This window comes from Nyctereutes procyonoides, unplaced genomic scaffold (genome assembly GCF_905146905.1).
Source record: "Nyctereutes procyonoides isolate TBG_1078 unplaced genomic scaffold, NYPRO_anot_genome, whole genome shotgun sequence".
In the NCBI taxonomy this organism is placed as follows: Eukaryota; Metazoa; Chordata; class Mammalia; order Carnivora; family Canidae; genus Nyctereutes; species Nyctereutes procyonoides.
In genome coordinates, this window is record NW_026575147.1 from 11,450,731 (window position 1) to 11,522,592 (window position 71,862).

Sequence of the window (71,862 nt, forward strand, 5' to 3'; positions counted from 1 at the left end):
TTACACAAGCCTCATTAGTAGCTCACTTTCATCTAGTTCTGGCTCCTGACAGTTCATCCACAGCAGCAGAAGCTGCTCTTCTGCATGACCTAGATACTGTCATTACATCGTATCCTTTATTATTGGTACTTCCTGGACTTGTGCAACACTCAGGCTTTGTACATATTGCTGTTGAAATATGCCTTCTAAGTCCTATGTGTGACTGGTCACTCCACAGCCTGAAACCACTCTCATGATTCCCTGTTGCCTTCGGGATAAAGCCCAAACCCCAACACGCTGTTCCAGTTATTATGGCTGTGTAGCAAACTACTGTAAATGTAGCAGTAACCATCTTGTTAGACTTGTGGCTTCTGTGGGTCATAAATTTGGAGAGGGCGTAGGAGGAATGGTTTATCTCTTCTCCTTGATGTTTTTGGCCTTACCTGGAGCTGTCTCCATAGCTGGTGACTGGGACCATCTGAAGTCCTATCTGGTACCTGGGGTATGTGGAGAAGATTAGGCTTACTGACTAGAGCACCTGCGTGTAGCTTCTCCTTCTGGCTTGGTTTCCTTATAGCTTGGTGGTCTCAATGTCTTACATGACATTTCAGAGTTCCAAGTACCAGTGCTCCAGGAAACAAGTCAGAAGCTACATACCATTTATGACAGCCTTTAGGTTCACACAGTCTACATTCTGTTGGTTACAGGCAAATTTGTCCAGATTCAAGGTGAGGGGACATAGACTTAACCTCTCAATTGAGAGTATCTGGTCACACTGTAGATGAGTATATGAGATGGGATGGTATTGTGGCCATCCATGGAAAATACAGTGTGCCATACAAACTATACCAGAACCTGCTGACAAACCCAGCCTCCCCACTTGCTATCTCTCCTTGATCCCTGTGCTCTGGTCACACAAACTTCTGGCCTTTCCCTTCTGCACCTGTTGCTTCCCCTCTACCTGCACATTCCTGCACCTCCCTTAAGAGTTAGCTCAGGCTCAGTTACTGTAGGCAACTTAGGCAGGCATTAATTAAAAGAAATAATCTCATTTTAGGAATGACGAAAAATAGAGATAAGGATCCCTCAAGCAAAATAGAATCTAGAAATAGACACAAGGATACACTGAAATTTCATATTTGACATGGGGGGTAGGGAGAAGATAGATGCCCATTCTCTCATGTAAGAGTCAGCTTCATCTGGTAGGCATTGGAAAAGTAGACATTTGTCAGACATCCCTCTTTCCTCCTGAGTTATCAACTCTGTGTGTGCTCTACCCAGCTTGCTCTTCTCTACCTGGGGCTCCTGGACACATCCCCCATAGATTCTGCTCCTTGATGTCCACACCACCACCACACAAGGCTGCCCAAGTACATTCTACTCTACTGAAGGATTGGGGAAAATGATAGGAATCACAAGGTAGGGAGTGGAACTTAAGAGCTGAGTGAAAAATGTGTTTTTTTTTTCTCCAGAAAATGCCTATGATGTTTATTTAAGATGTCAACAGTGTTTATTTAACATGTATTTATTGAGTATCCTCTATGTATCAGAGGCAGTTCTGAGTGCTGAGGATAGAATGATGTAGCAGATGGTGTTAAGGCTGCACCCTTATACCTTGGGCCTTAGAATGCACCTCATCTCATTTCTTATCATTAGGATCTGCATCTTTTTGCCTATTGATTTTCTTTAGCAGGCAGAATATGGCATGGCCATGGACAGGTGGATCCATCAGGCCAGGAGTACATAGGAATTAACATACCCTAGAAACAGCCATTATTGGTGACTAACAGGAGTTGGTGTGTGAATATCTCAGCAACTACACTCCCCAGGGTGTATTGGTGGAGGCCCAGGTTCCTCTTCAGGATGAAGCTGTAGTTACACACAGTGATGTCTTGTGGATAATGCATCCTTTATTGATGGCCTTCTCATCTCTGCCTCACTTCTCCATGCTCCTGCTGGTATTCTCTGGGGGTTTGGCTCATAGAAGCAATCACACTCAAACTCTCATTTCAATTCTACTTCTAGGGAAACCCAAACTAAGGTAAATGATTGAAAAATACTTTTTTTAAAAAGACTTTATTTATTCATGAGACAGAGAGAGAGAGAGAGAGGCAGAAATACAGGTGGAGGGAGAAGCAGGCTCCATTCAGGGAGACTGACGTGGGACTCGATCCTGGGTCTCCAGGATCAGGCCCTGGACTGAAGGTGGCACTAAACCACTGAGCCTCCTGGGCTGCCCAAAAAATACTTAAAAAAAAAAAAAAACAAACAAAACTTTTAAAAAGGCAAAGTCCTGGGGTGCTTAGTCTGTTTAGTATCTGCCTTCCCTACAGCCCCACATTGGGCTCCCTGCTCAGTGAGAAACCTGCGTCTCCCTCTCCCACTCCCCCTGCTTGTGCTCTCTCTCTGTCCAATAAATAAACATATAAAATTTTAAAATTCAAAAAAAAGGCAAAGTCTTGACCTCATGAAGAAGATAAACAATAAGTAAGTAAACGAATGAATATATGAGTTTAGGAAGAAGCAGTGTTATGAAGAAAAAGCAAAGGATAGAGATAGTGATTAGTGGATGTAGGAGGAATGGATACTATTTAGATAGAGTGGGTGAGGAAAGAGCCTCTGAGGAAGTAATATTTGGGAGAAGCTTAAATGAAGCCAAGGAGGGAATATGGTAAATGTTTAGTAGAAGAACATTCTGGGCAATGGGCAAAGCAGCAAGAATGAATTCTAGTGTTTGAAATACAACAAGAAGGCTGGAGTGGGGGGCCCACTTTCCTCTTCTCCATCTATACTTATTCGTTTGGTGATGCCATCAAGTCTTGTGGGTTTGAGCACCATCTATAGACTTTCAACTCCCATAGTCATATCTCCAGCTGGAGCTCTTTCCTGGAACCCAGGAAAGTTAGTTAGTCATAAATCTAACTATCTATCTCCACTTGGATGTCTAACAGACATCTCAAATTTAACATGTCAAAGCCAAAATCCTAGTCTTCTTCCTAAACTTTCTCCTCTCACTGAGATGTCTTCCCCCATCTCAGTAAATGGGCAACTTCATCCCTTCATCCCTCCAGTGTCCCATGCCATGACAATAGGGTCACCTTCGACTCCTCTCATTCACCTCTCTCATCTAATCCAGCAGCAGATCCTGTCAGCTCTGCCTCGAAAATATATCCAGAACACAGTTACTTCTCACCACCTCCACTGCTGCCATCTTGGCCCAGGCCTTATCCCTGCCTTATTGGTCTCCCTCTTTTGCCCTTTGCTTCTCCTATAATTTATTCCAGCTCAGAAACAGAAGAAATCCTTTTAAAATGAGATCATCTCAGGATGAAAGCCAAAGTTCTTACAATGGCCTACTAGATGCCACACTGTGTACATTCCCGCTTACCTCAGTGCTTAATACTCTCTCTTGCTTCATTCCAGCCATATGGGCCTTTCTTGCTTTTCCTTAAATATGCCAGACATATTTCCATTTTAGGACCTTTGCAACTTGCTGTTCTCTCTACTCAGAATGCTCTTTCCTCAATTATCTTTCACCCCCTTTATACATTTGCTCAAGTGTCTCCTTCTGAGTGCTATCCTCCCTACCCAGGGCCACTGGCCAGAGGGACAAATGGGGCCTTGAAACCCAGCCTCAGTACATGACACACAGTATGCTCCCAATAAGTATTTTTTGAATAAATGAATGAATGGACAAAAGAAGGAACTATTAAATCAGACACACATGACTCCTGATTCAGTATAAATCCTTAAAGAGGAAAGGCACTTCTTCACTTGTGCAACTAGAGTACTCTCACACTGGTGTCAGGGTCCCGCATTATTATGCAAAGTGCTTTTAGCTCCTCTCCCCTTTCTTGGCTCACAGGTTGTGCGCATTCTGGCTTGCTAGAAAAAGAAGCCCAGTGGCTCTTTATGGTCTTTCCTCAGTTGCACAAAGACTTGGCCAAGGCTGTGGAGATTACTATAGTGCTCTTAGTAACTGGATTACATTCTTAGCCCAGAACCACATCTTCCTTGGTTTCTATAAGAGAGCAGGAAAGGGATTGTATTATCCTTCTTAAGAAACAGATTATTCTAACTCATGCTATTGGGGCAGCTAGTTAGCCATCTATGAAAAAATAATTATTTTGTTTTCTACCTCAATTCCTAAATCAAATAGATAAATTCCAGAGGTTTTTGCACTTAAATGTAAAAATTTGAAACTGGTGCTACAAGAAAATAGTGAATTTTATACTGTAGAATTCTATACAGTGAATAGATAGATGAGAGAGAATTTCTATGCACAAACAAAAGTCACAAATCATCAAGCAGAATAGATAAGTTTGACCTACACAAGAATTTAAAAAGCTTCTACGTGGTCATTTTAGATTAATTATAGAGAGGCCAATTATAAAGAAAAACAAGATGTGATTAGCACAAAATTCTGTATAATGGTAACCTTTGCGGAGAAAGTTACTCAGGATTTTACTCCTTTAAATTATCCTACGGAGTGAATAATACAAATTTCTAAAGATATATTTGCAGGAGTGTTAATACCAGTATTATACATTGTAAGTGAAACAGAAGTTCAAAAAAAAAAAAAAAAAGAAACAGAAGTTCATTAATAGGGATCTGGTTAAATAAAATATAACATACATACAAGCAATGGAATTCTACACGCACATTAAAAATTATGTTAGTCTCAATATATTAATATGAAAAGACACCCACAATATTTTTTCACTTAAAAAAGGAGATTAGAGCTAAGCCTGGGTGGCTTAGCGGTTTAGCACCTGCCTTCGGCCCAGGGTGTGATCCTGGAGACCCGGGATAGGGTCCCACGTCGGGCTCCCTGCATAGAGCCTGCTTCTCCCTCTGCCTGTGTCTCTGCCTCTCTCTCTCTCTCTCTCTCTCTCTCTCTCTCTTTCAGTGTGTTTCTCATGAATAAATAAATAAAATCTTTTTTTAAAGGAGATTAGAAAACACGTGTACAATGGTCCTTTCTGTACATATGTATGCATGTCATTAAATAAAGAGAAGTATGTGGAAGGAACTATTAATAGCAATTATCTCTGGATAATGTTATTTGTGAACACATTTGCCTTCTTCATATTTTTTTGAATCATTGGATGTTTGTTAATACAACATACCATTTGGTCCATAAAATAATTTGTGGTTTTTAAAAATTGAAAAAGTATTATAAGTGTTTTCATTAATTGAAAATAATTAAACATATCCCATCCCTATCGACCCAGGATTTCATATAGCTCTAGAATTTTAGCATTCCCTTCCCTTCTATTGCTCTGCACCTCAAGTCCACGCTGATCCCCAACCCCACACAGAGATTTGTGTCCCTGTGTTGTATCTTATTTCTCTTGGTAGAACTGCATAGTCTCCTGTCCCATTAATAGAGCCATTCTAGAAACCCTGGTTGACTGGACTCCTGGCATACCACCTAACTTTTACATCGGTAAGAATAATTAAATGAAAGAAAGAGATTACCCTAAAACATAAAGAATAACACAGAAGGGAATCTAATCCTCCTAGATATTAAAATGTACAGTAGAGTAACTATAATCAAAATAACATAGTATCCTTCTGTAAATTGGACTATGATGAATGGCACAGAAGTATGCCAGAATTTAATACTAAAAGAGACACCATTAAAATAAATGAGTGAGGATTACTTACTAAATGTTATTATAGTGAATGGTTTATAACCCAAAGTAACCTCTAGATGCATAAAAGAGTGAAATATTAAAAAGTAGTAAAATATATTAAAAAGTAATGAAATAAAACATAATTTTGTATCAGATTTTAGAAGGAAAATCCTTCTAAGCATTAATGCAGTAGGATAACTCTAGTCAGCAAATCAACTTTATGAAAATTTGAATTTTGTACTTAATCCAAAATGGTATCACTAAATTGCTACACTTGAAATATATATGTAGCAAATATGACTAACAAGGAGTTAATATATATCCAACTCTTATAATTAGTATGAAAACCTAATACCATGTATACAATGGAATATTACTCAGCCATTAGAAACGACAAATACCCACCATTGGCTTCAACATGGATAGAACTGGAGGGTATTATGCTGAGTGAAATAAATCAATCAGAAAAGGACAAACATTATATGGTCTCATTCATTTGGGGAATATAAAAGTTGGTGAAAGGGAATAAAGGGAAAGGAGAGAAAATGAGTGAAAATATCAGTGAGGGTGACAAAACATGAGAGACACCTTTTTTTTAAAAAAGATTTATTTATTTATTTATGATAGACATAGAGAGAGAGGCAAAGACACAGGCAGAGGGAGAAGCAGGCTCCATGCAGGGATCCTGATGTGGGACTCGATCCCGGGTCTCCAGGATCATGCTCTGGGCCGAAGGCAGGCACTAAACCACTGAGCCACCCAGGGATCCCAAGACACCTAACTCTGGGAAACAAACAAGGAGGAGTGGAAAGGGGGGTGGGGTGACTGGGAGATGGGCACTGAGGGAGGCACTTGGTGGGATGAGCACTGGGTGTTATGCTAAATGTTGGCAAATTGAACTCCAATAAAAAGAATTTAAAAAAAAGAAAGAAAACCTAATGCCTCTGTAGATAAGTATTTGAAAACTAGACATAGTGAAAAAGATGGAGGACAGGATTTTTATGATGTTAAGATAAGGAAGGCCTTCCCAAGGAGTTGAAACTCAAAACATCTGAAGGGAAACACTAATATATTTGACACTGACATTTTTATAATTTCAAATAGCAAAATGAATAAAGCTAAAAGACAAATGTGAGGAAAATATTTTCAACAAATATCAAAAGATTAATATTCATGACATATAAATGGCTCCTATAAATCAGTATGATATCATAGGGAGAAAATGAGCAAAGATATAAAGACAATTCCTAGAAAAATATTCAAGTAGCTATATATATATGTGTGTATATATGGGTTTGAACTTCATGGATTAATTAATATGTGGATTTTAAAAAATTAGTACAGTACAGTATTATAAATGTATTTTCTCTTATGTTTAAATAATATTTTCTTTTCTCTATCTTTATTGTAAAAATACAGTACATAATACCTATAATATACAAAATAGGTGTCAATCAACTGCTAAGGTTTCCAGTCAACAATAGGCTGCTAGTAGTTAAGTTTTTGGAAAGTTAAAAGTTATATGTGGATCTTTGACTGCATGGTGTGGAGTAGATGTTCCTAATCTCCAGCATTATTCAACTGTATATCTGAATATCTCATATAGGTAGATAGACAGATAGATAGATAGTTATAGTGAGGTTATGAAAGTATATATATTTTTATACATATAAATATATAAACATTATTTATAAATAAAATATTTTATAAAATAAAACATAAAAATTATTTATAAATATATTCATATATATAAATATATATAAAATTTCATAACCTCACTATAACTGAGGATTACAGCCCTGTGACTGTTTTTACCAATAGATTGAAATGGATGAGTTGTTCTGGGACTTCTGAATCCAAACCTCAGAAAACTGGTTACTTTTGCTCTTTTTTCTTGGAATACTTTTAAGAACCCAGTTACTATGGTGGGAGAAGCCCAAGTCACATGGAAAAGTCATGTGAATCAGAATCAAGACACTCCAGTTGACAGCCCCAACTGAGCCTGCATCAACTACCACTGATGTAAGTGAATCTTCCAACCCCAAATGATTTTGATCCCTAATGAACAGAACCCAATTAATATTTTACAATCTACTCAATCAGATCAGAAATTTCTTTTTCCTAGAGAAGAGATGGAGGAGTTAGAAGGGATGGGAAAATTATTAGTAACCCCCAATCCACCAGTAGTTGATGTGGGGAATTTATTTTGCTCATACACTTGGCTTCTGGTTGGCCCCTGAGTGGAGCCCATCAAATTGAAACTCTGATGGGCGCAGTCTATAACTGGGCTTTGAGGCAGGCACTGTACACTACAGCTCCACCTAGACTTGGAGCCTGCAATCTGTTTCATACTTGGCCCTTTGTTCTTTACTCTGAGGTGACTTGGCCATGTATCATGCCTTGACCCACCTATGAAATAAACCACAACTTCCCACAGTTATAACAAGGAATAAAACCTGCTTAGAGCCCACTTACCTCATCGAAGAGTAGGAGAGAACTAGTAAGGAACAGAACAGTTACCTTACTTTCTACTTGTTAGATGCCACCAACATCTGGAAAGGGAAGTTAGGATGCAGTTATATATCAAAGGATAAATAATGGTCTCTCAGTAGGTTCCATGGCTCATACATGCACTTGAATTCTCCCTGCTTCTGGACTAGGTAAGAATGATCAAGGAGCCTGTGGATATCTGTTGTCTGTCCAATTTCCCTTTTTCCACTGAGAACATTCCCTTCTCTCTCTCTTTTTTTTAAAAAGATTTTGTTTATTTATTCAGAGATAGAGATACAGAGAGAGAGAGAGAGAGAGAGAGAGAGAGGAGAAGCAGGCTCCATGCAGGGAGCCCGATGTGGGACTCGATCCCAGGACCCCAGGATCACACCCTGGGCTGAAGGCAGGCGCTAAACTGCTGAGCCACCTGGGAATCCCTCTTCCCTGTCTTTAGTAGTGCTGGTAGCATTATCAATCACAGTGCTGTACCCACATTGTGGAGCATGGGTGAGAAAGTGTCCTAGGCCTAGACAATTGTGATGCTTCCTTCTACTGTCCACAATAGTCAAATAAAGGGCCATGTGACACAATCACAGATAATCAGAGTCACTACATGAGATATGGTGGTTGGAGAGCAAAGCTTTTTCTGGAACTAAAAGTTGTCAGAATCATAAAGTCAAAAGCTGCATGTGTCCTTTTTTTCCTACCACAGAAGAGAGCAGAGCTAAGAGAGGGAATAAGAAATAGGACCTAATAACGTTGTTTGAACACCTAGATCGAGCCATGCTTGAAGCTAATACCAATTCTAGGCAATTAATTGAACTAACAAATTCCTTTCTGCTTAAGGCAATTTGGAGTTGGGTTTCTGTCAGCTGTACATAAAGAGTCTTGACTAGCAAGGTCACTACCCTTGATCCCTCTCTGACATCTGTATCTTAAACTATGTGAAAGGGAGAATGCTAATTATTCACCCTTATCCAGCCAAAATTTATTCATTCTTCAGAGGCCTTGATTGTCAACTCTAGGAAGGGGTAAGGAAGGCAGGGAAATTCTCTTCATTTTTCATACAAAGCACCTGAAAGAAAGATGAAAGGCCTTCTCATAACTAAATAGCTATTCATTTAAAAATGTATATTGCATAGCTATTATATAATTGGCACTATGCTTACCACTATGTGAAAGTGCAAGATAATCATGACCATCAAGTAAGGGATCTCCAGGAGATAAGATTTAGATATATGCAATACCTAAGTAGCTATCACAGGCTCAATGCATTTTATAGGCCAAAATAAAATGTGCAAATACCATGTACCATAAAAATTTGAGAAATTTCAGAGTTTTCTGGTCAGATGATGGAAGACCTCAGAGAAGAACTTGAAAAGTATTAGTATGCTGAAATGATTAGCAAATTTGGCTCATTAGGGCAAAGAGGCAAGTGGAAACTCTGGAGACCCACAGTTTATTCCATTCCTATTTGTATGTCCTCTCTACGGTCCATAGAGTCTGAAATTTGTTGTTGGTCTTGTTTATATTTTGGTTTTTTTTCCACTCCCTGTGTGTCCCTCAAAGACAAGAACAATGTCACATTCATTGATGAATCCCTGGCAAGAAGCTCAGCAGCTGGTGTAGCGTAGGTGGTCAGTGGGTGGGTGTTGGATGGAGGGATGGCAGGATGAGTGAATGAGGCAGCGTCATCTAGATCAAAGCCATTGGAGACCCACAGACCATTCCTGTGCTTCCTTCCTACATTTTCTAACTTTCCTCTCTCCCATGCAGGTGCAATTAACACATATGTCATTTGCCAGCATACAAGATGCAAATAAGTAAGTGTTGGGGAAGTAACAAATTAGTTACTGTCCTACGTATTTTCCGAGGCCCCAAAGTCTGGGCTCAGCCAAAGGCTTCCTGCCCAGAGACAGAAGCTGTTCTCTCTCTTGCCAGCTTGCTGTGCTGACAGCTCTAATTACTAAATGAACAGTCTGTGTTTCTAGTGAGAGAGAGGTTCTCAAAAGAGTGTTTGCTCCTGCGGCCCTGAGACTGGAACACAGTATTGTGCAATCAGAAACTACCACCTCAGCAGAAGAGGTGAACACTGGATTTTTCCATTACAGGAGGCATAAATTTGGAACTGGAGGCATTCTTGGAATTTTGATTCCCATAGTGTAGTGGGACCCTGCTAGTCATTGGGAATGGTCATTTGCTTTCAGAATGCTAGCTACTATATAAAAAAATAATGGTTTGCAAAACAGAAATTGTGTAGTAGTAGTAGTAGTAGAGTTTATGGGTTCTGCAAACATATTCGCACATGCAACTTTAAAATCCAACCATAAATAAATAAAATATGTTCATATGGGGTAGAAAAATCAAGAATTCTAAATTATGACCGTTAAAGAGAATGCAGTTTTATTGAGGAATAAATCAAGCAGTCACAACATAAAAATGCTATGCAAAAAAAAAATGGTAAGAATCACAGATACAAGCACTCAAAAGAAGAAAGAAATCATTACTCCCAATGTCTTTAAGGTAGATCAATTTGCAAACGAGTATTTAGATTATATTGAAATCAGGAAATAACCTAGGAAACTGCTGGAGAGCTTCAGAAACTATTTTATTAGCCAGCTCTGATCTCAGATTTAATCTACAGAGTCTATATTAGAGACCTTTGGCCAAATGGTCCTGGTCAACACTGATAATTGATAACATTTTCATTCACATAGTCTTGATTTCCATTAATATAATCAGCAATTTATTACAAAACTGTATTTTAGTTTCTGATTCATCTGATTTTTAAAAACTAATGCTTTAGTTTTCTTCTTTTTTTTAAGATTTTATTTATTCATGAGAGACATACAGAGAGAGAGAGAGAGAGAGAGAGAGGCAGAGACACATGCAGAGGGAGAAGCAGGCTCCACGCAGGGAGCCTGACGTGGGACTCGATCCCGGGTCTTCAGGATCACGCCCTGGGCTGAAGGCGGCACTAAACCGCTGAGCCACCTGGGCTGCCCTAATTTTCTTCTTTTTAAGTAATGTTAAGAAAAATAAACAAACAGAAAATTAGAAAGAATAGTACACCAGACAGCTGTATACTCATTACTTGAATCCAAAACTAGTTAACATTTTGCCATATTGACTTTTTCTAGGTGTATATATGTGTGCATTGCTAAACTATTTCAAAGTTAATTTCAGGTATCATGACATTTCATCCTTAAATATTTTATCCTGTAGCTCTAAACAAATTAAGAATATTCTCCTTATTAACCACAATACTACCAATATATACTAACAAAATGAACAATACTTCCCTTGCTAATATCTAGTACACATTTTATTTTCCCAACTATTCCAAATATATTTTACAGCTGTTTTAGCCTATTACTTAAGAGCTCACTGAAATCACCATTATCATTAAGTAATTACTGTTAGTATCACTTACATTCTTACCTAATAACCTCTCCTATGCTGTGTTAGGTTGAAACCTAACACAAAGGAACTTTGTGTATCTCAGTCCTTTTCACAAGCCCTGACTAGGCCCTTCCCCCCGCCCTTTTTTTTTTTTTGCCTTTGTTCTTCACCTTTCTTTTACTTGACTCCCAACTTTTTAGTTTTACCTGCTTTTTGCCATTCTTCTAGCCAGACACCATTGGCCTCTCCAGTCTTGGCTTTGGCTCTCTCCTGGATGGTTTTTGGATCCTCCTCCGAATCTGTTCCTCAGCTGTTTCTACCCTGCTTTACCAAACTGGTGCCAACATTGGCCAAGCTATGCCTTGGAGGTCTTCCAGGGTTCCCATCTAGTGGGATGGGACATTTTTGCATTTAGCCCATGGTGAGTGGGGTAGAGAGGGATTCTAAGCACCAAGTAGGTTTATCATGCCCTATCTTAGCTGTGGCTGACCACTCTTCCATGCCCTTAGCTGCTCCTATCTCTCCATCTGGCATTTTCAGAATAATGCTTCATTGAACTAAAGGTTTGGTGTGCTCCAGGACCTCAACTACAAGAAGAGTTTTTCTGCATTCTAGTTGTACTTGCATAGGGTCTTCCTTCTTAGGGTAGGTAGAGAAAAGGGCCAGTTCAGGACACACAGGTGCGCAGGGAAGCTAACGATTTGATGCCCCATTAAATCAATGCTTAAAGAATATTTGCTCTGATGTTTCTTTAGAGGATAAGTTACACACTCTGTAGAGAGGTGTGGACGATAGTAGACTATCACATACCACTTGCATACTTGACTAAGGAAAACAAAGACTGCAATTAACTGAACCTACTCTTCTTTAAATAGTTGGAGAAAAGAAAGGAAGCAACCTTGCTGAGGTTGAATGGAAGGAGGGACAGTGACCCAGAAGACCACTTTGTTCTAGCTGTTCTTAGGAGCAAAATGTTCAGAACTGTCTGCTATTAGTCCCATGCTGCCTACACTATTTGAGTTCCTTGGCCTTACCAGACAGGGGGCCAACAAGCAAAGCATCCCTTGAAGGATTCTTGCCTGCCATCCACCAGTGTTGCTTGGGCCACTAGAGCCAGATGTACACCACCTACAGAGAAGCTGAGGAGCTGCCCTGTTATCACCCTTAGCACGAATGTGCAGATGAACAGGTGCTCACCTGAGTTCTTGCCAAGCAGCTGCATTCCCTCTTCTAGCCTGAAGCTAAAGCTCTTCTCACTAACCACAACACTAGTACCCCAGTGAGCCCCCAGTGACCTTTGTAAAGAACTCCTACCAGGATTACTGAGGCCTCAATAGAGCTCATCACCATACCTGGGGGCATTAAATATTCCGAATGCTCATTTACTCCTTTCATCACACTCTGAAAGCACCACATTTGACTCATTCAGAAGGCAAGGTGATTTGTTAGATCCCTGGAAGTTGCTTTACAATCCAGAGGCAGTAGGCTTTGTTTATCTAACCTGATCTCAGCCTGTCTGGCATTTTATAGCTAAAACGCTTAGCTTACAACAAAGGTATAGAGGCACTATATCCCTGATGAACATTGGGTCTGGTACTTTAACCTGTGCCCATCTCTCACAGAAGATGACCCTAGTGCAGGGCCAATATTATCAAGGGAATGGGAATTCCAGCCTAAAATCAGCTTTTAGGCACTGTTTCCTAAGGGCTCCACACATCTGAGGGCAGGGGATCCACCCTGTCAGCCTGTTGGCAGCTGCCACATGCAGAAAAGTTCTATTCACACCAGGCCAGCTGCCTCTTTTAATGTTCAAGATTTTCAACCTCATACACTCTAGACAGCCAAAACTGCCAGTTAGACACTCTTTCCCTGAAGTTCAGGGAGCTTGTGCTCAGGCTGATGCTCTGTTACCACGCTCCTTGGCTAGCTGTAACTAGCTCTGAATATGATCTACAAAGTGCAATATCAAAGTTGACATCCTGTGCATTACTGCTAATGTGAGACTCACGCTGACGTCAAGGAGTGCCTGGGAATCCTGAGGATTTACTGCATCCTTCCAGTGCTTCCTTGTGTGTTTCTGACCCAAACTCCAATCAGACATTTTCCATATTGGCCCCTCTCTGTACCTCCACAGTCAATGTATTCGTCAGTGAGGACCCACTTATTATGTCATCCCTAGTCAAGGCCCACTCCAGTGCCTCAGTTCCCCCTGTCATTCCTTGTTGTTAGAAGAAACTTTCATTCCTTCACCCATGTTCACTCCTTCCACATTGGCTCTACAACCTGGCTCCTATTCTGCATTGTCCTGAGGACGACCTCGCCGGTGTATAATCTCTACTTTTGCCTCTGATTCTTATTTCTGCTTTCTGGCTCCAGGCCATTTAAACATGGGAAGGAGGTGCTCTGCCCACATACTATGCCTGTTACCCACCAAAGCCTAATCGGACTCATCTGGCTTTAGTCCTTGTCTGGCCCCCTTCTGACATCAGAGTTTCAGATTCCCAGACTGGAGGACAAATACCAAAACTGTGTCCAAGGATGGGTGCCAACACTGAGGAACTTAGCCAGTCTAGTCATCATGCAAGGAGCCAGAGGCAAGTAACAAGATCCTGAGACAAGGTCAGGGAGCTGGGGAACATGAGAGTGGAGATCAGCAGGGAGGACACTGCAAATAGAAACTCCACCAGCTGGGTCCCATATTCACACCTTAGTGTTTTCTAATTAAATGCCTTTATGGTTATTAAAAAGATTTTATTTATTTGAGACAGACAGACAGACAGAAATAGTGACCAAGAGAGCACAAGCGGGAAAGATAGAAGCAGGCTCCCTATGAAGCAGGGAGTCTGGATGTGAGGCTTGATCCTGGGACCCTGGGATCATGACCTAAGCTGAAGGAAGACACTTAGCTGACTGAGCCACCCAGGTGCCCCTAATTCCTAATTAAATGTCTTTAATCAAAGCCATGACTACACATCTTTTGTTTTGTTTTTTTTCCTACATGTGTTTTACAAAATCAATTGGTTTTATCATACCTTTTTTTTTTAAACCAAGCTTTAAAAAAAAAAAATCAGCAGTCCCCTCCTTGGTCCTTGCAGCAACCTTTTTCAACATTTTTACTGATTTTGTGTGTATGTATGTGTACCTCTTTCTTTAATGTATATCCTCACATATTAATAATTTGGTTATATGCTTATTCTTAGAATTTTTCTAGACTAGTCTATCACTTTTCTGCTGTGAAATATGGGTAATTAGTTTGATTATGCTACTCCCTACATACTTTCTTTTTCCTTACCCTCCCAATGTGTTTACATCCCAAATTTTGTTAAATTCATTATTTAGTGTTACTGTGATTATGACTATATAAATATTGTCATAGAAGCAGCAGAGCACAATGCTTGAGAGTAAGAATTCAGAGAGTAAGAATTCAGAGCCACCACTAGCTGTGTGTACTAAGCGGAATAAAGTCTCCTTAAAGATGCCCACACTCTAATCTCTAGAATCTATGGATATGTTACCTTACATAGTAAAGGGGACTTTGTAGAAGTGACTAAGTTAAGGATTTTGAAGTGGAGAAATTGTCTTGGACTACCAGGTAGGCCCAAAGTAATCACCAGAGTTCTCTTAAGAGGAGGGCAGGAAAATCAGTCTGAGAGAGAAGATGGAAGGACAGAAGCAGATGTCAGAGTGAAAGAAGATGCTGGGTTGCTTGCTTTGAAGATGGAGGAGGCCCACAAATCAAAGAATGTGGGTGACCTCTAGAAAGGCAAGGATGTATATTTTCCCTGAGAGCCTCCAAATGGATGCGGTTCTGCAGACAGACACCTTGACTTTAGCTCATTGAAACTTATTTTGGACTTCTGGCCTCCAGGACTGTAAGATCATAAGTTTGTGTTGTTTGGTGCATTTAAGTTTGTGGTATTTGTTGAAGTAACAAGAGGAAACTAATACACTGTGTGACCTCTTTGTGGAAGATTCCTTATCTACAAAATGAATTGCTGTGAGGATTAAATGAGTTAATAAGGGTAAAACATTTAGATCAGCACCTAGCATACAGTTATATTTGCTCTTATTTTTTGTAGCTAATCCACGAAGAGTAGTATGACCATGTACCTCTTCTTTTGTCTTTTCCTGGTGCTTACAATTTCAAGGCTTCTGTGATTTATCCCTAACTCCCAGCTGTAAAATTGCCTGTCAATATGGCCATATATACAGGTAACATAATTATTACTCTGGGGATTCCCTTCATTCTTCTCTTTTGTTAGAACTGCTTTCCTTAATTCTGTGGCTTCCTCTTTCATTTTTTTTTTTTTTTACCCCCAGCCTAACTGGGATAGAATTGTGTCCCTCTCTTTCTTGATTTACTTTCTAATTTTGATGGTGCACATCCTCCAATAGCCCCTCATAAAGGATAACTGAGAGGTAAATTTGTTGAGAAGTTGATTGTGTGAAAATGTTTTTATTCCACCCTCACACTTAATTGATGGTATGGCTGGGTATAGCTTCTAGTGCCATAGACCAAATGTCTGTGTCCCCCCAAAATTCTTGTTGATACTTAATCCCCAATGTGATGGTACTTGAAGGTGGGGCTTTTGGGAGGACATGAGGAACAAGACCTCATGAATGAGATTAGTGCCATTATGAAGGAGGCCCTAGGGAGATACCTCACCCCTTCTACCCTGTGAGGTTATAGTGGAAAGATTGCCAGCTATGAACCAGGAAGATGGCTTTCACCAGACACTGAATCTGCTGGTACCTTGATCTTGGACTTCCCAGCCATCAGAGCTGCAAACAAACATAGATTTCTGTTGTTTTTAAACCATCTGGGCCAGGTTAGAAACAGTTTCTCTCGAATTTTGAAGGTATTGCTCCATTGCTTCTGTCTTCCTGTGTTACCTATGGAAAGTCTGATTTTCTTAATTCCTAATTTTATGTGTGACCTATTGCTCTCTGGAAACTTTCAGGATCATCTCCTTAGCCTTACTGCTTTGAAAATGCTTTGACTTGAATTTGACCTTTTTTAAAAAAAAGATTTTATTTATTTACTCATGAGAGACACACAGAGAAAGGCAGAGACATACGCAGAGAGAGAAGCAGGCTCCTCTCAGGGAGCCCGATGTGGGACTCTATTCCAGGACCCTGGGATCATGTCCTGAGCAGAAGGCAGATGCTCAACTATTGAGCCATCCAGGCGTCCCGAATTTGACTTGTAATAGAGAATCTGTCTCCATTCTTTACATTTGACTGATTAGAATTTGTGATCCCCACCCTTCTTTCTTCTCTTGCCCCCATAGTAGGCAAAGCAATAAGCCCCGTGCTTCCTCCTTTGGGAAGTTCAAGCCATGTGAGCCACCAACCTGTACATGAAAACCCTTACCACAGTACTACTCACTAACTACAATTAAAGTCAAAGTCAGTTGCCCTCCTGACTTTCTCAGGACATAGTCTGCCCTACGTGGGAGCCTGAGGCATAAAAGACCTCATTCTATACACAACAAATCTCTTAATGCCCTCTTGGTACATGTGTGGCATACATTAGTAATGACATCCAAATCCATTATCATCTGAAGAGGGACCACAACGAAGTTGCCCCACAAATGAGCTGAATGATTTGGGTAAGTTACATAATCTTTTTTACTTCAGTATATCTGTTTTTAAATGGGGATAATAACAGTACTCCTGTTGTTTTGAAAATTAAATGGGTTAATACATGTTAAGAACTTAAAACAGTGCGTAGCACATAGTAAAAATTTAACAAGTGTTCCTACTGATGTGAACTTTTTTTAATTTAAAGTTTGGGGCACTTGAGTTCTTTCAATTAAAGGACTCAGGTTAATTCAGTTATGATACATATTTTTGGTATCATTTAATTCATATCCTTGCCTCTCTTCTCTACTTCTGGAACCTATCTCACACTTTGTCTCCTATTTTCCATCAAATTTACTTTTGTTTTGCCTTTTTTTTTTTTTTAAAGATTGTATTCATTTATTCACGAGAGACACGGAGAGGAGAGAGAGAGAGGCAGAGACACAGACAGAGGGAGAAACAGGCTCCATGCAGGGACTCAATCCCAGATCCCCAGGATCAGCCCTAGGCCAAAGGCGGCTCTAAACCTACGAGCCCTCCCAGGCTGCCTTTGTTTTGCTTCATGGGACATTTCCTCAACTTTATCTTCCAGCTTTATCTTCTGTGACCTTTATAATCATTCTCCTTTAAAAATAAATATTTTAAAGTAATCTCTACACCCGACATGGGGCTCAAACTTACAAGCCCAAGATCAAGAGTCATATGCTCTACTGACTGAGCTAGTCAGGTACCCCTCTGTTCTCCTCTTTAATTAATAGTAGATCCCTGGTTTTTTAACTACCCACTTGGTCATCCAGACCTAGCACAGTGAGAAATACTCTCTGAGCATCAAAGGATACTATCAACAGAGGGAAAAAAGGCAACCCACAGAATGGAAGAAAATGTTTACAAATCCTATATCTAATAAGGGATTAATATCCAGAGTATGTACAGAACTTCTAAAACTCAAAAACATAAAAAAAATAAAACTCAAAAACAATACTGTTAAAAATATGCAAAGGACTGGTATAGACATTTCTCCAACAAATCTGAAAAGCACATGAAAAGATGCTCAGCATTACCAATAATTAGGACAGTGCAAACCAAAAATAGAAGATACTACTTTGCACTCTTTAGAATAGGTATTATAAAAAACAAAACAAAACAAAACAAAAAAACAAATCCCAAGCAGAAAATAACAAGTGTTGGTGAGGATGTGGAGAAATTGGAACCCTTATGTACTGTTGGTGGGAATGTAAAATAGTACAGCTGCTGTGGGAAATAGTATGGAAGTTCCTCAAGAACTTAAACCTAGAATTACCTAGATCAAAACCTAGAATTCTGCTTCTGAGTATAAACTCAAAAGAATTGAAATCAGGGACTTGAATAGATACTTGTACACCAGTGTTTATAGCAGCATTATTCACAAAAGTCAAATTTCATTGATGGATGAATGGATAAACAAAAGATGGTATGTATATACAATGGAATACTATTCGGCTTTAAAAGAGAGTGAAAGTTTGATATATGTTACAACATGGATGAACCTTAAAGATATTATGCCTAATGCAATAGGCCAGACACAAAAGCACAAATATTATATGATTCTGCTTAAATGAGGTACCTATAATCATCAAATTCATAGAGACACAAAGTCGAATGGTGATTTCCAGAGGGTAGGGGAAGGGAGGATAGGAAGTTATTGTTTGCTGAGTATAAAATTTCAGTTTAGGATGATGAAAACATTCTGGAGATGGATAGTAGTGCTGATTGCACAACAATGAATATACTTATGAGCTGTGCACTTAAAAATGGTAAAAAAAATAGTAAAACTTATATCATGTGTATTTTACCACAATAAAAATAAGAGATATTCTTTGAGGATGAAGATTTATCATCCATGACAGAAATAGGATGTGCAGGAAGGATTGGTGGACTCCTCTTGTTTTCCTCTCTCCAACTGACACCATCCCCTATAACTTCGTGACTGGTTATTTTTTACTACCTCTTGCTTGGGATGCCTATGTATTCTGCATACCACTATCAGATATCCACCTGGTTACCTCCCTCATTCATTGTCTTTTGGCTTCCATAGTTTCTTTTTTTTTTTTTTTAAAGATTTATTCATTTATTATGATAGAGAGAGAGAGGCAGAGACACCGGAGAAGGGAGAAGCAGGCTCCATGCTGGGAGCCCGACGTGGGACTCAATCCCGGGATTCCAGGATCGCGCCCTGGGCCAAAGGCAGGCGCTAAACCGCTGAGCCACCCAGGGATCCCCTTCCATAGTTTCTGATAGGAAGTCTGCTGTAATTCTTATCTTCCCACCCCCAACACCCCCCCCCCCCGCAAATGTAACATACCTTTTTTCTCCGTCAACTTTTAAGATTTTCTCTTTGTCATTGGTGATATCCAGTCATGAGGTTGCAAGACAGTGTCACTGGTAGGTAGGGAAACAATAGTAGCCCACCAAGACTTCCCCACATCATTGCTATTCTGTAGTATATCTACATCCTATAATAGTATTTCTGATTCTGCAAGAACACAATATGGACTTGAGGACCCTATTTTTCAAAGCTTTGAGATCCTGTAAGCACACTCTCATCAAATAGCTGAAGACAACTTTAGGAAAAGAAGCAATGGAGGGTGGGGAGGTTATTTTATAGTTGGATTTTTTTTTCCCTGAAGAAGGTAAGTATTTCTAGTAGGATCCACTTACATTATTTAACTGAGATCAAATTATTATTTTTTTACTTTTATTTGTTAAAATATTTTATTTATTCATTCATGAGAGACACAGAGAGAGGCAGAGACACAGGCAGAGGGAGAGGCAGGCTCCCTGCAGGGATGGATGTGGGACTCCCTGCAGGGATGGATTTGGGACTCCATCTCAGGACCCTGGGATCACAACCTGAGCCAAAGGCAGATGCTCAATTGCTGAGCCACCCAGGTGCCCCAACTGAGATCAAATTAAAACCAGAGCAAGCAATCCTAAAATTATACCTAATAACACAAATTGGAAATACATGAAACAGTGTGACTAGTGATCCTGGTGTTACACGAAGCAGAGGCCCAGCTTAACAGTCTCTTTCCTGCTCTTCACATTATTCGTATCTCTTTGCAATGCTGTTTCCTCAAAAAGCTCTTAAACTCACCATTCTACCTAAAATAGCCATTCCTTCAACCATTCTTTAATCCTTGCTTTATTTTTCTTTGTAGCTCTCAATCACAACTTGACATTTTATTATTTGTTGGGTACTTGTTCATTGTCACTCTCTTCCACTTTTTCCATTTTCATTGTCTTATTCGTATCATACACCTGGAGCCTAGATCAGAGCCTGCAATGTCATAGCATATGCTCAATAATATTTGTTGAATGAATGAATTTATTTATGTATCAACTTCGTTACATTATTTACATTAACTTTATTATATTATTTATATTTATATTGAATATGTAACATTTAACTATTGTTACCTAATGTGACTTTATTTCACTGCCCTTTTCATTTTTATCCACTCATCATGTAATCACTTATTAAACCTCTACTTTGTGTTATGTGTATAGGCAGCATGAGAGGTGGGGAGAGACAAAGACGTATAAAGACTTCCGTAAAGAAATCCTCGCTTCCTGAGGTATAAAATTTAAAGTCCCTAGCAAGCAAAAATGGGACACCCTAAGTTTAAGGGGGAGATTTAAAAGCACTCAAGAATTTAGGTTTGTTTCTAGAAGTGTGAGACATCTCTCTGCTGCTTTCGACCCCCTCCAGGGAGCCCAGCTCCGCAGCTTCCCGAGGGTGAAGCGCAGCGCCAGCTCCAGCCTATTCTAAGGCTCCTCCCGGGGCTCTGGAAAAGGCAGGGAAATCCCACTGGGGCCCGCCCCTGTGCCCCTCCCGGCTAGGTTGACTGGCGCAACCCGCTGGGAGGGGCCGCGGGCTCAGCCAATAGAAGGAAGCGCCAGCCCGAGCCTGTGTAAACAAACCCGGAGGTGCGGCGCCTTGGGTTCCTCCCCCACGTGGGGGCTGGACGCTTCCTCGGCTCTACGCCCATTCAGACCAGCGTAATGTCCTTTCAACCAATCAGAGCTGGTGTCTCCCGAAAGGAGGCGCTCCACCCTGAGAGAAAGAACGAAGGCGGCGAAAAGACAGATGTTAACACCAATCGGAAGCTGGAACTTCTGAAGGAGTGGGCGGGAACTGCCTCCCGCTTGGACCAATAAGCATCACACATGCCCTTCTAGGCGACTGAGCGGCATCATCTTCGGCCCAATAGGCGAGTGGGGCGGTGCCCTGCAACCAATGGCTTGGGTTCGGGGGCGGAGTAAGGAGCCAGTGTGCTGTAAGAGGTAACCTGGCGAGTGGCGAGCGGCGCTTCTCCCGTGCTGTGGCTCACGCTTTGGTACTGGAGGCCGAGACTCTTCTGGCGACGGCGACCTCTGCGGCGACGGCTGAGGCTCTCGGAGGAGTGGCAGAGTACGATCTGGAGGAAGGGCTTCTGATCAGCCCAGGTGGGCTTGGGCAGCCGGGCTGCCAGGGAGGGGGACCCACGGGAAGCGTCTGTCTCCTGGCTCTGGGGGCGCCCTGCGCCTCCCTTTCCTCCGCAGCCGTCGGGGCTGTGAGGGGCGACGCGCGCCCGTCCGGGCTCCTGTGGGGAGGGTCCCAGGTCGTGGCCGTCGGAGAGAAGGGACGTCCGCTGGGGTTAGTTACCCTCTGCCTCTCGCGGGCGTGAGGGGGTCTTAGCCCCGTTCTCCCCGCACAGGCGCGCGCTCTTCCTCCCTCGCCCCTCAGTTTCCCGGAGCCCCCTCAGCCTCCTCCGGACTGAGCCCTCCGGCTTGCGAGTCCCCTCACTACCCCGGTGCAACGCCGCGAGGCCGACTGCCCTGCCCGGAGCCGCCTCCCGCGGTCCCCTTCCCGGCGGCGAGGCGGAGGAGGTGCGCGTTTTCACCCCTCCCCCATTCGCGGGCCCCGGTGCGTTATTTGCTTTGCGTCTACTCCCTCCACCTCCCCACTTTGCTCCAGCTTTGGTTCTTGAAACCTAACTTGAGTTAGGAACCCTGGCCACTTCTCTGCCGCCTTCTGTTCTGCGAGTGAGTCCCTCGCCCCTCCCACCCCCTAAATTTCATCCACTTCGCTCATGAAAACTAACATTTTCCACTTGCTCGGTCCAAGCAGCTGGAAGGTGAACGCCAGAGACGCAGAATACTCAGTACAGGGAGCTTTGCAAGATTGGGACCTTTAATCGGTTTCCTTAATGGTAAACTATTCTTGCCTTCCTTAAAAATGGTATTTGGTCGTAATATCCTCTGCGAAATCTTTGTCCCGGTAGTTGTTTTGGTGATAGTTTCTGAAAATGGACGTGAGAAGGGTTTACTGGCCACAAGAAATTTAAAATGTATTATTATTTTAAGTAGGCAGTTTTCATTATTCCTCCTTTCTTTCTTTTTTCATTGTACCTTAAAAAGCTTAACTGGAGTAGCAGAGAGTTTACAATGTAAGGGCCTGTCCACCCTGCTTTATCATAAAATATATGACATATTTTAGCTGTGTAGCACCATGTGATTTGATCACACCCAGACTATGGATAATACGGCATTAAAACTACTTAAAAACGATATTCTCTTTTCCCCATTCACAGAGGATTTGTATTCACATTTATAGTATATCAGTTTGTGTTTTAATGATGTTGGTTCTAGCCACATAATGATGTCAGTTCTAGATAATAGTGCAAACTGTGTTGTGCCTAAATAAAATTATGCCAAGAAATTTATGGGGAAAAGTAGCTTATCACTTTAGAGTTTTGAAAATGTTAATTTAGATATTGGACAGTAAGGGTTTTATTTTGAGGAAATAGAAGTATTGGATTAAGTGTGATGGGCCCCTTAGGCTATGTGTGTATGAGAGTGTGCAGGAGAAAATACACGTGTACAAAACTTTGTAGGTTCTAAAAGTACTTAGTTTCACGAATTCATATAAATTGTAATTATTTTTCTCAGTACACAGAGGTGAAATGTAAGCAATGAGTTTGATATGTAAAGTGTGTTTTGGCCAGAATTTAGCAAGTTTTTGTAAAAAAAAAGTCTTACTGTTTTATCTTATTTGTAATACATGTGTATTTTTCCTTGTATTTTGCTATGGTAAGACTGTACTTTGTATATAGAGAAATAAGTCTAGTAGAGTGAATTAAGAGGAATCTTTACTCTGAGGAGGCAACATTGCATTAATACACCATATGTTTGAGCCCTGTTAATAAATCACATGAAAAAGAGGAAGCTCTTAAAGCTATTCTAACAAATGCCCAGGTATTGAGAACAATAAAAAGTATTAATTACAGAATTATTAGCAGTCATCAAAGAAAAGTTCTGGAAAAACTGCAAATCTATGAGTTAGTTGCTATTATGAGTTGGCATAAGGCTGTGGTTGAAAACCAAAGGTATTTTTTTTACAGTCTTTTCAGGTGTATTGGTGCTTAGTAATAACTCATTTGCAGATTTAAAAGATTGTAGCTATGATTTCTTCCTAGAGATCTTCTCTTTAAGGAACTAACAGTTTAATGAGAGAGAGACCTGTAAACCAAAAATTAAATTCAGAGGGAGAGGTTCTGCAGTGCAGGGTGTATGTAGGGCACCGACAGGCAGTGTGACCCCATGTTCCTGCCATTTCCTAAACCTGTCTGTTTGTTTTACACACTTGGGTCTCTCTCTGTACTGTTTCTTTCTTCTTGAAAGCCTTTTCCACACCTTATATGCTTAGTGAGATTCTATTTCAAAATCTCCTGAAGTTTGACACTGGCCTGCACTACATCCAAATAATTGTTTTCTATATCTTTGCGTTATTTCATTATAAATAATTATCTTTAATTCTCATTATTTGCAGTAATTTTGGTCTATAAAGCCACCTAGAGCACTAAATTAGCAAATACTGAACCAATGCTCCTAGGGAAAATATGTACATGTATATATCTTACGTAGGTTATAATCTCATATAAATACAGTTCATCCTGGTAAATTCTATTTTCTTTATTTCAAAAGAGAAAATGAGGTTCAGAAGTGTTAAGTGATTTCTCTGAGCCCACCTTCAAACAAGTGCCTGAGTTAGGATTCAAACTCTGTCTGGCCCCTAAGCCAGAGCTTCTTGTGCTATACTCCACTGCCCCCTGCCATCTGTGTCTTTTAGTCATCCTTGTATGAGACTGGAAACACAAATCCAGAGCACTACCTTGTTCTACCTTAGCTGGGAATGTGTTTGAGGGGTGACGCCACTTTTGCACCTTGTGCATGTCTGTGGACGACAGAGAAAGCAGCCGTGAGGGTTGTTTTTGTGGTTACAAAGATATTTTAGCAAGTAGGAGAATTCACAAATACAGGATCCATAAAAAAGTGAGGATCAGCTGTACTTGTAAATGACCTCTGGTGTCTATTTCATGATAGCCCTTTTTGCAGCCCACTGTAGAATGTTCTTTTAGCTTCTTTGAGAATTTACTTATTCAACAAATATTTATTAAGCACTTACTGTAACCAAGGCTTTATTTTAGACTCTGGTGAACAAATAGATTAAGCTCTTGTCCTTCCTGATATTATATTTGAGAAAAAGAAACAGTTAACAGCTCAGGGGAGAGGTCCAGGTTGGAATGATAAATTGACCAAAGTAAAACCTGGTGTGCCCCCTCCCACTTCACATCCCCTAGCATATTGACTTTTAGGACATTTCTGTTTAACTCTGTGCTTAAACTCTTCCTTTTAAGCCTCTCTCCATTAACCTGACTCATAGGAATGTTTTCCAGGTGCATAGAACTTTGAGACAGCATTCCAGGCAGGGATCAGCAGGTGCAAAGGCACAGAGACATAAACAAACAAAAATCACCTAAGGAAAAAACTGAATAGGCTTGGCGAGAGGGCTTGCCACAACTGAGTTAACTCTGACCACTGCTGTTCCATAGTGGATGCAAGTTTTAGGGAGAAAGCATAATGTTCTCAAGCTGATGGCAAGGTATCACCAGCAGTTCAGAAATACAAGAATTGAATTCTGGGGAACTGTTATAACGTAGTGACTTTGTTTACTTCTTGATTGTGAGGCTCATATGTGCCTTACACTGTTTCAAGGTGCTGAAAATATAATCCAACTTACTCTCACAGAGCTCACCATCTAGCAAGGAGACAGATGGATGAACTGATTTATCCTGTGTTAAGTGAGATAATAGAGCTATAACTAAATGCTGTGAAAACCAGGAAAAAAGGAATAGTTAGTAATATAGAGAGCACTGGGTGAGATAATGAGATAATATTTGAGCAAGGCTTTGGTGTGTAAAGAGGTAGGAGTTCACTAGACTGAACATAGGAACTTCTAAAAGAATTAGTACTTTTGTGTTAGGAAAGATTTAAGAACTATCTATTTTTACTGTATCTATTGTGGGTGTTCAGTTAATAATTACTTTTATCCGGGCAGTTAGTCTAAACATATGATGCAAATAGTTAGGCTGTAGTAGAAGAATTTTGTGTCAAAATAAGCTGGGTTAAACAAAGGTTTCTATGATGTAAGACTTCTCTAGAGCCTTTATTATATTAATGTTTACTGTGATTTGTGGATCTCCAGAAGGGGTGCATTGTATTTAACCATGACTTTTCCTTTCCACCCCTCTGCAATATATCTAATTATCTTTTGGAACAGGATTATATGAGACATAGTTTAAGGAATGATGAATTAAATATACTTTGGAGCACCTGGGTGGCTCAATCTGTTAGGCATCCAATTTTTGATATCAGCTCAGGTCATGATCTCAGGATTGTGAAATTGAGCTCTGCATCAGGCTCCTTGCTGGGCGTGGAGCCTGCTTAAGATTTTCTCTCTCTCTCTCTCTCTCTCTCTGCTCCTCTTTATTTTTTATTTTTTTAATTTATTTTTTATTGGTGTTCAGTTTGCCAACATATAGAATAACACCCAGTGCTCATCCCATCAAGTGCCCCCCTCAGTGCCGTCACCCAGTCACCCCCACCCCCCGCCCTCCTCCCCTTCCACCACCCCTAGTTCATTTCCCAGAGTTAGGAGTCTCTCATGTGCTGTCTCCCTCATTGATATTTCCCACTCATTTTCTCTCCTTTCCCTTTATTCCCTTTCACTATTTTTTATATTCCCCAAATGAATGAGAACATATAATGTTTGTCCTTCTCCAGTTGATTTACTTCACTCAGCATAATACCCGCCAGTTCCAACCACGTTGAAGCAAATGGTGGGTATTTGTCGTTTCTAATGGCTGAGGAATATTCCATTGTATACATAGACCACATCTTCTTTATCCATTCATCTTTCGATGGACACCGAGGTTCCTTCCACAGTTTGGCTATTGTGGACATTGCTGCTAGAAACATTGGGGTGCAGGTGTCCCGGCGTTTCACTGCATCTGTATCTTTTGGGTAAATCCCCAGCAGGGCAATTGCTGGGTCATAGAATAGCTCTATTTTTAACTCTTTGAGGAACCTCCACACAGTCTTCCAGAGTGGCTGCACCAGTTCACATTTCCACCGACAGTGCAAGAGGGTTCCCCTTTCTCCACATCGTCTCCAACATTTGTGGTTTCCTGCCTTGTTAATTTTCCCCATTCTCACTGGTGTGAGGTGGTATCTCATTGTGGTTTTGATTTGTGTTTCCCTGATGGCAAGTGATGCGGAACATTTTCTCATGTGCTTGTTGGCTGTGTCTATGTCTTCCTCTGTGAGATTTCTGTTCATGTCTTTTGCCCATTTCATGATTGGATTGTTTGTTTCTTTGCTGTTGAGTTTAAGAAGTTCTTTATAAATCTTGGATACTAGCCCTTTATCTGATAGGTCATTTGCAAATATCTTCTCCCATTCTGTAGGTTGTCTTTTAGTTTTGTTGACTGTTTCTTTTGCTGTGCAAAAGCTTCTTATCTTGATGAAGTCCCAATAGTTCATTTTTGCTTTTGTTTCTCTTGCTTTCATGGATGTATCTTGCAAGAAGTTACTGTGGCCAAGTTCAAAAAGGGTGTTGCCTGTGTTCTCCTCTAGGATTTTGACAGAATCTTGTCTCACATTAAGATCTTTCATCCATTTTGAGTTTATCTTTGTGTATGGTGTAAGAGAATGGTCTAGTTTCATTCTTCTGCATGTGGATGTCCAATTTTCCCAGCACCATTTATCTGCTCCTCTTTAAAACAAATATACCTTAACAAACCAAGGCTTATCAATGGTCTCCATATGTGCTATAAAATAATCTGTATAATTTTATAGGAAAGGAGAGACACTGGAGAGAAAGAGTATACTCTAGTTAACTTATTACCATCTTGGTCTATAAGTCCCAAACTTAAAAAAATATATTTTATAATTACCCCCTTGAAAATATGGCTTATTCATATTTTGAAATTCCGTAAAGTATGTGGAGACCAGACTAGAGCAGGAGTCAGAGACAAAGGTTGTTTTGAGAGTGAGAATCTTCTAACTTTAGAGGATGTTGCTTTTATTATACATTCATTTTGGGCCATATTAGACATTAACTTTGCCAGTTAGGTGATTTTTGTAGAAGCACCCACATCCTCTCCTAACTCTGGAGTTTTGGGAGTTGTATGCTAGCATTCTCCCTTTAAGAAGATCTGATTATATGAGCTTTAAGGACTGAGGCCTTATACTGTATAATTTTCATTCGTCTATCAAATTCTGATTATGTAACTAACTCCGAAAGTATTATTAAAGTTAAGGAAGCAACAGTTATGGTTTTGATAGTGCACTGATTTTGCAGCAGAAGATCTAGGTTTGAAATTTGTCTCTGCCAGGCTTACTATTTGAATGACCTTGAGCACAACTGCCTAACCATCTGTTGCCTCCTTTTCCATTTTGATAGAATGAAAATACATAGGGTTAGTAAAGAATTAAATGATGCACATAAACATACTTTAGGAACTCTGAAGCACTCACTGTATAAATATAAGACAGACCAAAGGAATATATCCAGCTCAATTTGAATTAACATTTTATTTATAGCTTTTAATTTTATATTACAGAAATAGTATATTACTTTTATAAAATTAAAAAGCATTGATAGGCAAAAAAAGGGGGGGGCTACAAAGCATTCCGTAGATCCACCATACTAAGGCAGTGGTTCACATTTTGATGGGTATATTTTATACGTTTTATGTACATTCATCATTTTTTATGGAAATGGGTTCATCTTTAGTCATTTTATTTTTATGAGATGAATCCCCTAAGAGTACAATTACTTGATATAGTGGAATCGTTCCATCTTTTGCTACATAATGCTGTATATAATGAGAACTAGAAAAGGGGTAACTTCTGAGCCTGATGAATGTGTTCGTGAACTTGTAATCATCTAGTATCTTGAACCATTCCAGAAGCTTCATCAAAGGCACACTCAGAAATGAATTTGATGTATGCATGTGGTTATGCTTGGCATTATTGTTTCTAATAGCGTGATAGGGATGACCCTGGTGTTTGTCAGCAGGGAACTTGTTAAGTAAATTGTGCAAGCAAACCATGGAATATTGATAGTTGTAGAAAAGAATGAGGAAGACTATGGACTGACCTGATGCAAAAGAACTCTAAGATATGTTGTGATTTTTTTTTTTAAAAGGGGGCACAAAAAATAAATAAATAAATAAATAAATAAATAAATAAATAAATAAATAAATAAATAAAAAGGGGGCACAGCACCCAGCCATCTATTTAGTAGGCTACTTTTTGTGCTGAGAGAGAAAGAAGGGTGGAATAAGAATATACATTTATTTATATTTGCTTATAGTTACAAAAAGAAATTCTGAAATGATAATATAAGAAACCAATGGAAGAAATAGGAGTGGAGATAGGATTTCACCATATGCCTTTATATATATTTAAAACATTTTTCAAATCAAGAGTTTGTGTTACATTTTCAAGAAATATGTGAATGGGGAGACCTGTGTGGCTCAGTGGATGAGCATCTGTCTTTGGCTCAGGGCGTGATCCTGGGGTGCTGGGATCGAGTCCTGAGTCTCCCCACAGGGGGCCACTTCTCTGTCTCTGTGTCTCTCATGAATAAGTAAATAAAATCTTTAAAAAAATATATGAATACATGAATTAAAGTAGGGTTTTAAGGAAGAAGAAAGGGTCTGAGGAGCTGCCCATCTTTTGATGTCAGGTGAATACATAGCAACAGTAGCAAAGATTGGAAGAGTGGCCCCTGCAAGGGTTTGGCAGGGCTTTTTTTTCCTTTTTACTCAATTTTGTATGTTTAAAAAATACTTTGAACACAATGAAACAACATTTCCAAATGATTGCCCCATGGCTTCAGTAGCTGCTTTCTTTTTCATGTTCACTTGTAGTATTTTTTAGTGAGTACATATTATTTTCAATTGTAATCACACTTTTCATATTTTTTAACTTACCTAATTATGTTTTTTCTGTGTTGCTATTGGAGGACGTTTAAAAATAATGAAGATAGGGCAGTTTTGTCACTGCACACCTTAGAAGTGAGCTGATCAACCTCAAGAGGCAGTAATTCCAGCCCTGTAGTCTGCATGTGATGTACATACATGAGGAAAATAGGAAAGAGAATTAAATATGTATACATGAAAACATTTCTCCCTAATTATAAAAGAAGCCACATTCTTCTTTATAATATTTAGAAAATAAAATATAAAGAAAAATCTGTAATTTTGCTACCCAAAACATTCTGGTTTTTTGCTTTTTAGACTTTTTTTTTTATATATAGAAACTTTTTTTGGCGCATTAATGTTGTAATTTAATGGTGTTTATCAGTTTAACAGTATGATCCTAACAGTTCAAGATTTAGAGACAGTGAAACCAGCTTCCCTAAGTTTCACTATGCCACTTACTAGCTGTGTGGGCAACTTATTTAAACTGATTTTTTTTCTGACTGTAAAATAATACCCATTTAAAAAGGTAGCACCTATAAAATGATAAAAAAAATACAGAAATATTTAACACATAAAGTAGAAAGTTCACTACTTAAAAGTTTTTTTTTTACTTCTCATTTTATTTTATTATTTTATTTTTATATATATATTTTTTGTATATAAACATTTTTAAAGGTAGAATCATAATATATGTATCCCTGGGAACTGCTGAGATACTCGTTTAGGTTTTTTTTTTCCCTTTTGCCTGTTAATATAAAAAAATACATTTTATATTTCACAATTTCAGACTATCCTTGCGTTTCTGGGCTGAACTTTGGTGATCAGTGTTATGGTTTTATTTTTAAATAAGTTGCTTTTTTTTTTTTGCTCATGTCTTATTTGAAAGTGTATATCTATAGCATGGAAATTGGTCTGTGGTTTATCTTTGGTGCTATTTTTGTTGTTTAGTGTATTGAGCTACTTGTAAACTAATCATTAGGAGGCTGTCTTGTGCTCTGAAACAGTTGCATGGGAACTATCTGCTTTTTGAAAGGTGGTGCTTCGTGAACTGCAGGCTGGTCTTGCCCTCCTTTAAAATGCAATAATACTAGGGGAAGTAAAGTTTTAACATAGTGATTTTAGTATAAACATGAGTAGAACAATATGTAATTGCTTTTGTTTGATGGTGGTGTTCTTGGTGTCTTTTTATTACCTAGGCAAGTGCTGAGGGTTTACACATCCTTTGTTTCAGCATTGAACAGATGTGACTGTTTTGTTCTGCAGCCTTGCAGATACACAGAATGGGCCTCCCAGGGCTCTGTTTTATCCCCACCGAAAGCAAAAAGTAATGCAGTGAAACTTTGCCTAGCTAGAACTTTTATTTTATTTTTTTTTTAATTTTTTTTATTTTTTTTTTATTTTATGATAGTCACAGACAGAGAGAGGCAGAGACACAGGCAGAGGGAGAAGCAGGCTCCATGCACCGGGAGCCCGATATGGGATTCGATCCCGGGTCTCCAGGACCGCGCCCTGGGCCAAAGGCAGGCGCCAAACCGCTGCGCCACCCAGGGATCCCTAGCTAGAACTTTTAAAGAATAGAGTGTTCTGATTTAATTATGTTAACTTGGAAGTATAAAGGTGAAAAGAAATCTCTAATTCCCTATTGAATACAGTTCTGAGATGTAGAAAATAATTCCACTTTTCTTCTCTAATAAGCTTGATATATTCAGACCTAGTTGATGTTTTATTATACAATTCCTGAAGTGTCCGAAGCTTACATTATGAAGGCTCTTTTTTGGAACTTTAGATGTAAGAAGATATAAATGGTATCATGTGAAATCAAGCTAGAAGGGAACTGATGCTTGTTAAGTGTACATTTTTGACTAAATCTCAGATCGCAGCTTGTTTTCTTATTTAGCTCACAAAAATAAAACACATTGGATTGAGGATAGGAGTTTTAAGAAGATTGTCTTTTAATTGGATGTCTTTATTTCATATGAAGATAGAATATACAGCACCCCTGGCTTTGGACCAATAGAAGGAATCACATTTTTTTCCTTATTGTTTATCAGTGGTTCTCAAAGTTGAGTGTTTCTGAATCAGCTGGAGGGCTTATTACGACACAGATTGCTGGGCCCCACCTAGTTTTTGATTCAATAGGTCTGGGGTGGGACTGTGAATTTGCATTTCTAGCAAGTTCCCAAGTAATGAGGATGCTGCTGGGCCTGGGAGTAAATTTTGGGAACCATTGCTATATACTAACTAAATACTAGAATTCTGGCTTTAGAAGAAGGCTGAATTTGGTCTAGGAGGATAGGAAGTAAACCGGTTATGGAGCAAATCATGAAAGATTTACCTCCTTTGCTGCCAGCATAGTGTTGAATTCAGGTAATCAGCAATACACAGTGACACAAACAATTCTTGTTTCATAATTGGAAGTCAAATCAAATGAGAGAAGCTGTTTCATCTGCAAAGCTTAGAGGTGAAGGGATTCTGTTGAAATAGGATTTAGTGATTAACCCCATGAGAATAGGAGTTATTTATATGTCCTTTTTGTCTCCCCTGTCACTGACCATTTAACCTTGCTCTAGAAGGTTCCACTAATTTTTTTAGTTGGGACAGGTTTTTGTTTTTGTTTTAAGATTTTATTTATTTATTTATGAGAGACAGAGAGAGGCAGAAACATAGGCAGAGAGAGAAGCAGGCTCCCTGTGGGGAGCCCGATGCAGGACTTGATCCCAGGACCCCAGGATCACGCTGAACCGAAGGCAGATGCTCAACCACTGAGCCACCTAGGTGTCCCTGGGACAGATGTTTGAATGCTTATTGAAAGTTTTGTTGTTTTAAAAGGTATTAGCTATGTGTATTCTTAAGATTTTTTAAAAACGGTAACAAGAGAATAAGATAATTTTTTTTTTTGCCAAAAAAGGAAATTTTTGGAATTAATTTTTATCTTATTGGAAGGTTGGAGAATGTAGCCTGCTGCATTAGACATCAGGTATACTGTGGATTTTCAGTTGTTTTCATGATTTGTCATTATATTGTTTGAGGTAATACTAGTGATTTTTGTAATCCTTCTAAAAATGAAAAATGAAAGTCAAAATCATAGACCTGGTTTAGCAGTTGGACACAGAAGACAGCTATGAAGAATTAGATAGATATACACACATGCATATATGTTTAAATATATATTCATACACATACATTTTTTAAATTTTTTTTTTCTGGCAAAGACAAGTATACCTGTGCTGAATTTAGGCATCATATAGAATCTTTGAGTTGAGAGAAAGAAACTCAGGAAGCCAACCTTTTCATAGAGGAGTTTTGCTTCAGCAGGCTTTTCTACCACCTAATTTCAGTTGTTCCACTGCTAACAACCTCAGTTTGCAAGTTGATGAACTGGTCGAACATTGACTGTAGGAGGAATAACATATTGGGTTGGGTTGGTCAGATTCCCTACATGGAAACAGTTCTGTTTTGCTCCTCTTACTCCCTCAGAAAAGAATTGACGAGAGGGGAAAAAAAAAAGGTGGAACTAGATCCATTAGACTAGACCAGTGGTTCTGAAGCTTGGCTGTACATCAGAGACAACCCACAAGCTTTCTAAAACATGATATAGGTATGGCCCACCCCGAGACCTTCTCCTAGGATGGAGCCTCAGGGACTGCATTTTTTAATCATTTCCTGAAGCAATTTTTTTGTAGCCAACTGAGCTCTATGCCTCTGACCAGAAAGGTGCTGATCTCCAATGAATTTTCACCAGCCTGTGGTGAAATAAGAAAAATTAGGACTATAGTGTTTTTTGGAAAGTTAAATTTATTCAATTTAAAGAACTGTCTTTTGCATTGAATTAAGGTCTTGTGTTTTCTGGTGTTGAAAATACCCTTTTATAAAGTGATATTGATAAGGATATTTTTGTTATCCTTACTTAGTTTTTAAAAATTGTAACTCTAGGGGGACCTGGGTGTCTCAGTGGGTTAAGTATCTGCCTTTGGTTCAGGTCATGATCCGGGAATCCCATTGAGCCACAGTCAGGCTCCCGGCTGAGTGGGAAGTCTACTTTTCCCTCTCCCTCTGTTTTTCCCCATCACCTTCCCACCCCCACTCATGTGCTGTCTCTTTCTCTCTCGCTCACTCTCTCTCTCATATAAATGAATAAAATCTTTTTTAAAATTGTAACTCTATGTTGCCTTCAAAATATTTTTGAAAATTTGCTGTCTTGTGAGATCCTGAAGATTAAGTACCTCTGATCTAATCATTCTTAGAAATTGTTTTTAAAATACTTTGGAATACAAGTCTATAGAAGGTATAAAACCTTGACTAGATGAGTTTCAGAATTCAGAATTTTTCAAATTTTAGAGATGCTTTCTCTGTGTGTTATGTAATACCCCCATGGTCTGTTGCAGCACCCTTAGTTACACACAGTGGTATTTCTGAGCAAAACAAGAGTATTCACACTAAGTGGATAAATGCAAGCTAATATAGCTTCGCATCAGTTCAAGTTTTAATGTCATCTGAGTTTTGACAGAAAGCGTATGGAAAATTCTTAGTTTTTAGAGCTTTCTGGATATTGGAATTATGCATAAGGGATTATATGCATATTTGTGGGGGTCTGCATTCCCATCCTAAAAGGACTAGCAAGCTTCAAATTAAATGGAGCTTTTATGTTTATGACAAAGAACAGAGTTTATTTTTATTTAAATACACCAGCTTGTGGTATGACCCTGTTCATATTTTCCTTCCAAAGACCTAATCCTTTTGTTGAATAGCATTTTTCTTCATCCTGCTTCCCCTACTTCCATTAACAATATTTGAGAAAAGTTAGCATTTTATATCATAAGTATTCTGGAGCTCAAGTGGGAAGTATAAGAGTATAGGGTAGTAGCTAAGAGCTTGAGCTTTGGATACAGGAAGACCTGAACTTAAGCCCCAATTCCTGCTCTGACTGTATTATCCCTTAGGCAAGGTGTTTAATAAATGTTTGAATGGTGGCAGATTAATCTGAAAAGCAAGGATAATGTCAGCACCTACCTCAAAGAATTGTTGTGAACATAAAAGAGAGAATGTTAGTGTGAAGTACTTAGAAGAGCCATTATTTTATTTGTGTCTTTTCCCTTTGTATTTGGGTAGATTACTTGTTTCCTCTTTATAACTGGATGTCTTCTGGTGCCCTCTTTTTCCCTTGGACAATGTGGATCAATTTGCTTCAAGTACTTTCCCAATTCACAACTGACTTCTGGTCTGCCTCTACAATTTAGACATCAAATCCTGCCTCTTCAGTGGTTCCACACCAAAAAATCCATCTGCTCCTAAGCTTTATATGGCCCCAGTAGTTTGCTGAACACTAAAAGTCTTAGAGTGGAGGCCACATTACACAGTGTCAGGCCGCCCGCTATCTGAAAGGTACTACTTTTGACTCCTTGTTTTTCTTTGTCATGTTCCAGCACTGTGTTCCCCCTCAGCCCCCCTAGGGAAACATTTCCCTCTCTTCCATGGAGTAGTTCTCTTACCTTGGTCCTTCAAGGACTCTTCTACCCCAAATTAATTTTCAAGGAGTTTCTCCCCTCAAAAAACGGTACCTTCCTGAAAAGACTCGTAGTGAAAACAGTTTTCTCAACCTCATTACATATGTATTTAGAGTGGGTGGCTCCTTTCTTCCCACTTTATATTTTTTCCAAAAATATATCAGATAAAATGAGCATGCAGTCCCTTTTGGTGATATTTATTGAGAATTTCTTCCAGGTTAGATAATTGCACGGTAGCAAGCTTTTATCCTAGCCTACAACTCCTGATGAGACTATTAAATCCACCTGGTGTTATTAAATGCTAAAATAGAAAACAAGAACATATAAAAATATTTCTTAGAATAGAAGTAGGAATTTTTGCCTCCTCAAGAGTAATTTAACCTGTCAAAAACAGATTCCTGAGTCATGTTGTCACTGGCTGTGGGGAGTATCTGTTAATACTCAATAAGGAATCCTCAACCACAGATCATAGCCCCTCAGGGCATGGGCTTCCTTCCTAGGAAATGAGATTTAGAATACAGCCTTCTGAAAATGGCACTTAGTCAACAAATTATTTATTGAGGACCTGGTAGGCACAAGGCATACTAAAAGCTGTAAAGACTTGATTCTTGCCCTCAAGAAACTTCTAAGGTTATAAGTAGACTGGGCCCAAAACAAATGAATAGTAAATATTCAAGTATATTTATAATCAAATTGAAATGGGGTAGACGTAGGAGAGACCTTAGGCAGCGGTTGTATTCAGGTTTCTATAGTGGCATTTCTGATATTATTGTGCATTTAAAAGACAAAGTGTCACCAGATTAGTCTAAGACATTTAGAGGCCTTTATTTTGTGATTGAGAAAAGTTACACCTATTTCATTTGTAATAATTTGCCCATAACAATGTTTTCAATTAGCGTAATCTGCTAAAGAGTTCAGAGTGTTTCCCCTGTTAATAGCATATATCCATCTGGAGCTGGATATGGGGAAGTCAGGGTCCTGTAATGACCACCATTTGATGTTATCCTGGGAGAACAATTGATGGCCTTTACCTGGGGAAGTAGAACTTGAGGGCATACCTCTGGGGTACAGAGAGCTTACCACTGACTAGGCAAGTGTGTTTATTCTACCTTAGAAGTGCTTTATATGCTTTATGGAGTGCATTTTTTGTCTGTTTTATACATTGACAATAGTATAATGGCACAGGCATCCTTGAGGCAGTGTATCTAAAAGCTTGTGGGTTAATAGGTGTTAGATTAAAAATGTAATAAATGAATAATAAAGGCAATTAATTGATTAGGGAAATGCTTGGTAGTTCGAGTAAAATAGGTCTTCTCAGAGAAATGAATTTATTTGGCTGTATTTTTTATTTTTTTGCAAAGAGCAGTCACTAATTTTGGAACTGCTGATGTGGGAATTAGGGTCATTGAGATTTAGATTATTCCGCATAGAATTTGCCACTTTGTTGGAAGAATTGTTCTTAGTCTTTAGTCTTTCTATACTCATAATAACCTATGGTAGTTAACAAGCAAAAATACAAATGTTGGGCGTTGGCTTGGGCCTAACAAATTATAATGTCTGAAAGGTATGATGTGGAAAAGTTTCCTAGTGAGTAATGTATTCTAGAGATTGAAAACTACTGAATAAAAATATGCCTCTGGACACTGGCTAACTGCATTCTTAATCCTATTTGAGTATGCTAATAAGCTTTTGAAAGTGACTTGTCAGCTTCTAATTGCAGGTAAGCTCAGTTTTCTGTGTGCTTAACAAGCACATTGATACTCTATTTGCAAGCCCTTTTCTTGCATCAAAAGGAAGATAACTAATGGAGCATTTGTGTATTGAGGTCAGTATAGGAAGGTTTAGCAAGGTGTTACTTATTTATCTTTTGTTAAGTCCATGTAGCCTCTCCAAGAACAAATGAAATGGAAATTAGAGACTGACCTGGAACCTGTTTTTTAATCACCATGTATGTATTCTACATGTTCTTCCCACGTCACTCTGAAAAAGCTCATCCTGCTTCTACCACCTGGATCTTCTACCAAATGATGGAGAAAAGCTGATGGGTTTATTTACTTAGTAAAAGAAGACTCTGTTGAAGAAGGAAACAGAGAAATTATTTTAATGCAAAGTATAACATTGTATATACAAAAATATATTCTATATGAATTTAAAAGGCTTTATGAAATTATTTCTTGTATTGCTTATGTCACTTTAAAATAAAATACACACACAAAAAATAAAATACACACACACAAACACACACACATACACCCACGACACTGTAAAAACTTAGAAGAGGAAATAGAAAGAAACTCAGAAAGTTGGAGTTGGGTAGGTTTATCCAGAAACTGTCCAGGCAGGGAGACTTATACTTAGGAGATGAAAGGGAGCAAATTTAGCCACCCCAAAAAATGCCCCTTTGGCATATTGGTTATTTCAAGCTGTATATTTTTTAAGAAACTACAGATCTAAAAGAAGTTCTTAAAACTAAGTAGAGACATTTACGTTTTTAAAAAGATTGATTATTTATTTATTTATTTATTTATTTATTTATTTATTTATTGAGAGAGATCATGGCACATATGAGAACTGGAGTATGGGGGAAGGATCAGGGGGAGAGGGAGAAGCAGGTTCCCTGTTGAACAGGGAGCCCAATGCAGGGCTCCATCCCAGGACCCTGGGGTCATGACCTGATCTGAAGGCTGATGCTTAACTGATTGCTTAACCCAGGTGCCCCAAGACACTTACTTTTATAAGGGAAATTTCCATTCATTGTAAGAGTGTCTCCCTCAGTACCAGGAAGAAGGGGATGACTCCAAATCTCTAGAAACTGTTATTAATGGAGAAGGAATGGACTTAAATCTTAAAGCAGACTTAAATCTGTGTAACAACCTTACCCTTGTTTACTGTGCTTTTTTTGTAAACTTCCATAACTTACTTTCCACCCCAAAGGTTTTTTGTTTTTAGCTGGAGGTGGTATTTAAGGTGATGCCTTTAGCCACTTTGATGAGTTACTGAGTTTTCATGGGTCTCTCCCATATCTACAAGAGGTATACATGGGGGATCCCTGGGTGGCGCAGCGGTTTGGCTCCTGCCTTTGGCCCGGGGCGCAATCCTGGAGACCCGGGATCGAATCCCACATCGGGCTCCCGGTGCATGGAGCCTGCTTCTCCCTCTGCCTATGTCTCTGCGCCTCTCTCTCTCTCTCTCTCTGTGACTATCATAAATAAATAAATAAATAAATAAATAAATAAATAAATAAATAAATAAATGAATGAATGAATGAATGAATAAATAAATAAATAAATAGAGGTATACATGTTAAACTTTTGATTTTCTCCTGCTAATCTGTCTCGTGTCAATTTGATTCTTAGACCAACTAGAAGAATCTTGAAAGAAAAATTTTTTCCTCCCCAACAAGATCCTAAGCATTCTTGCCACCAGGGAAGTAAATATCCTGCCATGGAGTAAAGATGTTTCATATGGCTTTGTGATGGATAAAATCTCTCTCCTGATGCTTTTCTTCTCTCAGCTCTCACTACATGCTCATCTTGCAACTACCTATATTACTAATTAAAAATCCCTGGCATTTAGATTTTGAATCAGGGAATGTATGAGCTATTCAAAACGAGTAGTTCAGTATCCCTTCCTGCCTTCCCATGGCCTACACTATCAGTCATTCCTTCTTTCTCTGGTTTCTGTAGCCTCTTCCTCTCCACTAGACCATTTCTATGAACATTTAAACAAGCTCTAGACTTCCAGTTATTAAAAATACTTTCCAGGGACCTCTCACACTCTAGTTTTTGTCCATTCATGTCCCTTTTCTTGACAGCTAGATTCCTCCAAAGAGTTATCTAATACTTCTGTCACATGCAACTCACATACCCTCCATTTGGCTTTCCTTTTCATTTATGTTCATGGCAACCACTCTCAAAAGGTCATCAGAGACCTCCGTGTCCTAAATTCTATGGATATTCCTCAGCCTTCCTCTTGACCTTTCAGAAGCCTTCAACATACCCACCATACTGGATTTATTAGTTTTCAGTGGTTATTGTAACAAATTACCACAAACTGGTAGCTTAAATTAACATAAATGTATTTTCTTGCAGTTTTTGGAGGCCAGAAGTAAAAAATCAAGGTGTCATCCAGACTACACTCCCTCTGGAGGCTTTAGGGGAGGGAAACTCTGTACTTTGCCTCTTCAGCTTCTGGTGGCTATAGACATTCCTTGACTTGTGGTCACATCATGCCAATCTCTACCTCATGGTTATATTGCCTCCTTCTCTTCTCTGCTTTCTCTTATAAGGACATTTGTCAATGATTTTAGGGCCTACTGGGATAATCCAGGATGATCTGCTTATCTCAGTGTTCTTAATTTAGTCACATCTGCAAAGAATTTTTTTCCAAGTAAGGTGGCCTCCCAGATTCTAGGGATTAGAATGTGGACATATCTTTTGGGGGGCTACCATTCCACTCATTATATGGAGTTCTATCTTCCCTTGATTTCTGTGATGCCATACTCTTCTTCTGATTTCCTTCCTGACTCTATGGCTTCTTATCTCTCCTTTTCTGTATTCTTCTCCTCTACCTGACTTTTAAAAATGTTCACGTACATCAGGTCTGGGTCTTGGATCCTCTTCTCATCTCACTTTGCCCTTTCTCTGTAGGGTAATATCTTATAGCCCCATGATTTCTATTACCATTTATATGAACAATTGCTCCAAATTTCTTTATTTAACCAGACCTTTCCTAATCTTGATGTGCATGGATAACCTACTTGACATAGTCATTTGAGTGTTTCAAAGGCATAACAAATTTAATGTGTCTAAAATAAAACTCATCACCCCTTTTACCCCTCCTCATCACCACCCAAAAAAAGTTTGCCCTTCCCACAGGATTCCTTAGCCTAGTGAATGACATTACCATCCACCCAGTTGCTTGTACCAAAGTTATCCTTGATATTTCCCTGTCTATCTCCCCACGTCCGTTATCAAAAACAACTGAAAATAGTTTCAAAATCTGCCTACTCTCTTCTTACTGCATTACCTTAGTCTTAAGCAGCAACCATATTTTCATCTGGATTAGCGCATTAGCTGCCTTACTGGTCTCCCATTATCTACTCTCAGTCTCTCCAATCCATTTTCCATATGGCAACCTGAGTGATTTCAAAATATAAATTGAATCATATTACCCTTTTTGAAGGCTTTCATTGATAACATTTAAAATCTTTCCTGTAGTCTCTAATGTCCTGCATGATCTAGCCCCATCTGTCTCTACAACTTCATCTCTCTTCCTTGCCATTCTCCTTTGAACTCCAACTGTATGCATCTCTACCTTCTGAAGTTCCTGAGAGTTCCTTCCTGCGTCTGAATCTTTGCACATGTGTTTTCCTCATTGGGAAGGAAGAAATTTTCCTTGGTCCAAGGTTTTTCTAGGTGGACTAAATTAAATTCACATGAGACAGATTAACAGGTGAAAACATATTTTGTTTCATATGTATGGGACTCCACACAGACATGAAATTTCAAGACAGTTGGGTGATTTGAAGCTTATAAGACATTCTGAATTAAAGAGAGGGGTAGGAGTCTAAGGAAAGGAAGGGGAAGAAGATCTTTAGCAGGATGGTGAGAGGAGATGTTTAGAAAACAAAGGTTGCCATGTTAGGTAGGTAAATTTATTAGGTAAAGAGGAATCTTTGTTAGTAGATCTCTTCCTGGTACAGGCTCTTCTTGCCAATGTAAATTTAGGCAGTTGAGGGGGAGGTAAAGAGCTTTTCCTGAATCTGCTGGGTTTCAGCTGCTTTTATCTCAAAATAGTCTTTATGCCAAAGTGGCCCATCTTGGGGTTCTTACACTTGGCCGATACACCCTCTTTTCCCTATTGCTAGATAACTTATATTCTTCAGGTATCAAAGAAAATATTGCTTTCTCAGGGAACCCTTTCCTAACCATCCCCCACTCTTGGACTTGATTAGGTCCCCTCCCACCCTGTTGTTTTCAGTAGTCCCTTTAACTTCCTTTTATAACACAGATCAGAAGTATTCTTAATTATTGTCTCCTGACAATGTAGATACCTCTAGGGCAAGGACTGTATACCCTGTCAAAGCACCAGTTGAGTACAGTGTCTAGAGTAAATAGATACCCAGAGTGAGTGAGTGCATCTAATGACCTGAGTTGCTAAGATGTAACTGAGAATGGACTAAACCTGAATCTAGTACTGCATATTTGAGGTAAAATAACATTTTAAACTGCTATTCATAATATTTAATTTAAAAAATGGTATTAACCAGACTGAACGAAGTTCACAAAACTGTAGGAAACAGAATAGTAGAGACTAGTTTTTATAGCAATTTCTCAGACAATTCAGCCAAATTCCAGATAATTCAGCCAAAAGTCCCAAGTATTCTTCACAGTCAAGCTGTTACCACGGGCACAATCCAGGTTTATAGCTTCTGAAAAATTTCAGGTTCAAAGAATAGCCAGTTTTTGGTATGAGCGCATTGGATCTGAAAGTTGTGGGCATTCAAAGTATTGAACTGATGAAGCATGTATTGTAGAAATGTCCTAGGCACATTAAAAGTCTTGAAGTTCTTTATGGCTGGGAACTGGGCTTTTATTTCAAGCCAAATACCCTTGACCATGGTAAAGTATTAAATCAAATGCCTAGCAGGTCTTAGCACCCCTATTTTGACTCTGTGCTGGCTACATGCTTTTCCATCTTAACCCAAAATAACAACTCTTATTTTCCATTTTCAGCATGTTTGCCGTGTGTATAGAAGGGAAACTGAGGTAGGGGAGAATAAATGTCAAATAGTTCTTGGATTTCATAATGCAGTATAGATGCAAGCCAGACATAAAAACTCTTTTATCTACTGTTGAGGTCCAGTTCTTGAAGAACTTCTCAAGCCGTGACCTACTTCAGACTGCACATTTGTTGTTTGGATAGATAAGAGGAAAGATGTGGCAACAGATGATTTGTATGGCGGAACTAGTTGTCATTGTTTATCAAATCCTGTATTACCTATTGCCATGTGACATCTTACCGCAAAGCTTAGCAGGTTAAAGCAGCAAACATTTGTTATCTCAGAACTTCTGTTGAGTCAGGAATCTAGGAGCAGCTTAGCTGGGTATGCCTCTACCTCAGAGTCTCATGAAGTTGTTGTCAAGTTGTCCCTTGGCTTCATCTGAAGCCTTGACTGGGGGAAGATGAACTAAGCTCACTCACATGGTTGTTAACAGAATTCAGTTCCTTGTCACATGGGCCTCCATAACATAGGTGGCCATTCTGATTTGTGATCCTACTTACGTACGCAGGCATTTCCCTCATCTCTAGAAACTTGGGGGGTATTTACTATGTCCCCACTACGCTAGGATGACAGATAATGTACCTTGTTGTGGGTGAAGATCAAGTGAAATAATGAACATCAAAGGTCAAAATCTGGTACCTTCTTTGGTCCTACATATAGCACTATCTGGATGGTTTTCTTTTTAGAGTGAAGTTGGACAGATTATGTGCCTGAAGTTGGAACATAGATACAGAAGTACTTTATAAATTGTTAAACATTATACACATTAAGTTGTTGGATTGCTTCTACTTAGAGAAACCTAAGCTTGCCAATTGTATGGAAAACACAGGTTAGAATAGTATAAACTACAATCAACACTATGTAGCCTGCTGAGAACCACTTTCCTAGTGTTATCAGTCCCATATCTTAGTGTTTTCAACTTCTCTAAAGTGTTTGCATTAAATTGGGTAACATCCGTATGTTGGGATTATAGTATGTCTCCATTCCCTTTTTCATGAAGGAGAGCATCCTGCAGTTTGCTCTGCAAGTTTCACCTTGCTCTTGAATTAAATGGGTTATTCTGTTCTTTGTTTCTCTGCCCTCTCTTTTTCCTTATGGTCATATGCACTTAGGATTTGTTTTTTAGGCAAAGGCAGATATTTTAGCAAACTGAATACTGGTTATCTCTGGGTGATTTCCATACTGATGGGGAGAAATCACTGTGCTGATTATAACCAACTGCCAAACGACGACGTGGGACTCGATCCCGGGTCTCCAGGATCAGGCCCCAGGTTGAAGGCAGCGCTAAACCACTGAGCCACCCAGGCTGCCCTTTCCTTGTCTTTTAAGATTTGATTTTCTTTTTTTTTTTTTTTTAAGATTTGATTTTCTAATGTTCATAATGGATTAAAAAGTTATAAAGTTATAAGAACTTTAAAGGGGAGTAAGCAATAATTTTTTTAATGTACCCAGAAGCGGCGAAAGACTTTCTCATGAATGTTGAGAAGATGGAAAGGAGTGAAGAAAAAAATTATTAAAGGAAATTTAAAGATGCCCCAAGGAGAAAGGAGGAGAGATTGAGATTATAAGCCTCCATTTTGCTTTTCACAAGTTGAGAATCTAATTGGAAAGAGAAAAATTATGCCTATGAAACAGAATAGTTAGGGACTGCTGGGTGGCACAGTGGTTGAGTGTCTGCCTTCAGCTCAGGGTGTGATCCTGGGGTCCTAGGATTGAGCCCCACACTGGGGCTCCCCGCAGGGAGCCTGCTTCTCCCTCTGCCTGTATCTCTGCCTGTCTCATGAGTGTGTGTCTCATGAATAAATAAAATCTTTTAAAAAAAGAAGAGACTAGTTACTTTAGTATGAACACTGACCTCACAAGGTATAGGAACATGGAGGGGGGAAGCAGTGAGTAAAGACTGCAGTGATTTTTGAAGAATAATTAAGATTTAAATAAAGAACAGAAAAAAGACACATTCCAGATGATAGCAAACACATCAGTGTGGAATTGGAAGCCAAGTATAAGCAATTCAAAAAAATACGTATGTACTTTAAAGAGTTATAGGCAGACACTCACAAGAGGTAGACAAAACTTAAGGCCAGCAAAAACTGCCACCAAAAAAAAAAAAAATTAAGAAAATAAAACAAACACAGCATTTTTAATTTATAAATTCTTTTATGAAACATAAAAATTATGATATATATAATAAAAGTCCTTGTAACAGATTAAAAAAGGATACGTACCCTGATAGAAAAATGGTCAAAATACTTGAGCAGAAAAATGACAAAATAAGAAATCAAATGACCCGGAAGTATATCTCAAAATATTCAGCCTCAGTAAAAATCACAGAAATGTAAATGTAAATCATAAGTGACAATTTTTCTCTTCTGAGACTGGCAGTGGTTTAAAAAATAATATTCAGTGGGGTACCTGGTTGGCTCAGTGGTTGAGCATCTGCCTTTGGCTCAGGGTGTGATCCTGGAGTCCTGGGATCGAGTCCCACATCAGGCTCCCTGCAGGGGAGCCTCTCCCTCTGTCTGTGTCTCTGCCTCTCTATCTCTGTGTCTCTCATGAATAAAAAATAAAATAAAATAATAATAATAATAATAATAATAGTACAGAGGAATAGGCACTTATATTCTACTGGTGGGAATTTAAATGCTCATGGCAATGTGACAATAAATCAAGAACCTTAAAAAAACAACATAGTTTCCAATATAGCAGTTCAGTTTCTGGAGTTATCCTAAGGAAAACATTGAAAAAGATGAATGCAAGAAGTTAATCTAACCTTTATAACATGGAAACATTGAAAATATTCCAAAAGACACTATGGTGGTATTAACACAGAAATGAGAAAAGGCAAATGATAGAGCATCATGCTGTTACTCTAAGAATGGATGCTTGGGGGATATGTGTGTGTATATGCGTCTGCATACACATAAGGGAACTCAGAATGGTTATATGCACTACATTGTATTACATACATATCACTATTAACAATAGTTTTTAACTCTGGGTAGTTGGACAACTGGTAACCTTAATTTTCTCTTATTTGTTTATCAATACAGTTAGCACGTATTATTTTTTGAAATATGTTTTAGAGAAAAACAGCTTGAGAATCAGAATAAGGGGCAGTTGCTCACAGTGTTCATTGAGAATGTATTTTCTCTGCCTATTTAAACATTAATGAAGCTGTGTGACCTTGATTAGGTTCTACAGCCTGCAAAAAATTGACTTGAAAATATCCCCCCTCGCACTTGCCTAGAAAGGTTAACTGAGCCTAGACATTTCTTTTAACTCTTTAAGAATTCTACACCTGTATAGTTGATAACTGCAGAATATGGTTAGCTTTCTAACAGTTACAGACTAATAGTTTCTGTTCATCTATAATTAATAACTTTGACTTAGAACTTCAGAAGCATCTGGAAGAATCTGGATGTTCTAGGTTTTCATTTCCTTGATCCTTTCCTTTGCTTCTGTTTAGGTTCTATCATAATGAATGGATCCAGTGTAGCAAATACATCACCTAATATAAAATCCAAAGAGGATCAGGGATTAAATGGGCACGATGAGAAGGAAAACCCATTTGCAGAGTACATGTGGATGGAGAACGAAGAAGATTTCAACAGACAGGTAAAGAAAGAAGTGGAAGGCTAAGATGCATGTAACTCAACAGCTATAATATTTTACCATCCAATCTGTAGCAAAAGAAATGGGCTTGTCAGCTTGAGAATAATTTTAAAAAATGCATGGAGGCCTGGTCTGGGTTGACCCAAGAAGCCTCTTCAGCTGGTAAGACACCAGAGTATAGTACTTTGGAAAATACTGATGCTTTTCCATCACATTGGTTACAAGAGGATCTCATGCCACGGTGTCCTGGCGTAGACTTCTCGGGAACAGTAGAAGATGGGCCGGCCTGGCATACTCCCCACATGGGAACTCAGGGACTGATAGAATGTATGTCTGAGATGGAGAAGTGTGTTAGGTGGAGAAAGACTAGACTGTTTGAACAAAGACTCAGCAGTAATCCATTGTCTTGTATCGCGTGACATTAATAGCCCAAGGTAGGCATTGTAGGTAGACAGTGATTCTCCAACCACCTGGTTCTCCAGTGGTGTTGCTCTGGCACCGCCAGGACGTTTATCAGCTGAGTAACTGAAGGATAACTAGAAGTCTAGCCACGGGGAAAAGGGGAGAGCCAAGGAAGGGATCTCCCTTTAACCGAGTGATGCATCTTCTGGATGACATTACATGATGAATAGTTACGTGGCCATCATCAAGATGGAGATGGGAAATGTGGTTTTAACTGAACAGCCCAGTGCTCTGGGAAGAAGGAAACAAGTTGAGCGGAGCAGCCAGCAGTTTCCTCCCCAGTCAGCTCACTGTCATGATTTGTGTGACTAGCACATAGATCATGCAGGTCTTGAACAGTCATGTTTAATCTTATGGGTTGGAAATATTTTGTGGTGGTTGTTACATTAAGTACTTCACAAGTATCTAATTTACTTGAGATCAATGTGGCTAATTGTAAGGTTGAAGACTATTTTTACATCTTGTGCTACTGATGACTTCTGAATTCACGAACAACTGTATGAGCTAGTCTGGGTGATTATTTTTGTTTGACTTCCCCTCTGATGGTGGTGCTAGTGAGCTATGAATCTATCACCACTAGCCCACAGGAAAAAGATGACCAAATGTGAAGCCTGGGGCCTGTTAAAATCACACTCCGTTTGCAGAGTGAACCATACTCTTTACTAAGACTTGACAATGTCTACAAAGAGGTCTAAAATATCCTAGATACAAATTGGTTTAGTGTAGGGCAATCTTTAAGAAATAGAGTTGTTTAAATATTCATATTTTTCCTTGTTTTCAAAGGATACCTACATTGATGACATCATTTTCTGTTGGTTTGCCAAAAAGTGTTCTTTATATCTTTCTAAGGTTCTGAAAGTATTTTTCTCCTTTAGGGGCCTCATTACCAGAAAAGAGGGCCAGAAGCTGAGAGTTGGTTTTGATTTAATCTCCACTATCCAGGTAGTGGTCTAGTTATGTAATTCCTGTACCTTTTTCATACTTGTAAAATGGGAAATTTAAGAAGTTGCTTCTTAACAAGATTGAAAAAACAATCTCAAGCTTTAAAATGATTTTCTGTAAGTGCCATCTGAAGGGAAAGTTTCTGCATCCCATATTAGAGATGTTAGAAGAGGTGTGAAGGCCTGAACTTCCTGCTGTTCTGAGTAACTGTTTCCTTAGTCTTATTGTTGATGGAATTTGGTTGAAAAAACTAAAAATTGTGTTTTCTCTAGCCAGTCATTCGAAGCATTTTAATTCTTAGTATACTAAGAATACTAAGAATGATCCTCATGCAGGATCATTCCTTTTTTTTTTTTTTTTTAAGATTTTATTTATTTATTCCTGAGAGACACAGAGAGAGAGAGAGGCAGAGGCATAGGCAGGGGAGAAGCAGGCTCCCACTGAGCAGGGATCATGACCTGAGCCAAAGGCAGATGCTTAACTGACTGAGCCGTCCAGGTACCCCTTAACCCCTTTTCTTTTTAGTTCGCCTTTCTTTTGTCTGTACTTCTTCTTTTTTAAAGATTCATTCATTCATTCATTCATTCATTCATTCATCCATTCATTCATGAGACAGAGAGAGAGAGAGGCAGAGACTTAGGCGGAGGGAGAAACAGGCTCCCTGTGGGGAGCCCAATGCAGGACTCCATCCCAGGACCGCAGGATCACGATCTGAGCCAAAGGCAGATGCTCAACCACTGAGCCTCCCAGGTGCCCATCATTCTTAACTGCAAGAAAGAGGTAGAAAACGTCCCCTCTGGGATGGGAAGTGTCAGTTCCCTTTGCTTACTAGGTGGAGGAGGAACTTCAGGAGCAAGACTTCTTAGACCGGTGCTTCCAGGAGATGCTGGATGAAGAAGACCAAGACTGGTTCATTCCCTCACGGGACCTGCCTCAGGCAATGGGACAGTTGCAGCAGCAGTTAAATGGACTGTCCGTCAATGATGGTCACAATTCTGACGATATTTTGGTAAGAGCCATACATAGTTGCACATGAGACATAGTGGAAATAATAGAGAATTTGGAGTGACATAGTTTCTTTCTGGCCCTACCACTTTGGGTGAGCCTCTGGAGCATCTGAGCCCCTGTTTTCTTCACCCATCCCCTGGGCATTGCACCACATACAGCATTGTGAAAACATTACTGTGGCATTATCACCAACTCTCATTTTCCCCAGTGGGCCTTTCAGAGTAGAATTGGGATTAGGATAAGAATTTGAACACAGAAGATGTTTGGTTTCAAATGATCACTTGCTGCTGTTCTTTCCTTTTACTGTTCCTCAAATCTGTATTTATAGCTTTGAATGATATGGTTTTGGAAGGAACATACTCCTAAAAGGCGTATGTTCCTCTTAAAATTAGAAGACTGGATAAACCAATTTCCTGCTTTTCATGTTTACTTAAAGTCAGAGCTCTGTGAGTGACTTAGTTCTCACAGAACTCATGTTCCAAATGACTCTGGCCTGCAGTTTGCCCAGGTTTTGGACATTCGCAAGAGAGTAGATAACCAAAGAGAATACAGTGAGGTGGAAAATAAAGGGGTTGTGGTCACCAAACTGGTTTGATGGAATACTCTTGATTTTCATCGAGTTAAGGTACTTGGTGAATTGCAAAATTATTTTTGGAGTCAAACTTGCAACGAAAGCATCAAGAAGAGAACTGGCATCTAAAGCAGGAAGAAGAAAATGAGGTTGCTCAAGGCTTAGTATGCCTGGAGCCCTGGGCAGGAGCCCAGCAGTGGCAGCGTGAGGTTTTTCCTCTCTTGGAGGCTGAGGGTACTGGTAATAATGGAAGCGGGAAGAAAATAACTTTTAATGTGGGATTTCTTATCTCTTGGTTCTTATTTCAGAGCAAAAGTAATCTGAACCCGGATGCCAAGGAATTTATTCCAGGAGTGAAGTACTGAGCTGCAGAAAGTTTTGAGGAGAACTTGTATGTCCCTCCACCTGGGGACAGTGCTGCACAGAGAGGCAGAGCTGAAGAAGGGGGCGGGGCAGGGCGGGCGAGGGGTGCTCCGTGGGGAAGGGGGAGAGTGATTTAACTTGACCCTGTGATTGGAGTAACTAATGTCCTGTCTTATTCGACAAGCCTCTGAGTCTCTGAGTATTTCTCTTTTGTTCTACTGATTTTGGTTTGGAGCAGTTTCCTATCATTATTATTAGTAGCAGTAGTATTATTAGCTTTTTGAGTTAAGGAAATTGCAGTCTTTTTCTGCCTTCATCAGGAATGTTCTGCTGTGTGTGTGTTTAGCCAAAATAAGCTGACCAAGAAAATCTGGGTGTTTGAGAATGTCCTTCTCATCCTACTGTACACTTACCAAGGGCAATGAGCACCTGGGGAACTGTTTATCGAGTACGTTCAGCTGGAAGAGAAGAGGCACGAGTGGAAGAAGCAGGTGTTTGCCAACCAGAGTTCACCAGCCCAGCTCTGACTCCTTGCCTGGAACCCCATTCAAGAAAACACAGACTTAAAGTACTGATTGATGGTAACTCCTTTGATGGTTACCGAAGCTTGGAAATGGCAGAGGTGGGCTGTGACAGTGATTGTCATTCAGGTCACTCAGTCACTGCTGGCCTCTTAAGCCTCTGCTTCCAGCCATAATCAAACTCATTATTCATTATTTACCAGGCAAAAGAGCTCTGGGGTGGGTTTGTCACTTTGTCTCTCATGGCATCTAGTCCCCTGTCTCCTTTCCACTGCTCCCTACTCTATTTTTAAGGAAGGATGTTGTTACCAAAGGGGAAGGAGAAGTATGCATCAGCTTTAGTCTGGAACAGTCAACCCTGAACTCTGTTCATTGTGTCTCAAGAGTATTTTGACAAATTTTTGCCAGCCCCATGAAGACTTGGTCCTCCCAGTATCTCCCCTTAGTAAATTATTCCCTACAATTTTTCCCAAGTAAATGTATTTTATTTCAGGACACCAGCAAGAAATTCAGATCACAATTTGGATGCTTCTCCCCACCTAACAGAATTATGCAAAAGAACTTAAAAAAAAAAAAAAGGCCTGGGAGAGTGAGTTCTGCTTGACCCATGTGACCACATGACCCACTGGGACAGTTTCAGCAATTATAAAATTTTGCTATTCCCACATGCCCAGTTTTACGAGTTTTCTAGGTTGGGCTCTTTGGGTATTTCTTTTGTCTTTCCTGACTATAAACCATGGTTTTGTTGTTGTTGTTGTTGTTGTTGCTACTCATAAGGAATTAAACTGGGCACCAGAAACTGCCTTTTGTGTGATAAAGATGTAGGTGGCAGAGTCAGGTCTAAAGGAGAACGTGTGTAGTCCAGGCCGTCCTCCTCAGACTGGGACGTGCAGAGGCCTGAGGGGGACAGCGGCTTCTGTATGACTGCTGCTGTGTGGTGTGACAGGCCTATCAGAAAAAGACCACGGAATGAAGTAAAGTCTATGTAAATTCAGTATGTGGATATGGGACAGAGGTTGGAAGGAAAGGACCAGTGCCTAGAAAGCTTAGGAACGTCTCCCTTTTCTTAGGTGCTCCCTTGTTGACTTTTTGAACAGCTGCAGGCTATTGTCAGATTTAAAATATGAACCCACATCCCTTCTTCATTTGAGTCTATAGGATGGCATTGTTTGCAGAATGGCCTTCCTTGTTAGGTCGGTCACAAGTCCTAGGAGAGAGTAGCTTAAAGAGTTTAAGGAGCCGGATGTGCCCATTAATTCCCAAAGCCTCTACCTCAGGCTGGGGTCGTTGCCTCTAATAGGGAGAGAGCCTCAGAAGTGTAGGAACAGAGAGGTCTGTCTGTCCCTGGCTCCATTTCCTTCTTCAGTCTCCATTAGGTTGTCCAAGCTCAGAGTCCTGAAGGCTGTGGGAAATATATCGAGACACAGAAGGAGCCATTTTCTAGAGCGTGGGCGTCTTCATGGTCAACAACAACACAGTGGCTTCTAGTGAGGCTCCCAGCCCAGTAGAGCCCTATAGGGATCCGGATGGAGCCATTTCTTCATCCTGAAGAAGGCTTGCTCTCCTGACCAGGATAGGCTGAGGTGTTGGGTGCTGTGCAGAGGGCTTGTCTGTCAGCTGTGGGGTTCCGTTTTGGATGTCAATCGTTAGCATGGTATCACAAAGCAGATCTGGGCAGGAGGAAGAGAATTTCCTGCCAGATGAGCAGTGGAACCTGAGGCCTGGACTTCCTGGTCCCATTCAGACACGAGAGGGTGCTGACTGCAGGAGCAGGAAGCCACTGGCAACACGACCCCTTTCTTAGCAAGTAGCTTGTGCCACAGACCGTTTCTTTCCATAGTCCGGCCCTTTCCTCCATCGTCAGTATGTTGTGAGGTAGGAGCACGGTTGCCACCCAGGTCATAGGCTCCTTATTAGAAAATGCGTGTGGGTCTTGTTGGACCTTTGCTGGGGAAAGGCTGGGCACCCTTGTCCCTGACGTTTCCTTATAGGAAACAGTCTGGGTGCATGCCAGCCAGCCACCTTGACCCTTAAAGGGCGAGGCAGGTGTTTTATAAGTGATTATTTTGACGTTGAATTTAAGCCACGACTTTGTTTAAACTTTTTCTATTGGCAACTGGAAGTTTGAGAATTTGTATAGAAACAGAATGTGTATTTTCTTTCTTTCTCTTTTTTTTTCTTCAAGATTTCATTCTCTTATTTGACAAGTAGGCAGAGCAGCAGGCAGAAGGAGAGGGAGAAGTAGGCTCCCTACTGAATGGAGAGCCCCACGTGGGGCTCCATCCCAGGACCCTGGGATCATGAACTGAGCTGAAGGCGGATGCTTAACCACTGAGCCACCCACGTGCCCCTAGACCGTGTATTTTCAATGAGTGCCAGTTCTGGCCCATCCCAGTGTTGGTTTATTAGTGACTGATTTCTGAGTTTTGTGATTATTGAACTCTAAAACCCCAAGATTAAAATTATTTTATCTCTTGCTCTTCAAGAGAAAAAAAAAAAAAGGAAATGATTTTTCACTTTCTCCAGGTCTTTGAAATGCAGTGGAAAATATGACAGCTACAGCCCAGACCTGAGCACCTGTGACTGTGTGTCTCTGCGCATTTCTGACTGCAGCAGTTGACTTTTGGGGTTACATATGGTCAAACCAAAACATTGTAAGGAAAAGGCGGTCCTTTGCAGCACCTTTAGTTTCCAAAGTCAAAACAGCTGGAGTCTCTTTAATTGAGGTTATAATGCTAACTATAGCTTAAAAATATGTTTTTAGGGATCCCTGGGTGGCACAGCGGTTTAGCGCCTGCCTTTGGCCCAGGGCGCGATCCTGGAGACCCGGGATCGAATCCCACTTCAGGCTCCCGGTGCATGGAGCCTGCTTCTCCCTCTGCCTGTGTCTCTGCCTCTCTCTCTCTCTCTGTGTGTGACTATCATAAATAAATAAAAAAAAAATGTTTTTAGGGAAAGACTAAGCAGCATTTCTGACATTGTGTCTTGTCCTAGCATCTGCTTTGTCTTGATTTCGGAGAGGCTAGGGAGTAAGGAGGTTATTACAATACTCTGGCCATTATGTACATCAGAGAGGAAAGTTGTGTGAATAAGGAGCTAAAGGAAATCGCTTGACTGAATCCTCCTGTTTGGTGCTGCTGCAGACCCCATGTAGAAACATCAGGTGCCCGGAAGTGAACCTGCTCTGATTGGAGGGGACTGCTGTCCTTCCATAAGGGTCCCAGCATCCCAGGTTAATAATGTTTCTTGGTTTAGATGATGTTTAGATATGAGCACGAGCAGACACCTGACAAATTTGACCAAGATCTGGGGATGCCTACCTAATGGGGAAGGCTGTATCTCCAGCCACTCCCCCCGGGGGATAACACCTTAGTTTGGGAAATAAGCAGAGGGTACAGGAGGATTGATGCGGTTCTGGCGTGCACTGGGAGACTCTTAAGCTATTCACTATAAAATACTACGGTATTTTCACCGTGTAACTCAACACTGATAATTCTGCCCTATTGATTGAGCCTTCAGAAATGTTTAATGCTTGATGTGTGGTTTGGGAAGCAGGGAATTTTTTTTTTAAACAACTTTTTTGAGGCATATTTTACATATAAAATTCACCCTTTTCAAGTGTACAATTCAGTTATTTTAGTAAGTTTCCCAAGTAGTAGGGTCATAACTATACTCAATCTTAGACGTTTTCATCCTGCCCCATGAGATCCTTTGTGTCCATTTACATGATAATCCCAACTCTGGGCAGCCACTTATTTTTCTGTCTCTACAAATTTGCCTTTTCTGGGCGTCATATCAATAGAATCCCACAAGCTGTGGTCTCTTATAGCTGCCTTTTTTTCACTTAGCACATTTTTGAGTTTCACCCATAAGGCATAACATGTGTCGGTAGTCTCTTCCTTTAGAGTGCTCAGTACTAGTCCACTGATGGAAATGCCACATTTTGTCAGCAGGGAATCTTACCTACCTGGATTTCAGCCTCCTGTGGTCTAAAGAGAACCCTCAGAACACAGGACTCATAGGGCAAGCTGCTGCACATATGAGATGAACTGCTTTTCAGAACCAGCCTTGTCATAAGAGGCTCCATGAGAGGAGCCCAAACTGCTGCAGAAATTTTTATAACTTTGCAACTTCTTTTTTATAAGGGACTTTTGTGCTGTCTACAACACATCAGGACTCTTGAACCATCTGATAACTTAATGAGTATATTTTGCATGAACACAAAACTGAAACCATCTGTACTCTGTTGACTATTTTATCCTCCCTAACTGGATGGAGGGGAATCTCTGAACTTTATGAATACAGTATTGTCTCCATTACAGAGTTGAACATGTATTAAAGATTGTACTGCCTTTGTCGGGTGGATTTGGAGAGCAGGACAGCCAGCAGAGGAGGTCAAGGGGAGAAAGGGAGTAGAGCCTGTGGAAACATGAAGTCCCAGAGGGTCTGTGTGTGGTTTACACATCTGCAGGTGTGGATGGCCAAGTGCCCCTCATGTCCTGAGGCAGCTTAGCACCTCTAACAGGACTACGTCTTGACTTTCGACTTTGATCCTCGTTTCACAAGTTTAAAAGCTGTTTTTGTTCCTTTTTTCTCTTTTAAATAAATATTACATGGTAGTTATTAATATGTCTTTGGGGGAGGGGGAGGGCTTTAAAATTGAAGATGGTTTTCATAAAAATATCAAAAATGTGGGGAAAGTTACTTTTTAAAAATTTTGCTATACAAATCAAATGGCAGCTGTGGAAAAAATCTCAATAAAATGAGAATAAAATGCATTTGCTTGCCAGCAGTGGTACTGTTTTTCCTAAGGTTGGGTGATTATATATCATTGTGCATGGAAGGTATGTGTGGTGTGTGTGAGGTTTTTGGTTCTTTTTAAAAAAAAAACATTACTTATTTATGGGGAGAGAGCAGGAGGAGGGGCAGAAGGAGAGGGAGAAAAACTCTCACGCAGACTCCCCACTGAGCACAGAGCCCGATGCAGGGCTCCATCTCACAACCGTGAGACCATGACCGAGCTGAAATCAAGAGAGCTTAATCGACTGGGCCACCCATGAGCCCCTAGTGAAAGATTTTTGTCTCCAGATGGATCATGGTTTTAGTCGCATCACTTTCCACTCTAAATAGTGTTACAAAATAGAAGCTTTGGTTTGGAAGTTGCAGACTTGAATCCCACCTCCAACACTTTCTTAGTGCCTTCAGGCTGCACCTCAGTTTATTTATAAAGACGGGACACCTCCCTCCTAGGACTGCTGTGAAAATTAGACTGAATTAAATTTCAAAATACTGCCTAGCACAAGAAAGGTGTTCAATACATAGTGGCACTAATGAGCACAGTAATGTGTACAGCTTTGGACAAGGTGGTAACAGAAAATCCTTGGACTTGAAATTGGATAGCTGGTATCTTCCTGCTTCAGGTGAAAAACGGACTCCTATCTAGAAAACAAGTAAAGGTTATGAATCTGCCTTTCAAGTACTGCACAAGTTTAAGAGCCTGCTAGGTACCAAGCACTGTCCTAGGTTCAAGAGCTACTGGATTAACAAGCAGACATCATCTGTTCTGTTGTGGGGGATGTTTGGTAATTCATATTTATTCAGTTTACAGCTAGCTTGAACCTCCCAGTGATTCTCTGAGGAGCTTCAGCATGTGGCAGAAAGATTGTGGGACCAGACCATGGCCCATAGGTTTTGCTTTGAGTGCTGCTTCCTAAAAACAAGGGGTTGACAGGGAGAAGGAAGCTGAGCTGACCTATTAGACCTTTTGAGATAACTGTAATTATGTATACATAGGGCCTCAACTGTTCACATCCTTGAAGATGTGAATGTTGTATTCATTCACTTAAAACACTTCATTAGGGGATCCCTGGGTGGCTCAGTGGTTTAGTGCCTGCCTTCAGCCCAAGGCATGATCCTGGAGACCTGGGATCGAGTCCCATGTTGGGCTCCCTGCATGGAGCCTGCTTCTCCCTCTGCCTCTCTCTCTCTCTCTCTCATGAATAAATAAAAGTTAAAAAAAAAATCCACTCCATTAAACTTATTTGAAGTAGAATATAGAAAAGCAGATACTGTAAACATGTAGTTCCATAAATTTTTGCCAACTTCTCAGTTGGTGTAAGGTGTTTAAGGGCGTACCCATTTTTAATCCTCAGAGCACCAATCACAGCCATAAGACATTTCAGTGTTTGCTGAATGAACAACAGATGAGGCGTGCTGGTTATGAAATCACACAGGTAAGATTAAAGCAGTGCTGGCTTCATTTGAGTCCAGTTCTTATTCCAGGCTCTTGCCTTGTCACGGCTGTTAAAAGCTCATCTCCAATGCCTTGATAGTATGGAATCCCATTAATTGCTCCTGTTATTAGGGAAGGAGACTGAACGTCTAAATGAAAGGGGGAGAAACTCATCAAAAATCACATGACTCTGCCCTGCAACCTCTGGTAACAGAGCCTAACTGGAAAATAAGCCACTTTATCATATCTTTCACTAAAGGAAGTAGGAACACCTCAGACCTTGTACTCCTTAAGATTACCTTTTTTTTTTTTTAAAGATTTATTCAAGAGAGAGAGAACACACAAGTTGGGGGAGGGCCAAAAGGAGGGAGAGAGAATCTCAAGTAAACTCTCCTCTGAGCACAGAGCACAGATAATAATCCTGAGATCATGACCTGAACTGAAATCTCGAGTCAGACTCTCAACCAACGGAGCACCCAGGCACCTCATTGCCTTTATTTTTTTTTTTTCAACTAACATTTATTCAGTACTATGTGCTAGGACTAAAAAAATCAATCTAGTTGTGCTCCTTGCTCAGCTCTAAAACTTGCACTGTCCCACTGGAACAGTAGAACCTAGACAATGATAAGGAAGAGAGATGCCTAGATTCTTTTTACATCTGTTTAAGTTCAATTTGCCAACATATAACACCCAGTGCTCATCAGATAGCCAGATTCTTGAAGAATGTAAACTCTTTTATGTTCTATTTATAATCTCTCCACCAATGAGGTTTTAGATTCTAAATCCAAAAACACTTCTTGTTCATGGTGCCAAAATCTGTAAAAAAAAAAAAAAACTTCTTCAGGGGCACCTGGGTGGCACAGTTAAGCTGCCAACTCCTGGTTTTGGCTTAGGTCGTGATCTCAAGGGTTATGAGATCGAGCCCCACATCAAGTGCTGTGCTCAACATGGAGTCTGCTTGAGATTCTTTCTCCCTCTTCCTCTGCCCCTCTCATTCATGTGCTCACAAAAATAAATATTAAAAAAACAAAAACCAAACTTCTCCAAAGCTCCCTGCACATTAGTATGTGTTCTTAGGACTGTGAGATACAGCAAAGACACCTCCTCTATGTCCCTCTCTTTGCAAACTTTTTACCAGAAGATATGTGAGACTTGCTAAGAGCTGGGCCCTACTGGTTTGGACCACAGGAAATGAGAAAATGGCTGGCTGTCTCCTCAGAAGGGAGTTGGCTTGAATTCTTATTGCTTAAAACCCTGGCTTTATGTGTTGGGCTAGGGCTGATGGAAGAGAGACACTGCCACGCTGTTCTACACTGTGGAAGAAGTGTTATTTGACTTGAGAAACAAGTATCCAAGACCTTTTCAAGGGCTTAATCAGAACTCAAAAGCTATAGGGTAGACCTCCCTCAAAAGTGCAGATCTCGGATCTCTGCAGCACAGATCACCCAAGGTGATTCGGTAGAAATGAACATTTCCACTTCCTCCTTGGATCTATTAACTTAGACCTGATGGAGGAGGAAACAAAAATCTTAGTCGAAAACAAGATCTAGAATAACTGATGTACATGTTCCACACCCTCTAATGGCTTACACTCTGAACACCTGTAGAGGCAGCCATGGTGCATCAAGACTCTGTCTTCAGTTCACCAAGTAAGCACATCAGGAAGCTTTGGGCTTGTATTTACCAAACAGTATCTAGAGGACAGGAATCATGTTTGCTCTTCACTGAACATCATGTTCATCATTCCATGTCACATAACAAATGCAAAATGTCATACTATAGCCAGAGCCAGGGTAGAAGTCACCAGGGAGGAGGAGGCCACCCAGTTGTGTCTAATTGGCTTTCTTGTATCTCAACCATCTTCATAACCTCTCAAAAACTCATTCATGAGGGAAAAAACTGCAAAATGTGCTGTTTACCTAGAAGTACCAAATCCAGTGAGGTCATTCTCCCAGACCAGAATGGTACCATCTCCTAAATCCTACTGGGGACTATCAGGAGGAGAGGATGTGACCTATGTGTCTAGGGTTACTCCCAGTGATGCTCTCCATAGAGAACATTTAGTTCCACTACAGACGGTTGGGTAGGAATCATTACCCACTTTGACAGGAGAAACTGAGGTCAATATTTACCTGGGAGCGGCACAGCATAGAAGTATGCTAATGTTGGGGGCTGATGGGGAGAGATGGCACACATGAATTATCTGCCCAACTGTATGGCAAGCAGATTGCAAACCATAGGTCAAGCACCTGGGCACAGGGCTTTGAATTCTAGACATCCCTATTCAGGCTCTCTGGGATTCCTGCTGAGGATGTACACAGCAAGCATGCTTGATAACACAATCCAACTGAAGAGTAGATAAAGTGCATTTATTTTCTTTTATATGTGTTTTCCATTTTTTAAAAAAAAAGGAGAAGGAAAAAAAGCCTCCTCCTTTCCAGCACCCAGTGTCCAATGTGTTTGTGGAGACATGGAGCCAGGGCCAGGCCCTAGGAGAAGGTGTGGGAGTAGAAGGCAACGGCATTGGCAGTGTAGTCCATGGGGAGGAGGTGCCCGATGTGCCTGGCCCCGAGGCTGGCCCCACCCAGGGCAGATGAGTGTTGCAGCTTCATCAGGGTGAAGCTGGAGAAGGAGTTCTGGGCCTGGATCTCTCGGCCCTGGGTCAGCGCCAGAAGGAAACCTGAAGGGAAAGAGGGCAGAGGGCCGAGATGAGAATAGACCAGCACCCTGTGGTTTAGACCAGAAGGTGGGACAAAGACAGGGAGGGAAAGGAGAGGCCCAGACCCCGGGGCATTCCTGTGCAGGTCCTCAAGGGGCCCACATGCCAAATCTCTAACAGGCAGGGCACCAGGGTACATGAGCCCAGTAACAGCCATGGGCTACTGGAGCGTGCAGCAACTAGGCACCCAACGCCGGGAACTCCAAGGAAGCAATGGGGTCCCTCCAACTACTTCAGAATGTCTAATGGAAACCACACAGCTACCTGCACCAACACTGAAAGGGCGAAAGAAGGCGCCTTTTTTCCCTTCTGTCTGCAACTGTGCTGACTAGAGATGTCACCACATTCTGGTCAGAAGCTTCGATTTCAAAGGAAGTTTATCCTTGATTTTTAAGAAGTGGTGCATATTTAATAAATCCTTTAAAAAGACCATCACTTTAATAAGAGTGTGAGGAAGCTGGATGGGACACTGCAGAAAGGTTCCCTGGCCGACTGAGGGCTGTGGCCTGTCAAGGCCTTGCCCAGGTCCCAAGGCTTCCCTGGGGCAGGCAGCTTTCCTGGGTACCCCACCCACCCACCCTGTACTCACCTTCCCTCAGCAGCTCCCAGCTCTTCCACACAGAGCCCACACACAGGATGGGGAGGCCCAGCTCCCCCTGGAACAAGACCTGAGGGAAGCAGAAATGGACACGGGGCCACCAAACCTCTCCAGCGTGGAAGTGCGTAGTTTCTGAAGACCAGCCCACCCTCTCCCTGTTCCTCTCCCTCTAGCCAAGGTGGGCTGAAGAAAAGAGGGGAAAAGAGAGGCAAACAGATTCATAAGCCAAGGGAGAGAATGTAAAGGAAAAAGGGTTAAGCAGCAATACAGAGGAAGGAAACAGCAGGGAGGGAAATGGCTGGAAACATGCACCATGTTAAACCAATTTACTACAGATGAATACAGGCTGCCGAGGTCATAGTGGGGAGGTGCAGGACGGAAGAACTTTATGTGCTACAGACTTTGTACAGAATTTTCTCATACCCTAAGTTCATTTAAAATTGTGTCCCATTTATGGAGTTTTTTTTTTAAGATTTTATTTATTTATTTATTCATGAGAAATAGAGAGACAGAGAGAGAGGTAGAGACACAGGCAGAGGGAGAAGCAGGCTCCATGCAGGGAGCCCAACGTGGGACTCGATCCTGGGACTCCAGGATCAGGCCCTGGACTAAAGGCGGTGCTAAACCGCTGAGCCACCAGGGCTGCCCCATTTACGGAGTTTAATCGGATAGCCTCATCCCTGACAAGAGAGCCCAATCTGGCCCAGCAGCATCCAGGTTTCACCTCCCACCTCGACTCACCGGGTCAATCTCTGGCAGCACTGCTACCACGTGCCTGCCCAGCATCTCCCCAGCCTTCCTGAAGATAAACTGGCAAAGGGGATCTCCCTGCTGAGCACCTGTTGGGGGGGGGGGGGGCGGGTGGACCTGGTGAGTGCCTAGGTTGCTGTCCGACCACTGTTACTCCTTTTGTCGCAGGGCAGCAACAGGAGGAGCACCTATGGCTAGCAAAAGTCTAAATTCTATGTCTGCCCACCTCACACCATATAGGTAAGCAAGCCCCCAAAGCTGTCTCTCCATCCTTACTGCCCCGACCCCACCCGGTACTTCCACCCCAGAAGGGGTGTCCTGTATGGAGGTGGCTCACTCCAGGTGCAGGAGAAGGGCAGCCCCCACTAGAGGAGCACAGTGGCATCCAGTCTGTATCCCAGCTTACACAGAGTTTCCAAGCCTGTCCCTGAAGGTCTCTCACCTCTGGGGACCTTACTTGAGCAGCTGGCTGGTGCTCCTGCTCCACCCCACCCCCCTATCCAACCGTCTGCTGGTGGCCAGCCCCTCCCTAGCTCTGCTCTGAAAGGGCCTCCATCCAGCAAGGTCTAAGAGGGACCTACCACGCCATGAGGCTGTAGGAATCCAAATGAAGGGAGTATGAACCTTAAACTGCAGACAAGCAAGCCATACGGTTTAGCTTCTCCTGACCCCCAACCAGATATGATGAACTTCTCTATGATCTCCTAGTTCTCTGGACATCATCGGTGGTGGTTGTTTTTTAATTATAGATTTGCTCAAAGGACAATTGCTTCCTAAATTTCTCAGAAACAGACATAGAGCCTGCACAAGCCATTGACAGCTGTCAATAACAAAAACACAGAGAATATAAAATAACTGTCAATACAAGCCACATGTCCTTCTGGCTCCACTCCAAGGCCTACCAGTACCAAGGCGCAGAGAACTGTGGCAGAGGACTAAAGTCACTTGGGCAAAGGGAAACTAGCTTCCAGTTCCCAAATGAGTCCCATTCCATCCCCCATTTAGGGAGGTCTTTGGGAAACAAAACCAAACAAAACCCTGCCCCACCTCCAGTACCTTCTGCAATTTTCTGGCAAAACCCAGCAAAGCGGCATTTATCAAAGTCCCTATATAGGTGGGTGAGGATGCCTAGCCGATCTGGCACCTGAGAGACAGAACAAGGGCATAGAAAGTCACTGAAAGTCAGGGCAAATGCCCAGTCTGCCCACCCAAGTTGACCTTCCCAGTGTCTCTGCTTGAGAAGCTGGAATAATGTTTGCTTTCTTAAAGTTCTAGAGAACACAAGGATTTGAGATTTCTCATTTGAGAGAAGTTGTCTGTTTTCCCACATGGATTCCATTGCTCCTTGCCCATTAGCTTGGATACATCCAGCGGAGCACAGATATACACTCACCAAAGTGTGTTCTGTAGTTCCCTGAGGTGCTCCTGAAAATATTTCTTTGGCAAGAGGAATTGAAGGACGGTTGCACATGGCGACTCTCAGAGACACAGTGCACATGAGCAAATTAAAGGCCCTGTGAAGTCCTGAACTGAGAAATCTGTTTCTCCAGAACTTCTCTGACCATGGGAGGTCCTCCTTTCACCCTAACAAACCGTCTCTGCAGGTCCTAAGGGACCAGTGTTTCCCCAGAGAACACCACTGATGTAGAAGACGGGGCGGGGGGGGGGGGGCTACAATGTGAGCACACACAGCAATATGTAAGCCTGTTGCACACAGGATCTCATTTCATCCTTTGAATGACTGTAAGAATGACTAAAGGATGAAAGGGAGTGGCAGACATATCAGCGGGGTGTAGAACCAACCTGTTGGGTCAGGGTAGCTTAACTGTACTTTCCATGGCAACTGCTATCAAAAGTGATTTCTCTTCCTGGTCCCTCCCTATTTCTCACCTTGGCCCTGGTGAGAGTTTCTCTTCAATCAATCCCTGAACCTTAAAAATACAGGTCCTATCTTCCAGGATCTCTAATCTCTGTCCTTGAGCCCATCCCCAGCTCATAAAAGTGCCTCCCACTCAGAGAATAGACCTACCTTCCTTATCCTCTCCCCTTTTACCTCAGATTCAGCTAAAGACAGCTGTTTCCTAACCCCCTACAAGTAAGCATGGCCTAGACATAAGAAAATTGATCCCTAAAGCCCTGGGTTGGAGGTTATAGCTCCCCGAGAGTCTCCCTACCCGCTTCTTTAATGGCCTCTCCTCCCTCACTCATACAGGCCAGAAGCAGCTCACTGTCTAAGGCACCTCTTCAACCTTTACCTGCTGTCTCTGAGTACACTGCTTCCTGATCTCACTGGGGCCTTATAAAATGGCATCTACCTTCATTTTCCAGCAGGGTCTAGCTACCCAAGAATGCACCGTAGCTAACCATTTGTCCCCAACCTGCCCATTCCTCATGCCTGGCATCCTCTTGGTATAGGTATCAATCACCCACATCATTATGAATCCTGTCCTCACCTGGAACTCCACCATCCTCCAGCTCTGACTCGCAATTTACCTCAACTTCAGCTCACCTAGTTCTTCTCCTATACTCACTCCTGCTCAGTATCCCACTGTCCCATCCCAGGGGAGCCTGTTTACCAGAGGCAGGGGGAGGTACCTGGAAATAGTTGAACATCGCCTGTTTGATGTAGCCAATGTCATGAGGAGCTGCCTCCAGGTTGTCGATAGAGTCGAACACTATTTTCACTGCTTGGTGTGCAATCCAGTAGGCTGTGGAAGGCAGAGAGGGCTAAGAAGATGGGGCAGTCCCCGAGTTCACAAATAAGGAAACTCAGACAGGTTAATGATCAGCTTGGATATTACAGCAAATTAAAGTACCCCAATTTCAACTGTATCTGACCGATCCACAAAGGGAAAGCTAGAGGTCAGACAACAGGTGTGGCTGGACCACGCCAGCTCCTACACGACAGTAAAGACAAGGTCAGTCGGCTGTCACAAAGACCACTGGAGTCACTGCCATGAGCTGGCCCCAAGAGCCCCTATGAAAATGTACTCCTGCTACCTATAATGAGGTCATGCAGGAGTTTCTATACCCCTTTCCTATTAGCAGACTGGTCCAGCATTCCCTGGCATCTATGGCCTTAACCTTCATAGGGTCAATTTCTCCCTAAGGACTCCAAAAATCAACACAAGTAGGCAACAAATATGCGAATCTAAACCTGGATACAAATCACAGCTCCAGACCAAGGTTAGCCGCTAGTCCTCCATCTGCATCCCTATGTTCTCAGTTATTATCCTGGACTCAGAACAGTTTTTTAGGAGCTGTCCCCAGACAGCCCCAAGGGACTGGTGGCAGGAGAGAGGAAGATGGGGAGCTGCAGGAAGGGTCCAAGGCCCTGAGCCTCAAAGCCAGGCCCCAGCTGGCATGAACTCACCTGAGCCCTCGTCCCCCATCATGTGGCCCCAGCCACCACAGCCACTCTCAGAGCCATCAGGGTTGATGAGCCTGCAGTTGGAGCCTGTCCCAGAGATGAGCACGATCCCACCTGGGGAGAGGGCACGGGAGGCTCAGTGCGACCAAGGCCCGGCATGGAGCTCCAATCCACACAGAGCCCTCCTCTGGGAGACCGAGAGGAACACGAGCCTGTCTCCTTGCCCAGCTTAGTGACTACTTGCCTTCCTCATACCTATTATGAACCAAGGATTGTGCTAGATCCTGTTCACACAGTGATACTCATTCAACATCCTGAACCACCTTTGTGAATAGTCACCCCCATTTTATGGGGAAGGGAGTTCTATAACTTCTCCAAGATGGTACTGCTGGCAAAACAGGAGCTGAGATTCAAATGCCCATCTCAGGATACCTGCCCATCTCAGGATACCAAGGCCTTTTACACTGTCACAGAGCTCCTGCCATGTTCTTCTTAGCCCTTAACTGTTCTCCCAGCCAGACTCCTTACCACACTGCCCCAGAGGCTCCTTCCTCTGAAGTGGAGTCTTGGGTTTGACTCTTCCTGCTTCCCGTCAAGACACCGTTCTGCCCTCCCCCCTTCTGTCCAGTTCTTGCTTTGGTAGGGATTTAAGCCAATAAAAAGAATAGGGAAAGAGGGCAGGGAATGCTGGAGGCTGCCTTCCAGACATTGCAGGACAAGCTCCACCAGTTTTTACTAAGGGGCTTCCCCAAGAAAACCAGTTCTCAACCTCATCCTCATTCTCCCTCCTCACCATCCTGCGTAGCTGTGGCGATGGAGCCAGCGGCGTCAGTGGTGATTAAGTAGTTTTCACTCAGGTGGGGAAACCGGTTCCTCAGCTCCTCCGTCAGGATCCTCAATGCGTCTTCCTGTATCCCACCACTCAGGGACAGGCCCTAGGCCGTGTGGGATGTGAGCAAGTAAGTGAACAGGGCCCTAGACCCAGTTCCTTTCTCGACCCCCTCCCTTCCTGGGGTCTACCCCTCTCTCCATCTGGGCACACCCTTCTTATCCAGCTCCAGTCCTCCTTCCGCCCCACACAATGACCCATCAGAAAGCTGCGGTTGCAAGAACTTGGTCTAGGAATGAACCCAGGGACGGGATTCAACAATGGCAGGTTTGGAGTGTGGGAGGGGCAAAAGCACCCTCAATGGAAAAAGTCAAGCAGAAGAGCAAGTGGAGGAGGCAGGCTAGGTTTGGAATACCTGGGGTTTAGCTGTGCCTACAGAACATGTCACTGAGGCTGTGGCCAGGGGATAGTCAGAGCTACAGCAACTTGAGAGAAATGTCTGAGCTAAGCATCACAGCTAACGCTGAAGAGTGCTTATTGATCAGGCTCTAGATTAAGCACTTTGGGATGTCATTGTTCTTTCCCAACAACTGAAGGAGCTGTTACTTGCACTGTCCAAATGAGACAGAGGCTGAGAGGAGGTAAGCAGCCTGCTAAGGGTCTCGCAGATGTTGAGAGACAAAACTGGGATTCAAAGCAGGGTCTCAGTGGCTCTCCAAAGCCCTGGGCTCTTTCCATCCTTGTGGCTTGTAGGTGATAACCGAAGCCATAAGAATGGGTGAGACTATCTGTTTCTAGACCAGAGACCAAGCCTTCAAGGTCTTGGCACAGACTGATCTAGTCATAATCACTGTCTCTCTCTGTGCCTTTATTCCCAGACTCTACCCCAGACTCACCAAGCTTCGTAGAGGGACGAGAGGATCCAACCCTGCTTCCAGTTTGGCCCTGTTCACCATCTCGTTGATCCTCTCCACACACTTGTCTGTCCCGATTAGCTGGCCCCAATCAAGGGAAGCAGGAGTTACAAAGGCTTGCATGACCCGTGTTGCCCCTACAAACTGTAGTTACAGCCCCAACCACCATCTTAATGGGAGTTACAGGGAATAAGACTATAACCAAACCCACTGGTCCTTCAGTGTGGTCTTTACCCAGTGGTTTGTGCTGAGTCCATCTGCTTCTGCCAGGATCTGCCCATCCTCTGAGAGTAAAAGAACCTTGGACCGTGAGCCTCCCCTACAGAACACAAGAGGGCACTCAGTCTTGCTCAGACAAACCTGCAGAGACAGCTAAGCTTGTGCAGACCTTGTCACAGGCAGAGCCCAGTGCGATGGTGACAGCTTCGGCAAACCCAATTCCCAAACCACTTCTGTGGTTTGGTTTGATGTGTTACCAGGCTGAAATGTTGGTCCAGCTCGGCTTCCCTTGGTGATGTCCTACTTATCCTGCAAGACCTTACTTCTCTACCACCAATCCTTGAAACCTCTGTCATGTAGCCTACTGCCATAGCTCGTTGGTCAAACCACATCAGTCCCCCCATAACTCCTAAAGTCTGGTTAAGAGTGCTTAGTCAGGGATCCCTGGGTGGCGCAGCAGTTTGGCGCCTGCCTTTGGCCCAGGGCGTGATCCGGGAGACCCGGGATCGAGTCCCACGTCGGGCTCCCGGTGCATGGAGCCTGCTTCTCCCTCTGCCTGTGTCTCTGCCTCTCTCTCTCTCTCTCTCTGTAACTATCATAAATAAATAAAAAAAAAATTAAAAAAAAAAAAGAGTGCTTAGTTGTCTGCCTCTCACTTGACTACAAGCTCCAGGAGCCAAACTCCATATCATTTATCCATTCTCATGCCTGGCACAGGCCTATATATTCAGCACACGTGACTAAAGGGAAGGGCACATGTCTCTGCTTCTTTCACAATAGCTAAAAGCTGTCTTTCATTCAAGCTCCAGCTCCAGCTGCCAAGTTCTTCAAGACACCCTTGGGAGAAATACTGATCAGAGGGCAGGGAGAATTTATGCTTCTGTAAGCAACCAAATGGTGAAATGCTTATTACTGGGGCAAATGGTAGTTTGGAGGGAGGTTTGTGGGGGTGTGATGTATGTTTCTTTACTGATCAGTACTCTTGGGAGTATCAGAGAAGGACACTAAAGACCTGCTGATCAAACTCAAAGATGACAAAATGTTTGAAGACGTCGTTAATGCACGAGGCAGCAATGACCCAAACCAGCTCTTGACAAGCTAGAAAAAGGGGTCAGGTCTTACACATGAATATAACAGGGATGAGCACAAGCTTCTGTACTGATTTTTAAAAAGCGCCACAGATACAGGATGGGGGAGATCAACCTTAACAATTCATGTTTAGGGATCCCTGGGTGGCGCAGCGGTTTGGCGCCTGCCTTTGGCCCAGGGCGCGATCCTGGGGACCCGGGATCGAATCCCACGTCGGGCTCCCGGTGCATGGAGCCTGCTTCTCCCTCTGCCTATGTCTCTGCCTCTCTGTGTGTGTGTGACTATCATTAAAAAAAATTAAAAAATAAATAAAATAAAAAAATAAATAAATAAATAAATAAATAAATAAAATTCATGTTTAAAGAAGGAAAGCCATGGGGGGCGGGGATCCCTGAGTCAGCAGTGAGATACAGCTGCCTTACAAGCAATCCCAATCTCAGATTCGAAAGTGCCCGGGCTGTGACAAGAGCCACCTGCGTCGTGCCCACTTCGACACTCCCAGAGTCACAGAACGCCCTCCCTGGCAGGGAACGTGGCAGCCATCTCATTCATCCCTCTTAGTAGACACGGGAGGTAAATGTGGCCCAGATTGGGCAGAAGTCTTGCCCAAAGTCATTCGGGGAAGCAGTACTACAAAAAGTCCGACAAACAAGCTCCTAAGAAGGAAAAATGCAAGAATGACCGAGGGTTCCACGTAGCGTGAGGAGTCTGGAGCGCTGACGAGAAAGGAGGTGTGGCCGACAGCGGGACAGGCCAGGACTTCGGCTGCAGCTGCGGTAGCCACCAGAAGCCCTCTGGCAAAGGCCTTGGCCCCCCCCTCTCCCCCCTTGTGCCCAAGGCACAGTCCCACTCCCCACGCTCGGTCCAGCAACTTCACACCGGACACCTGCTGGGCGAAACTCTCTCCGGGGTCCGGAGTGACGAAAGGGAGCTCGCAGAGCTGGCGGGGGCGGTGGAGCGCCGCGCCGTGAGACAGGAGCCCCCGCGCCGGGCGAGGCCGCGCGCCCGCCGACGCCCCGCAAACACGCGCGCGCCCGCGCCGCCGCGCCTGCTCGCGCCCCTCCCCCGCGAAGCCCCCGAAGCCCCGCGAAGCCCCGCGAAGCCCCCGAAGCCCCGCGAAGCCCCGCGGCCCGGAGGCGCAAAGCGGCCGCACCCTAAGGCGGGAGGTCCGCAGCCCGGCAGCCGGGCACCAGCCTCCCTCCTTTAGCCTCCGGCCGCTCCCGGGCCCTCCGCCGAGCCGCACTCACCCCTCCACACCCCCGTAGAGCGCCGCCATGCCCAGGCCGCTGCAGCCGCCACCCGTCCCGCAGGCCGAGCGCCCCGCACCTCTGGACCCCGCCGCCTCAGGGCCGAAGGGATCCCAAGCAGATGAGCAAGAAGGGGAGCCCGGCTCCACCCCGCCGGACACGTCACGGCCCGCCGCGCCCTCCCCCCGCGCCCTCCTCCGGGGGCGCATGCGCGGCCCTCCGCGCACCGGTGGGGGCGGGGCTCGTCCGAGGTTGGGCTCTCCCGCCCAGCGCCTGCGCGGCGACGGCAGAGGTCGCAGGTGCGCAGACCCGGCGCTGCCCTTGTGCGGAATATGCATGAATATGCATGACCGGGAGAAACTGGAATTGGGCTGGGAAGGGAAAAGCCTGTCCTTGCAACCGGAGAAGGGGGCGGTCGGCTTTTAGCGCTCGCTCAGTTCCCTTCGTGGTGCAGGGTATCGGGTGGGGGGGGAAAGGTTAGAAACCTTTTGTTGCCCCCCCAGCCGCCAAACCACTCTCCTTCCTTACACGGGAATTGGGAAACGGAGCGAGAAGCGGGGGAATCACTAGCCGGGCTGGGGAGCCAGGCCGGAGCTCCTGCGAGCCTCCGCGGGCTGCTCCTGGCTGTTCTGGGCCCACAGTGGGGCAGCCCCTCCGGCCAGGGGGGCGGTCAGCTGCTCTTGGCATCTCTTCCGGAACTTCAGCCTTAGGGACCAGCCCTTCGCAGGGCAGTTCTCAAACTGGCCTGGTCCCTGCTCTGGCCGCTCCCCATCCCTTAGCAGATAGAGGTACCTTATATCTTCTTTTAGAGAAACCCTGGGCTAGTAGCTTCTTTACCTAATAACCAGTTGGGCGTGCTTGTTTTGGTGTGAACCTTCGCCGCATGCGTGCTCTTTTAGACTGGAAGAGTCTTCACCCCAGGTCTGTCTTACTTGGGTCCTTGAAACACTACAATGTAACCCTCAAGGATAGTTGAAGTAACTCACTAAGTCACAGAGAATATCAGAGAGAGAGAGAGAGGCAGGATATTTTTTATGCCCACCTGTGTCAAATACGTCTGTAGAACATCTGAGCTGGAAGGTACTTAGTCGAACACACGTTTTTAGAATAATAGAAACCAGATTGAGTTCACCATTTACCAGTTGATGACTTTGGGTGAATTATAGACAGTTGCTGCTGCTTCTGCTTCTCTTCTACAAAATGGAAATGATAACCATCCACCTACTAACACAAGATTTAAGTATCAGAAGAATTTTGGAGATTTTAAAGTACTACACAGATTTTAACTAATTTTTACTTAACATTACTAAGTACTGTGTGCTGTCCAGCACAGTAGCCATATGGGACTACTGAACATGTGAAATGTAGCTAGCACACTTGAGATTGTAAAGTTACAGGACTGCAAAATAAGCTAACAGGTAGAGATCAGCCTTGAAAACCAGTGGTCAAAACCAGTCTAGTCATACAAACAAGGCTTCATGTAGCTACTTTTGCAAGACTAACTTGACCTGGGTCATTCGTTGCTTAGGCCTCTAGATATCATAAGCACAACGTGAACTGTTACCTAAGGTTTATAAGAGGTAACCACTGACCAATTCCCTGTCACTTAAGAAGACTTTAATATTGTAACTGTACAGGCTGCTTTTAGGCAAACAGGCTTGATTGATAGAATGTAGAAAGGGCTCAAGAGACCATCTGGCTCAATACAGACAGGCCCATTGGGCCACCATAGGCCCTAACTAACCAATGAGCTACTTAAAACCAGGCACAGTTACCAAAAAAGGAAGATTTCCACATGTGGCCATACCTCTTCCCCTCTTTAAAAACAGCCCCCACCCACTGGTTTGTTGCAAACCGCCTCTCCTCTGCTGTCCTGCTGCTACTCCCTTATGGTGTATTCAATAAACTACTATCGCCCTTATTCTGTTGCAGGTGAATTCTTTTACCTGTCATGCATGACCAACTTCCACTGGATCGTTGCCCCACACTTGGGGGCCCCCCATCCAGCTGAGAGATATCCTATTTAGATACCACAATAACCAATCACAGCAAAGAATAAACAATTACTGTTTTGTCATTAATTAAGCTGTTTTATAACAATCTATCTCTGAGCCTCATTCCATGTTTTGGTTTGAGTGCTCCTGCATTGTAAAACTGTCTTCTTGCTGTATGCAGAGTAAACTTTTATTAATTACTACTTCAGTGATTCATTCGTTTTATTTCTGTACATTATAGTTCTATAAAATTCTTTCATGTACCTTTATCTCGTTTGTCTACTTCAAGATTTTACTTATTTATTTATTTATTTGGGAGGGAGGGGTAGAAGGAGTGAGAATCTCAAGCAGACTCTGCACTAAGCACAGAGCCCAACATGGGGCTCCATGTCTTGACCCTGAGATCGTGACCTGAGCTGAAACCAAAAGTCAAGCACTCAACTGACCAAGCTACCCAGGCACCTCTTTGTTTGACTCTTTTAACAGCTCCATGAAATATCAGAGACTTCTAACCATAACAAGTGAGGAAGCTAAGGCTCTGAAACCAAAGCAATTAGCATAGGTTCACACAGATACATGTTCCTCACTGTGGGTGTGCTACAGGAAAGAAAGATGTTGCAATACACATGAGCGTTAACCTCTATTTAGCTTGTTAAAGTTTAATGGCCCTTTGTAATGCCTTGCAACATCCCAACAGCTGTCCCTGTGATGCTCCTGTGGTTGGTAAAGTCCTCTTCTGCAAGCCACAGTCTTGTTCTCCGTCTTGAGTTCTTTGCCCCTGTGGCCCCAGGGAGGCCATATTTCCATTGGGCGTGGGGGAGTGGGGCAGGTAGAAGGGACAGCAGGAAAATATCTTTCCTCCCAAATCCACTTGATTTTGGGTCAGAGGACGTTGGGGCCCAAGATCCCAGGTTATGTTGCCTTGATTCATGAAAGCACAACCACATCTGTTTTTACTCATTGTATTTCCACGGGCTAACCTTGGTACAGGGCACAAGAGGTTCATAAATAGTTTTGAGTTTTTATAAACTATAAAGCACTATATCACAGTCATGAGAGGTAGTAAATGCCCCCACTGTGAACTAAAGAAGGGAGCAAGCGACTCTGTGGCAGAGACAATTTGCAGAACAGATTGAGGAGAGAAAGAAGTTAGGAGAAAACAGAAGGGAAACTGACCTGGGGAAGCAAGAGTTGGAGAAGTGGTCAAGGGGCCTCCGGGGGAACCAGCCCTAATCTGTCCTGAATTGGGAAGTTGCCAGCACAAGCCTGACCTTAGCACTGTGCTCGGGATCATCAATCTGACAAGTTCCTTATAGCAGGACAAATGGGAGGGAAGAGCCTGGAGCAGGGGGGAAACAACTAGAAGGCTGGTCCAGGCAAGAATGAAATTATCAAGAAAGTGATAAGGGATAGGACAAAGCAGAGGTCAGGAGGAAGGATCCAAGTGGGGGCGGGGGGGGGGTGTCATGCTGACCTCTCCCTCTATTGGTCTGGGATAAGGACAGAGACAGAAGATGAAGCTGACTTTCCTGAAGTGAAAGAAAAGATGTAAGGGGCTGCCATACTAAAGAAAGATGGGACTCCCAGGCTGGTAGCTGTATGGCAAGAGATAGAGCTCTTGCAGACTGGAAGGACGTGCAGGGCCACCAGGAAAAACCAGAAGATGAGAGAAGGGGTGTGAGAGACACAGTGCAGGAAAAAGTATAGACCACTGATTATAAATATAAATAGTGTGATCTTCTGATCTCCCGCCCCTGGATCTGAAGGTGTGGGGTCATAGGCCAGTGCAGCAATCCCACAAAATCAGGTTGGTTTATTCCCTCTTCCTGAGTGTGTGGGTATCTATGTGTGGTTTCTATGCATGTTTTCTCTTATCCGCATCTATATGTAGATGTGTATAAATTTATGTACATATTTGAACTTGTACAGATTTCTAAATGACTAGTTTACAAGCACATGTAGTTGAGATAATATCCTTATGCATTTTTCTGTACTTAGTGTAGGTACAGAATGGGAATTAGAATTTCAATTCTTTTTTTTTTTTAATTTTTATTTATTTATGATAGTCACAGAGAGAGAGAGAGGCAGAGACGCAGGCAGAGGGAGAAGCAGGCTCCATGCACCGGAAGCCCGATGTGGGATTCCATCCCGGGTCTCCAGGATCGCGCCCTGGGCCAAAGGCAGGCGCCAAACCGCTGCGCCACCCAGGGATCCCTAGAATTTCAATTCTTAAAGGAACCCAAGCAATCCTCCTGGATTCTTAGGCACCTTGGAGCAGATACATAGATGCATAAATGTAACTTTGCCGTGTTAGGCTGGAACCAGCTCGCCCTAGCTCACAAAAAACTAACTGTGCACATCTTTCTGACTTGCATTAGGTGATATCATGTCGTAGCTCAAAATTGTCATAGTGGGTATCTTTAAAACACAGAACAGTAACTGCTATAAATCAGGTGGTTGTTATTTTCCAGAAAGCTGGCAGTTAAACATTTACCAGCACACACTGGCCATATGTGTTTTATGTGTGTGAGATGTCTGTGCTCTGTGTGTATCAGTGTCAAAGTACATATGTGAAAATGTATACCTGTGTAGTGAGTTCATTTTTTATCGACTACGAACTCAGAGAGGCAACGCTGCAATTATTTTCCTACAACTGAGCTTAATTTCTCTCTCAATCCTCTGCTT

General features: G+C 42.1%; 2 protein-coding genes across 5 annotated transcripts; one reads left to right on the forward strand and one right to left on the reverse strand.

Moving 5' to 3' along the window:
• The first annotated feature begins 21,412 nt into the window (after positions 1–21,412).
• On the forward strand, positions 21,413–48,783 carry PAIP2B (poly(A) binding protein interacting protein 2B). The gene is made up of 4 exons (XM_055312651.1): positions 21,413–21,578; positions 45,204–45,352; positions 47,586–47,762; positions 48,641–48,783. The coding sequence occupies exons 2-4, from the start codon at positions 45,215–45,217 to the stop codon at positions 48,695–48,697; spliced, it is 372 nt and encodes a 123-aa protein (XP_055168626.1). The 5' UTR covers positions 21,413–21,578; positions 45,204–45,214; the 3' UTR covers positions 48,698–48,783.
• Positions 48,784–57,796: 9,013 nt separating this feature from the next.
• NAGK (N-acetylglucosamine kinase) lies at positions 57,797–67,332 on the reverse strand. 4 transcript variants are annotated; one of them, XM_055312619.1, is made up of 10 exons: positions 67,263–67,332; positions 64,863–64,947; positions 64,611–64,709; positions 63,679–63,820; positions 62,889–62,999; positions 62,111–62,223; positions 60,572–60,659; positions 59,507–59,604; positions 58,757–58,835; positions 57,797–58,128 (listed from the first exon to the last, which is right to left on the reverse strand). In XM_055312619.1, the coding sequence occupies exons 3-10, from the start codon at positions 64,668–64,670 to the stop codon at positions 57,938–57,940; spliced, it is 882 nt and encodes a 293-aa protein (XP_055168594.1). In that variant the 5' UTR covers positions 64,671–64,709; positions 64,863–64,947; positions 67,263–67,332; the 3' UTR covers positions 57,797–57,937. The 4 variants fall into 4 exon arrangements, with proteins under 4 accessions (XP_055168594.1, XP_055168591.1, XP_055168595.1 ...); XM_055312616.1 differs by having other exon boundaries at positions 67,184–67,295; XM_055312620.1 differs by lacking the exon at positions 67,263–67,332 and adding an exon at positions 66,619–66,928.
• Positions 67,333–71,862: the final 4,530 nt, after the last annotated feature.

Coding starts and splice junctions, on each gene's coding strand:
- NAGK (XM_055312616.1), bottom strand. CDS start 67,212: ATGGCGGCGCTCTACGGGGGTGTGGAGGG. Junction 62,224..62,888: donor GATGGGGGACGAGGGCTCAG/GTGAGTTCATGC, acceptor TGCCTTCCACAG/CCTACTGGATTGCACACCAA. Junction 58,129..58,756: donor CTGGGAGCTGCTGAGGGAAG/GTGAGTACAGGG, acceptor CTTTCCCTTCAG/GTTTCCTTCTGGCGCTGACC.
- PAIP2B (XM_055312651.1), top strand. CDS start 45,215: ATGAATGGATCCAGTGTAGCAAATACATCACCTAATATAAAATCCAAA. Junction 45,353..47,585: donor AAGAAGATTTCAACAGACAG/GTAAAGAAAGAA, acceptor TTTGCTTACTAG/GTGGAGGAGGAACTTCAGGA. Junction 47,763..48,640: donor ACAATTCTGACGATATTTTG/GTAAGAGCCATA, acceptor TTCTTATTTCAG/AGCAAAAGTAATCTGAACCC.